Source organism: Ailuropoda melanoleuca, unplaced genomic scaffold (assembly GCF_002007445.2).
Source record: "Ailuropoda melanoleuca isolate Jingjing unplaced genomic scaffold, ASM200744v2 unplaced-scaffold7480, whole genome shotgun sequence".
NCBI lineage: Eukaryota > Metazoa > Chordata > Mammalia > Carnivora > Ursidae > Ailuropoda > Ailuropoda melanoleuca.
This window is the reverse complement of record NW_023250281.1, coordinates 423,339-495,427: the sequence shown is the minus strand read 5'-3', so window position 1 is coordinate 495,427 and position 72,089 is coordinate 423,339. Positions and strand designations below refer to the sequence as shown.

At 36.1% G+C, this 72,089-nt stretch overlaps 3 protein-coding genes across 3 annotated transcripts; 1 reads left to right on the top strand and 2 right to left on the bottom strand.

Annotated features, from left to right (window-relative positions):
* Positions 1-12,884: 12,884 nt before the first annotated feature.
* LOC100477090 (olfactory receptor 1020) lies at positions 12,885-13,832 on the bottom strand. Its single transcript, XM_002926906.3, has one exon. It carries the CDS (start codon positions 13,830-13,832, stop codon positions 12,885-12,887), a length of 948 nt encoding a protein of 315 aa, XP_002926952.1.
* A 1,476-nt stretch (positions 13,833-15,308) lies between these two features.
* LOC100477347 (olfactory receptor 11L1) lies at positions 15,309-46,529 on the top strand. The gene is given in 7 exon segments (XM_019807650.2): positions 15,309-15,784; positions 40,676-40,754; positions 40,756-41,007; positions 41,010-41,418; positions 41,421-41,587; positions 41,589-41,633; positions 46,479-46,529. Coding segments are annotated over 7 exon segments (1,479 nt in total).
* Positions 46,530-51,559: 5,030 nt separating this feature from the next.
* LOC100477594 (olfactory receptor 2A12-like) lies at positions 51,560-52,497 on the bottom strand. The gene is given in 2 exon segments (XM_002926907.3): positions 51,560-51,900; positions 51,903-52,497. Coding segments are annotated over 2 exon segments (936 nt in total).
* Positions 52,498-72,089: the final 19,592 nt, after the last annotated feature.

Genomic DNA, 72,089 nt, shown 5'->3' with positions numbered 1-72,089 from the left:
TGCTGTGGCATCTTGATCCCATATGTGGCACAGCAGTTATTGGGGCCATGGTGGCAGCTCTTAACCCAGTGATAACTCTACCCATCGGTAGGAGATTTAGTGGCAATATTTTCTGGCAGCTCGGTCACCTAGGATCAGCTTTGGTGAAGACTGCTGGAGTTACTGGTAGCAATAGCTGCGAACATCAACAGGGTTGAGGCTTGTTCCATTCTCTCACTTTTCCCTCTAGGGTGAAATTTTTTGAGGGCATTCCTCATGGGAGAGAACTACTCAGAACTGGGGGAAGGTAAAGGTAATACTTCCAAAGTTTTCCAATGAAGCCATATTCCATTGCTGTGGTCTGCCAGTTTTTTTTACTGCATTTTTTATGTAGTACACAGGTTTCTCTTAGCTATTTTCACTGCTTTATACTTGTTTATTATTTTTGTTGTTTTCGTAGGGGAGAGGAGTATTGGAACCTTCTGGCCCTCCATCTTGCTGACCTAGTTAATATTTTCATGAAATATTTTTTCATCTTTTTACATTTTACTTTGTATGTATTAATTTTATTATATTTATTTTTACATTGGAAGTATGTTTCTTGTAGAAAATACATAGTTGGGCTTGCTAATGAGATTCCACCTTACCCCAGTTAGAATGGCTAAAATTAACACAAGAAAAAAACACTGTTGGTGAGCATGAGGAGAAAGGGGACTCCTCTTACACTGTTGGTGGGAATGTGAACTGGTACAGCCACTGTGGAAAACAGTATAGAAGTTCCTCAGAAAGTTAAAAATACAACTACCCTGAACTACTAGGTATTTACCCAAAGGATACAAAAATACAAAAATACTAATACAAATTTTCTTTGGAGTAATTACTCATTACTCAGTCTCTTTTTAATGTGATTACTGATATAACTGTACTTTATCACCTGTTGCTTATCTTGTTTGTTGGTTTTCTCTGTTCCACAGAGAGTAGGACTCCTGGAAATTCTTTTTTTCTGTGATAGTACCTATCCTGTTCAGCATTCACTCTATTCGGGACCAACAGTACTGAAATAGGTCCAGACAGTCTGCTTCACTCCTCTAGTTCTGCAGCCTGTTGGGAGAGCTGACTATCTCCTACCTGCTGAACTGGTGGGTATGATTCCTCTTGGGAATCCATAGATGCCTTTGTTCATTTTTTTTCATTTTTGGACTTATTTTGGGTTAATTTAGTATTTCGCATAATTCATTGTATTTTCCATGTTTGTATTATTGTTTATACTTTATGGTAGTATCTAGGAAATAAGTGTATATATTTAGTTTATCACCATATAACTTTTAATGATATAACACCACTTCATATATAATGTAAAAACCTTGCAATATATTCTTTTTATTTTTATTTTTTTGTTTTGTTTTATTTTTATTTAAAGCTATTGGGGCGCCTGGCTGGCGCAGCGGTTAAGCGTCTGCCTTCCGCTCAGGGCGTGATCCTGGTGTTATGGGATCGAGCCCCACGTCAGGCTCCTCCGCTGCGAGCCTGCTTCTTCCTCTCCCACTCCCCCTGCTTGCATTCCCTCTCTCGCTGGCTGTCTCTATCTCTGTCAAATAAATAAATAAAATCTTAAAAAAAAGCTATGTATTACAATTTAATGTGTTTTGTTTTATTTTTATTTAAAGCTATATATTACAATTTAAATATATTAAACTGTAGGCAGACATGTTTTATATTTACCTTCATTTTAATAAATCCCAGTGCTTTAATTTTTAAATTGTATATCTTAATTCCTACTTGGCGTTATATTTTTTTCTGTCCTACTCCTACATGTAATATTGTTCTGAAAACAATGAATTTTTTTAGCTTTAGTTGGCTGCAATGAGTGCTTTACTCATTTATTTACTCCTGCATGTAATATTGTTCTGAAAACAATGAATTTTTTCAGATTTAGTTGGCCTAAAAAGCCAACTTAATTTTTTAAAGATTTTATCACTATTATAAAATTCTGTGTCATAATCAATTTGTTTGATTTATCTCTCTTTTTTTATTAACCTTCAGAATTTTAGACAATTTTCTTCTTTATATTTTGTGGTATATACTTTTGATAAGAAGTGTGTTAGTTGCTCCAGCATATGCAATGTTTCTGTTTATTATGGTCACCTACATTTTTTTTTTAATCTTTGGTTTTCAGTACTGTGAGTATGTTTCAGACATAATTTTCTTTGCTTATATTTCCTTGATTTTTTTTTTTGAGTCCCTTGAATATTCTTGTGTGTCTTTTCTTCATTAACTATTTTGGAAAATTCTCAGTCAATACCTTTTCAAAGAATTATCTTTGCCTTGTTTTCTCTACATCTTATCTTTCTCAGTCTCCGTTTACTCATAGGTTAGATAATTGAAACTGTTCTTTTTTTTTTACATTTTTAATTATTATATCCAATTACTCAACATATAGCACATTGTTAGTTTTTGACATAGTGTTCTTTTTTGCTGTTCTTTTACCACTTTTTCTCTTTCACTTTCATTTTGGATGAATTCTATTGTTTTCTAGTTTCAAGTTACTCACCATTCTCCCTCTGCTCTGTTCAAAGAGCAATAGTGACTGAGGTAAATAAAATATACATCTATAAATAGTCCTGCTCTTCTTTGGTAAGGCACAAGAAGTGGGAGTACAGTCATTCGTTGAGCTGAGATTGAGATTCGTTGTTTATATAATTACCTCCTATGTTCCATGAACTTCGCATTTTCCTAGTAATGGACTAAAGCATGCTGAGTGCAGGAATTAAGGCATATATAAGTGTACCTTTTATATAAATTTAGTATTCCTTTTCCACCCCTTCTGTTAGCATGTACTGCATGATCAAAGTTTGAATTTTTAAATTCATTCAGATAAATGACTATTTAATGGCAACCCCTCCATCGTACCAAAGCTGGGAGCCTTTCTCCATGATCTTGAATTTGCAAACATGATGCCAGGCCTGTGATAAGGACAGGGTCTTATCAGTTCTGTTTCAGACTTTTTTTTTTGTATAAGCAAGTATGTTTATTTATTATTATTATTATGTTAGTTAGCCACTGTATAGTACATCGCTAGTTTTTGATGTAGTGTTCAATGATTCATTAGTTATGTAGAACACCCAGTGCTCATCACAACATGTGCCCTCCTTATTCTAAGGACGGCCTGTGAAGTGGACCTTTCAAAATGGAGCTTTTTCTCCAACTTTCTCTTACCCCACTCCATGACATAAAACTTTTTTTTTTTTTCTATCAGTAGCAGGACAGGGAATGCCTTTCTTGCATCTATACCACTTTTATGAATCTGCAAATGATCTTGTATTTGATTATTTTTCTGCCTACCATGCTCCCATTGGCAGAAAACCTTTGTTTTTGTCTTACTTCAGCAGCAGAAGTTTGGCTTAGACTAGGATTAGGAAGATTTTTAACTTTTAGTGGTAAAAGCCTTTTGTCTACACTTGTTTCAAAGGTATCAGGCCTTTGTCTTTTAGTGGAGACAGAAGGCTTATTCCTTCTTACTCAGAAGTTGACAATTCTTGGGCACCTGGGTGGGTCAGTTGGTTAAATGTCTGCATTCAGCTCAGGTCAGGGTCCTCTGAACAAGCCTCAGGTCTGGCTTCTTGGTCAGAGGGGAGCCTGCTTCTCCCTCTCCTCCCCACTCATGCTCTCTTTTTCTATCCCTGACTTTCTCTCTCTATATATAAGAGAAGTTGACAATTTTTGTTTCACATGAGAGAACGGTCTGGGACCAAGGTTAGGGAAACTTTTCACATGTTGGTGGATCCAGTTGGAGAATTGTTGAAAGAAACTGACAAACAATTGAGTACTGTTTTCTTTGGGGACTCAAATTTTGTAAGCACTCATTGCAGACCACATTGATGCTATGGCTTCTGTTTCTGCCTTTATATTCTACCAACATGAAAGAATTCATATAATTTCTCTCTCCATGGAGAAATTTATTGTCCTTTGGTATTTAGTTCACCTCCTGGCCGAAAAAGTTAGCAATGTAATAAAACATATGAAAATATAACTTTGTGGATTATTCAGCTTTTTCTGTTATCAGGATGGGAGCAGTGTTTGCTTGGAAATTTCAACTGCTTAAGCAGACACAAAACACATAATTCTTTCTTTTTTTTTTTTTAATCTGAGCACTAGTTCTATTGTCGGCTTTTATAATCTAATGTATTTATTCATGTTTCATCAACTTTACCCACATTTGACGATATTTATTTTATTTTAATAAAACCTGCATTATCATTTTTAGATTTTTCTTTAAAATCTGCAAACGATTCTTTATACTTCATTTTTTTCTTTTTTTAATTTAAATTCAATTAGCCTACATATACTACAATATTACTTTCAGATGTGGTATTCAATAATTCATCAGTTCCATATAACACCCAATGATCATCAAATCATGTCCCCCCTTAATGCCCATCATTCAATTACCCCATCCCCCATCCACCTCCCCTCCAGCAACCCTGTTTGTTTCCTACAGTTAAGAGTCTCTCATGGTTTTTCTTCCTCTCTAATGACTTTCCATTCAGTTTTCCCTCCCTTCTCCTATGATCCTCTGCTTTTCTTATATTCCACATATGAGTGAAACTATATGATGATTGTCTTTCTCTGATCGACTTATTTCACTCAGCATAATGCTTTCCAGTGCCATCCACATTGATGTAAATGGTAAGTATTCATACTTTTTGATGGTTGAGTAATATTCTATATATCACATATTCCTTATCTGTACATCTGTTGATGGACATCAAGCTCTTTCTACAGCTTGGCTATTGTGGACATTGCTGCTACAAACATTGGGTTGTAGGTGCTCCTTTGGATAGATACATTTGTACCTTTGGGGTAAATAACAATAGTGCAATTCCTCAGTCTTGGGGTAGCTCTTTTTTTTTTTAAAGATTTTATTTATTTGACAGAGATAGAGACAGCCAGCGAGAGAGGGAACACTAGCAGGGGTAGTGGGAGAGGAAGAAGCAGGCTCATAGCAGAGGAACCTGATGTGGGGCTCAATCCCATAATGCCGGGATCACGCCCTGAGCCGAAGGCAGACGCTTAACCACTGTGCCACCCAGGCGCCCCTGGGGTAGCTCTTTTTTTAAATTCTCAAGGAACATCCATACTGTTTTCCAGAGTGGCTGTATCAGCTTGCATTCCCACCAACAGTGTAAGAGGGTTCCCCTTTCTCCACATCCTCATGAACATTTGTTGTTTCCTATTTTATTCATTTTAGCATTCTGGCTGGTGTGAGGTGGTATCTCATTATGGTTTTGATTTGTATTTCCCTTATAACAAGTGATGTTGAGCATTTTTTCATGTGTCTGTTGGCCACTTGAAATTCTTCTTTAGAGAAATGTTTATGTTTTCTACCTGTTTTTGAGGGGGTTATTTGGTTTTCGGTGTTAAGTTTGAGAAGTTCTTTATAAATCTTGGATACTAGCTCTTTACCTGATATGTCATTTGCAAATATCTTCTCTCATTTTGTACATTGCCTTTTAGTTTTGTTGACTGTTGCCTATGCTGCACAAAAGCTTTTGATCTTGATGAAGTTCCAATAGTTCCTTTTTTGTTTGTTTGTTTCCCTTGCATTTGGAGATGTGTCTAGCAAGTTGCTGGGGCCAATGTCAAAAAGTTGCTGCCTGCGTTCTACTCTAGGATTTTGATGGTTTCCTGTCTCACATTTATGTCTTTCATCCATTTTGAGTTTATTTTTTGGTATGGTGTAAGGAAATGGTCCAGTTTCATTCTTCTACATGTGGCTGTCCAATTTTCCCAGCACCATTTATTGAAGAGACTATCCTTTTCCATTGGATATTTTTTCTTGCTTTGCCAAAGATTAGTTGACCCAATAGTTGTGGGTTAATTCTGGTTTTTCTATTCTGTTCCATTGAACTATGTGTCTTTTTTTGTGCCAGCACCATACTATCTTGATGATTACAGCTTTGTAATAGTGTGAAGTTCAGCACTGTGATGCCACCAGCTTTGGTTTTCTTTTTGAACCTTCCTTTGGCTTTTTTTTTTCCTGGATCCATATAAATTTTACAATTATTTGTTTGAGTTCTTTGAAGAATTTTGATGGTATTTTGATAGGGATTGCATTGAATGTGTAGATTGCTCTGGGGAGCATAGACTTTTTTTATAATAATATTTTTCATTTTATTATGTTAGTCATCATACAGTACATCCTTGGTTTTTGATGTAAAGTTCGATGATTCATTAGTTGCGTATAACACCAAGTGCAGTATGCAATACGTGCCCTCCTTACTACCCATCACCAGCCTATCCCATTCCCCCACCCCCTCCCTTCTGAAGCCCTCAGTTTGTCTTAGTGTCCATAGTCTCTCATGTTTCATTCCCCCTTCTGATTACTTCTAATTGTCTTTCTCTGTTTGACTTATTTCACTTAGCATTATCTCCTCCAGTGCCATTCATGTTGCAGCAAATGTTGAGAAATCATTCTTTTTGATGGCTGAGTAATATTCTATTTTATATATGGACTACAACTTCTTAATCCAGTCATCTGTTGAAGGGCATCTCGGCTCCTTCCACAATTTAGCTATTGTGGACAATGCTGCTATTAACATTGGCGTGCATATGACCCTTCTCTTCACTACATCTGTATCTTTTGGGTAAATACCCAGTAGCATAGACTTTTAAACAATTTTTATTCCTCCAATCCATGAGCATGGGATATTTTTCCATTTATTTTTCTTTTTCTCAATTCCTTTCATAAGTATTCTGTAGCTTTTAGAGTACTAATTCTTTACCTCTTTAGTTAGGTTTATTCCTAAGTATCTTAAGGTTTTTGATGGAACCGAAAGTGGGATCTAGTCCTTAATTTCTCTTTCTTTTATCTCATTATTAGTGTATAGAAATGTAACTGATTTCTGTGTGTTGACTTTATATTCTGTCATGTTGCTGAATTCCTGTAGGATTTTCAGCAATTTGGGGGTGAAGCCTTTTGGTTTTTCCACATAAAGTATCATGTTATCTATGAAGAGTGAGAGTTTGTCTTCTTTGTCAATTCGAATGCCTTTATTTCTTGTTGTTGTCTGATTGCTGAGGTTAGGACGGTGTTGAACAATGGTGGTGAGAGCGGAGATCTCTGTTGTGGTTCTGACATTAGAGGAAAAGTTCTCAGTTTTTCCCCATTGAGAATAATATTCACTGTGCGCTTTTTATAGATGGCTTTTATCATTTTGAGGTATGTTCCCTCTATCCCTACACTGTGGAGAGTTTTAATCAAGAATGCTGCATTTTGTGAAAGGCCTTTTCTGGATCAATTGAGAGGATCATATGGTTCCTGTCCTTTCTTTTATTGTGATGTATCATGTTNTGTATCATGTTGATTGGTTTGCAAATGTTGAACCAGGCTTGTGCCCAGGAATAAATGCCACTTGGTCATGGTGAATAATCCTTCTAATGTACTGTTGGATCCTATTGGCCAGTATCTTGGTGAGAATTTTGGCATCCATGTTCATTAGGGTTATTTGTCTTGTTTGGGGATCAAGGTAATGCTGGTCGCATAGAATGAGTATGGAAGTTTTCCTTCCATTTCTATTTTTTTGAAACAGCTTCAGAAGACTAGGTATTAGTTTTCTCTAAACGTTTGGTCAAATTCCACTGGGAAGCTTCTGGCTCTGGACTCTTGTTTGTTGGGAGATTTTTGATTACTGATTCACTTCTATTGCTGGTTATGGATCTGCTCAGATTTTCTATTTCTTCCTGTTTCAGTTTCGGTAGTTTATATATCCCTAGGAATGCATTCATTCCTTCCAGATAGCCTAATTTGGTGGCACATAGTCGCTCATAATATGTTCTTGTAATTGTTTATATTTCTTTGGTGTTGGTTGTGATCTTTCCACTTCCATTCACGATTTTATAATTTGGGTCCTTTCCTTTTCTTTTTGGTATATCTGGCCAGGGGTTTATCAATCTTATTAATTCTTTCAAAGAACCAGCTTTTATTTTCATTGATCCATTCTACTGTTTTTCTATTTTTATTTCATTGATTTGTGCTCTAATCTTTATTAATTCTCTTCTTCTGCTGGGTTTAGTCGTATTTACTGTTTTTTTCTCCAGCTCCTTTAGGTGTAAGTTTAGCTCCTTTTGTGTATTTGAGAACTTTTTTGCTTTTTGAGAAAGGTTTGTATTGCTATATAATTCCTTCTTAGAACTGCCTTTATTGCATTCCAAAGGTTTTGAACAGTTGTGTTTTCATTATTATTTGTTTCGTGTTTTTTTTTTTTCAATCTTCTTTAATTTCTTTGTTGACCCGTTCGTTCTGTAGTAGGATGCTCTTTAACCTCCACATATTTGAGTTCCTTCCAAATTTCTTCTTGTGATTGAGTTCATGTTTCAAAGCATTGTGGTCTGAAAATATGCAGAGAATAATCCCAATCTTTTGGTAATGGTTGAGACCTGATTTGTGACCCATGATATGACGTATTCTGGAGAGTGTTCTATGTGCACCTGAGACGAATGTGTATTCTGTTGCTTTAGGATGAAATGCTCTCTATATGTGGTCCAGTGTGTCATTCAGAGCCCTTGTTTCCTTGTTGATGATATTCTGCTTAGATGATCTGTCCATTTCTGTGGGTGGGGTGTTGAAGTCTCCTACTTTTAATGTATTATATCAATGTGTTTCTTTAATTTTGTGATTAATTAGTTTATATAATTGGCTGCTCCCAAGTTAGGAACATAAATATTTATACTTCCTAGTTCTTGTTGAATAGACCATTTAATTATGATATAGTGTCCCTCTTCATCCCTTACTTGGGCTTTTGGTTTAAAATATAATTTGTCTGATATGAGGATTGCTACCCCAGCTTTCTTTTGATGTCCATTAACATGATAAATGGTTCTCCACACCCTCACTCTCAATCTGGAAGTGACTTTAGGTCTAAAATGAGGATCTTGTAGACAGAATATTGATGGGTCTTGCTTTTGTATCCAATCTGATACCCTATGTTTTTCAATTGGAGCTTTTAGACCATTTACATTCAAACAACTATCGACAGATTCGAATTTAGTCCAATTGTATTACTTGTAAAGTCCCTGTTTCTGTAGATAGTCTCTGTTTCATTCTAGTGTATGTTAATTTGGAGCTCTCTTTTCGTTTACAGGATTTTCTTTAACATTTTTGCAGGGTTAGTTTAGTGATCACAGATTCTTTTAATTTCTATTTGTCCTGGAAGCTCTTTATCTCTCCTTCCATTATGAATGTCAACCTTGCTTGATAACATATTATTGGCTGCATGTTTTTTTTTTTTTTCATTTACTGCCCTGAATATATCATACAAGCCCTTTCTGATATGCCAGGTCTCTGTGGATGGGTCTGCTGCCAGACAAATGCTACTATGCATGTTGTTTAAGGAGTTCTTGTCTTGAGCTGCTTTCAGGATGTTCTCTTTATCTCTGAAATTTAGAAAGTTTGCTATTATATTCAAGGTCTTGATCTATTTTTATTGATTTTGGGAAGGGTCCTCTCTGCCTCTTGGACTTGAATTGCTGTTCCCTTCCCCAGACTAAGGCAGTTCTCAGCTATGATTTGCTCAAATATGCCTTCTGCCCCTCTCTCTTTCTTCTTGCTCTACAACCCCAATAATTCTAATATTGTTTTGTTTTATGGTATCACTTATTTCCCACAGCCTTCCCTCATGGACCCTTAATTGTTTTTTCTTTTCATCAGCTTTCTTCCCATCATCTTTTCTTCTATGTAAGTCACTCTCCCTTCTGCTTCATTTACCCTAGCTGTTAGAGCATCCATTTTAGACAGCATGTCCATTATAGCACTTTTAATTTCGGCCTGATTAGATTTTATCTGTGTGCTAAAAGATACTCTAATGTCCTTTTTGCTTTTTTCAAGCCCAACTAGTAACCTTATAATTGTTATCCTGAATTCCAGCTCTGACATTTTACTTATATCCATATTGATTACATTGGTGGCAGAGTATTATCTCTGATTCTTTTGTTGTGAATTCCTCCTTCTAGTCATTTTGCCAAGAGAAGAATGGAATAACAAAAGAACAAAATAAAAAATATCCACCAAGACCCAAGCAAAATACACAGAAGACAAATCCAAAAAGGTCAGAAACCAAAAAGGAGAAGAAAAAGAAAGAGACAGAGAGAGAGAGAAAATAATCTCCCAGGTGAACAAAACAGGGTGATCTTCTTGGTCCTGGGTATATTTTGGTCTCTTTGTTAGAAGACACTAAATCTCAAATTTCTAAAGATGTATGTATACAAAAATAAAATTGAATATAGTGAAAGGAAGCCAAAAATGAAGAATATATCCATAAAATGTAAATGTCAAAGTGAAAATTAAAACAAGACTTAAAAACAAAGAGTTGATAAAATAAGAAACTAGTTGAAAAGAAAAAAAGAAAGAAAACAGGAAAAATAAAAATTTTAAATGAAAGTCCAAAGACTCATGCTAAAAAATCTCTAATTCTATATACTATTTTCCCCTAGCACAGGAGTTTTTCAGTTTTAAGTCATCTATAAACTTGGTATTTGCCTGAAGATCCTGCTGGCTTTTTGGGGGAGGACCCTGTTGCACTGATTCTCAGGTGCCTTTGCCTGGGTGGAGATGCACCACCCTTGCCAGGGGTCTGGGATCAGTGTAAGCTGCTCTGGGTTGCTTTATGTGGCTTTTGTTCCCTGAAGGCTTTCAGGCCACTTTAGAGGATGAATAAAAGTAAAAAATGGCAGTGCCCCCATCTCCATCCCCACAGCTAAACAATCACAGCCCCTACTCTTTAGTGCACTTTCAGGGAAAGGCAGTCAATCCCTTTTATGTGTGCAAAACTCCTCAGACTCCTGTGGTGCACACCTGCACCAATAGTCCCAGGGGAGGGAGAAGTGTCTTACTGAATCCCTGCCTCTTGCTGGGCTCCTGCTCTGGGATCATTTGCCCAATCAAGCATGCACTTGTGCTGCTTCTCCTGAGGGATGATGGAGTTGGATCTCGCATAGGTTGTCACTTGCTGGGACACTGCTTAGAAAGTGGTCACCCAATAATGTCAGTTTTAAGGTTTATGGCAATGCCTAGTTGAGAGGCCTCTCCAGGGCTCACTAATTGTAGCCAGCTTCCCACTCCAATGCTTGGGGACTCTGCGATGTTCAGGCATGACTGTTCTTTCCATGGCCCCAGGGATCTTGATACCACACTGTTCCACCTAGGGTTCTGCCCTGCTTAGCCACCTGAGCACCTTTCAGGCAGGGATGTCCCTCACATCTGCAAACTTCTAAAAGTTATAATTTTGAGCTCTGCTGTTATATCACTTTCTGATAGCCAGCTTACTGAGACTCCCTCCCCCTGTGGTATATCTTCCAATATATATCCCCTTAATTTCATGTCTTTGCACCTCCTACCTTGCAAAAAGTGATCACTTTTCTATTTTTAGAGTTGCAGCATTTTTTTTTAATCTCATGTTGAATTCACAGGTGTTCAGAATGATATGATAGATATCTAGCTGAATTCAAGGGACCAGATGAAACACAGGTCCCCTACTCTTGCATCATCTTCCCTCCTTCCTTTGATTCTTTATACTTCAGTTCAAGATTCAAAGATTCAAAGTATTTTCTAATTTTACTTACACTCTGTGTTTTGAGTTAAGCAAAACATGGTATTTTTTTCCTATACATAAGAGGGATTTGGGACTATTACTTTTTTATTTATTATATAACATAGAAGGTTTCATGCTGAATCAATAAGATTTTGATATTCACAATTGTTTGGTTCACACTTAAAATAATCTGTATTGTAAGGAGGTTGGTGCTGCACATGATCATTGTATATGTATGTCATGTAAACATGACATCATTTTTTTTTCTCTTCTTTATTTTTACTATTTTCTTTTAACACACAGTAGTAGGCTGAATAATGACATCTAAATATATCAATTCTTAATCCTCAAAATATATAAATCTTTAAAAATAGTGAAATTTTATATGGCAAAAGGGACTTCACAAATGTAATAAAATAAAAAAGTATCTGGAGATGAGGAGAGCTTGGATAATGAGGTTGGGCTAATGTTACAAATTTCTTATAAGAGTCAAACAGCAAGAGTGAGAGTCTGTCAGAGGCAATGCAATGATGGAAACAGAAAGATTTGGATATGCTATACTGATGACCTTAACAATCAAAAAAAGTGTTATGCATTGAGGGATGCTAGGAATGGCACTCTAGATGCTGGAAAAGGTAAGGAATTAAACTTTTCTTCTAGTGCCTCTTTCCAGTATCTTGAAATCAGCTCACTAGTTTCCATTACGGACTTCTGACCAGCAGATCTGTATAGCAATAAATGTGTGTTGTTTTAAATCATTATGCTTGTGCTGATTTGTTACAGAAGCAATAGGAAACTCATTTGTCTATCAATTATCAACAGAAATGTGTTAAATGACCCCCCAATGATTGTTTATCCAAAGTATGCATGTGGTTATATCACAAATGTAGACTTCTATCACCATAAAGAATATTTTTATATATTAAGTATTATTTAAATAAATAAAATGACCAATTTGACCCCTTTAGTGCCTTGATTTAAAAATACTGAGAAGAAAAGGAATCAAATAACTGGATCTTTGTCTATGCTCAATTGAAAAATGAAAATATTAAACTTATTTTTTTGCATTCCATTAAATCATTTATTAAATCATTTGAAATTTCATTACATGGCAGTTTTAAAACCACAGTAGATCTTCCTACAGTGAAATAGAGTGAATGTGATAATACAAAGATTAATTACTTGATAGTTAAGTCTAAGTGTATGTTAAAATACCTTAAAAAGTCCAGGTACATTTAATAAATATGTATAATCCAAATCTATCATGTATTTTTTTTTCTTTTCAAATCTATTGATTTACACACTCTGGAGGAATATACTTTAAGATAATCTCTTTTCATTTTTTTCTCTGTACTTGATAAACACTTTCTTGAGAGATACTTTAATTTCTTTGTTCCTCAGACAATAAATGACAGGATTCAAGGTAGGTGTGATGACGGAATAAAACATAGCAGCCAGGCGCCCTTGGATAGGAGAATAGTCAGAGGTGGGTCTCAGATACATAGAACTTCCAGTTCCATAAAATAGGAAAATAGTGGTCAGATGACAAGAACAAGTGGAGAAAGCTTTCCAGCGGCCCTGCACATGCTGAATCTTGATAATGGTGGAAATGATGCATATGTAAGAGATTATTGTAAGAACAAAAGCTCCCAAGATAATGCAGCTGCTGTAGATAAAACTCCATTCTTCATTTGCATGATAGTCAACACAGGAGAGCCTCATGACAGTAGGAATATCACAGAAAAAGTGATCTATAACATTAGGACCACAGAAAGGGAGAGAGAAGGTGTTGATAGCATGGAAGATTGCATAGAAAGCCCCACAAATCCAGGAAGTGGAAACCAGCTCCCAGCAGAGTTTTCTGTTCGTTGTGATTTCATAAAGAAGGGGCCTGTAGATGGCCATACAACGGTCATAGGCCATGGCTGTAAGCAAGAAGCACTCAGTGCCTGCCAGGGTGAAAAATAAATAGAGCTGGACAACACACTCTAGGAAGGAAATCTCCTCTGAACCCAAGATGGTATTGACAATGGCCTTAGGCATGGTGACTGATACATAGCATACATCCAGGAAGGACAAATTCTTTAGGAAGAAATACATGGGTGTATGAAGGTGACCATCTTTGATAATCACTGTGATGACAGAGATATTCCCCAGAATCCCAAAGGTATAGATAATCAGGAAAATACCTGTGCATACAGCATTCACAATGGGGATGTCTGAGAAACCCTTCAGAATAAATTGTGCTATTGTGCTCTGATTCACCATCTGATTCACATGGAAGCAAATAAAAAAAAAAAAGAGAGAGAGAGAGAGAAGTTATTTTTAGCTTAGATGTTATAAGGTACAAAGCACCAATCTGGCAACCCTTTGTTATATATATATATATATATATTATAAATATATAATGTATATAATGTATCTATCAATATATATATATTGATCTATATATATGTATCTATCAGTATATCTATTGATAATATCTATAAATAGATCTATTGATAGTATCTGTCAATATATATATCAATATATATTGATGATACATACACATTTATGAATAGATAAAAAGTTTAGCACAGATGTTTACACTTAATAAAAATGATTTGAAATAAAGAGAGATACTAGCTCTGTTTAAACTGGCATTAAAAAGAAGTAACATTCATTGGCTTTATTTTATGTACGAGGGAATTTTCAAAAAGCTATGTATGAACAAATGTAAGTTGTCCTCACAAACATGTTATGAAATAGTTGCTAATATCTGCCTATTTTGTTCTATAAATAAAGGAATCTAAGAGAAGTTTAGTAATTTACTCAAGGTTGTAAATTATGATGCAGCAAAGCTGGGATACTAACAAAAGAAGGTTTTCATCTTAAATGATAAGGCTCAACTCTCTTCATTATCCAGAAGAGCAAAGTAAATCCTTCTCATATTAAAATTAATACTGGAGACATTTTCATCATTAGAGTCACCAATGCAAAGCTATTTAAGCTTAGGTGTCTATCTATTGGAAGTGTAAAGTACATTACCCATCCTTAAACCAGGAAGAATCCTTTACTTCTTCCTTCCCCAGGAATACTTTCCATTCAGCACTTTTTTTTAACTAACATACCAGTTTTTGTTCCTAAAAATACTCCCATTCCAATAAAGATGGCATCTAAAATTTAATAATTTTTTTTTTTGCCAAATGTAAAAGACTGTCTTCCACTTATGACAATTTTGGAATAATGAATAATGACAACCTTGCACTATGAACAATAAATAAACAGCACAAAATACATGAGATGACATCAGACATTAGGCAAATGCCATTGCAGTAATGTGTTATTTGAGTGGGATAAGCAAATAGTTAAATCCTATAGTCAATCTACTTATAGTCATCCTACTAGAGGAAATTTTTTGACTGCAACAAAAATTGCAATGCAGAAAAGTCCTTCCTGAGGAGCTTGGAGATCATGAGGTACACTATAACCTGGATATTTGCAAACAGGAAGAGAAGCTCCACAAAATATGGCTTTGAAAATTGGTGGAGCTTAACTTGTGTAGCTTTGAAAATCAGCAAGGTTTAACTCCAGGAGAGATGGTGGGCTATAGGAAACTGACTCCTCTCTACAGTGCCAATCACACTATATCGGTCACTCAGAAGCCCAGCACAGACACAGCAGTCTGGTTATGCAAGGAGATTTTTTGACTAATTTTAGGGCATCTGCCAGAGGAGCAGGAATCTGTAACAAATCTCTCTGGGGATGGAAATGTTGGCAGATGTCATTTTTCTTGCCCTCCTACATCTTGGCTTGACACTGGCAGGAGCCAGCTTTAACACTCCATTTACCTTGCTAGCACCACCTCCCTGCCTCAGCACTCCCTTGTGGACTCACCCCGCTCAATCGTCTCACCAAGTAGTGCTGATCCGAAGCAAGCCTCAACTGACCACACAAAGTACACAGCTTCAGCTTGGAAAGGCAATCCTCCAAAGCAAACCCTGCCATAGGAATGGAGCCAGGCCCACCCACCCACACACTTGCAACTGTTGCTGCCAGGCTTCTCAGGCAGCTGCACTGGCGCTAACCTCACTTACCAACAACCCTACAAAACATGCAGCTAAGCCTCTCAGCAAGCCATGCCAGGAGCCAATCCTGCTAATGGGTGCACCCACAGTAGACATAGTTAGTCAGTGCATCCAGCTGCACTGGGAGCCAACCCTCCCACCTGTGCACCCAAAGTAGGCATGGTCCATCCACAACAGAAAGGTACACACAGTTCATCAAGAAGATACCTTTGGAATGCCTGCTTTTGGTGCCCACTGGGATAGTGCTATGGAACTCAATGGGATGCCCACTACAATAGGCCACAATTTCAAAACTAAGATAATAAGATGACCTACCTAATAAATATAAACAAACAGAAAATCAGATAAAATGAGACAGGAGATAGGTTCCAAATGGGAAAATAAAAGGTGAAACCTCATAAAAAGAACGAAATGAAATAGAGATAAGCAATCCATTGGATAAAGAGCTGAAAGTAATGGTCATAAAGATACTAACCAGATTCCAGAGAAAAGTAGATGAGCTCAGTTAGATCTTCAACAAAGGGATAAAAAAGAACCAATCAGAGCTTAATAATATAATAACTAAAATAAAAATTACAGTAGAGGAAAACAAGAGCAAATTAGATCATGCAGAACAGATCAGTAATATGAATGACAGAGTAGTGGAAATCATGTAAACTGAAGAGAAAAAGTTAAAAAAATTAAAAAATAAAAAAAGTTAAAAGAATGTTGGGAAAACATCAACTGTACTGACATTCATATTATAGGGGTCCCAGAAAGTGAAGACAGGAAGAAAGAGTTAGAAAAAAAATTAATTGACAAGGCAGGAAACAACAAATGTTGGAGAGGATGTGGAGAAAGGGGATACCTCTTACATTGTTGGTGGGAATGCAAGGTGGTACAGCCACTTTGGAAAACAGTGTGGAGGTCCCTTAAAAAGTTAAAAATTGAGCTACCCTATTATGGAACATAAGAAGTAGGAAGATCAGTAGGAGAAGAAAGGGAAGAAGAAAGGGGGGGTAAACAGAAGGGGGAATGAACCATGAGAGACTATGGTCTCTTGGAGACAAACTGAGGGCTTCCGAGATGCCCTTCAACAGATGACTGGATTAAGAAGATGTGGTCCATATATAGAATGGAATATTACTCAGCCATCAAAAAGAATGATTTCTCAACATTTACTGTAACATGGATGGGACTGGAGGAGATAATGCTAAGTGAAATAAGTCAAGCAGAGAAAGACAATTATCATATGGTTTCACTCATTTATGGAACATAAGAAGTAGGAAGATCAGTAGGAGAAGAAAGGGAAGAAGAAAGGGGGGGTAAACAGAAGGGGGAATGAACCATGAGAGACTATGGTCTCTTGGAGACAAACTGAGGGCTTCAGAGGGGAGGGGGTGGGGGATTAGGATAGGCTGGTGATGGGAATTAAGGAGGGCACGTATTGCATGGTGCACTCGGTGTTATATGCAAGTAATGAATCATGGAACTTTACATCAAAAACTAGGGATGTACTGTATGGTGACTAGCATAACATAATAAGAAAGTATTATTTAAAAAATTTAAAGAAATAACAATACCTGAAAACATCTCTAACCTGGAGAAAGAAACAGACATCTCAGTCCAGGAAGCACAAAAATACTGAAACAAGATGAACGGAAGGAGGTCCAAACTGACACATAATTAAAATGTCAAAAAATAAAAGTAGAGCAAATCTTAAAAGCAGCAAGAAAAAAAAAAAACAACTAGTCATATAAAAGTGGAACTCCATAATGCTATCACCTGATTTCTCAGCAGGAGTAACTTTGCAGGCCAGAAAGTAGGACATGATGTGTCCAATATGCAGAAAGAAAAACAAACAAACAAACAAATGAAAAACAACAGCAACAAAACTTACAACCAAGAATACTCTACCCAGAAAAACTATCTTTAAGAAATAAATAATAGCATTTCCCCAGACAAACAAAAGTTAAAGTTTATCATCACTAAATTGGCATCACAAGAAATGTTAAAGGGACCTTTTTAAGAAGAAAAGGCCATAACTAAAATTAACAAAATTATAAAAGGAAAAATATTGTACTGGTAAAAGGAAAAACAAACATATACTAAATGCCTAATGGTTAATCACATATAAAGTGAGAGGGAAGACTAAAAGAAAAAACTCAATCATATCTTCAGTTATTACTCAAAGGATACGCACAACAAGGAGTTGTAATATATCACACTTATATTAAATGTAAATAAAGGAGTAAAAATGTAATGTTTAAAGAATGTGTTCAAACTTTGGTGATCCTCAAATCAACATAAACTGCTTTATGAACAGATGTTATATATGGTCCTCCTAATAACTGCAAGTCAAAAACATGTAACACACACACAAGATAGAAATAAAAATACAAGCATAGTAAGAAAGCCATTAAGTCACAATCAAAGATTCATCCATATGCTTCATACAACAGACTAACTTCAGACCTAAGGACACATACAAACTGAAAGTAAAGAAATGGAAAAAAAAGATACTTTATGAAAATGGAAGTGAAACAAAGCTGGGGTAGCAATATTTATAGGATGTAAAATAGACGTTAAATCAAAGACTGTGGTTCGGGAAGATTATGATGTAGTAGGAGGAGCCTAGGCTACCTCCTTCCACAAATAAAACTTGATAGCTATCAAATCATCCTAAATACCCCCATCCTAAATTGAGTCTGAAGACTGGCAGAACAAACTCCACAATCAAAGGTAGACAGGAGACCACATTGAAGAAGGTAGGAAGAAAAATGTTTTGGGAGAAAAATGGAACATGGCCACTGTCATCAGAGTGACCTATGGCTGTGGAGAAGGGCAAGAGACAGACTAACACACAGGGACCCCATGGAGAAAAGAATCCCCACACCACTTGGCTTGGAAAACAAGAGGAGCTGAATCTCCTCAGTTCTTGCAACTAGCAGGGCTTAAAGCCTGGAATTTTAAAAGTCAGTGCCTGTGACTAAGATAGAACCCAGAAGGAATTCTGTTTCTCTTGGAGAGAAGATAGGTAAATAACCCATGTACAGAATGATAATAAGCAAAGAAATTGAATAAATAGTCAAGCATCTTCCAACAAAAAACAGTCCAGGACCAGATGGCTTCACAGGTGAATTCAATTACAAGTATAAAGAAGAGTTAATACCTATTCTTCCAAAACTATTCCAAAAAATAGGAAAAGAAGGAAAACTTCCAAACTCATTTTATAAGGCCAGCATTACCCTGATACAAAATCAGATAAAGACTCCATTAAAATATAACTTCAGGTTAATATCCCTTATGTACATAGATGCACAAATTCTCATTGAAATACTAAAAAACAAAATCCAACTATACATTGAAAAAAATTGTTCACCATAATAAAGTGGGGTTTATTCCTGAGTTGTGAGGGTGGTTCAGTATTTGCGAATCAATCAATGTGATAGATCATATCAGTAAGAGAAAGGCAAAGAACCATATGATCCTTTCAATAGATGCAGGAAAAGTATTTCACAAACCACAACTTGCATTCATGATAAAAACCCTCAACAATGTAGTTTAGAGGGAACATACCTCAACCTCATAAAGGCCATTTATGAAAATCCCACAGCTAAAATCACCCTCAATGGGGAAAACCTGAGAGCTTCTCCTCTATGGTAAGGAACATGAAAGGGATGTCCAATCAAACAACTGTTATTTAACATAATACTACAAGTCCTAGCCACAGCAATCAGATAAGGAAAATAAGTAAAAGACATCCAAATTGGCAAGGAAGAAGTATAAGTTTCACTATTTGTAGATGACATGACACCCTATATAGAAACTACCACCACCAAAAAATTGCTAGAACTGGTACACAAATTTAGTAAAATCGCAGGTTACAAAATCAAGGTAGAGAAATCAGTTGCATTTCTATACACCAATAAAGAAGCAGCAGAAAGAGAAATTTAAAAAATGAACTCATTTGTAATTGCACCCAAAAAATAATAAGATACCTAAGACTAAACCTAACCAAGGATGCAAAAGATCTGTACCCTAAAAACCATAAAACTCTGATGAAAGAGATTAAATAGGGTACAAAGAAATGGAAAGACATTCCATGCTTATGGATTGAAAGAAGAATTATTGTTAAAATGTCTATACTACCCAAAGCAACGTATACATTCAATGCATTCCCTATCAAAATGCCAACAGCATTTTCCACAGAGCTAAAACAAATCATACTAAAATCTGTATGGAAACACAAAAGACCTCAAATAGTCAAAGCAAGCTTGAAAAACAAAAGCAAACCTGGATGCATCACAATTCCAGACTTCAAGTTATATTGCAAAGGTGTAGAGAAAAAAAAAAAGGTATGGTACTGGCATAAAAATAGACATGTAGATCAATAGAAAAAAATAGAAAACCTAGAAATGAACACACAAGTATATGGTCAATTACTCTTTGACAAAGAAGGAAATAATATTGAATAGGAAAAAGACAGTCCCTTCAACAAATGGTGTTGGGAAAACTGGACAGCAATATGCCAAAGAATGAAACGTTACCATTTTCTTACACCATACACAAAAGTAAATTCAAAATAGATTAAAGACCTAAATGTGAGACATGAAGTCATTAAAATCCCAGGAGACAATACAGGCAATAACTTCTTTTGCATCAGCCCTAGCAATTTTTTGTAGATATGTCTCCTGAGGGAGGGGAAACAAAAGCAAAAATAAACTGTGGGACCATATCAAACTAAAAACCTTCTACATGGGGAAGGTAACAATCAACAAAGCTATAAGGCAACCTACAGAATGGGAGAAGACATTTGCAAATGACATATCTGATAAAGGGTTAGTATCTCAACTATATAAAGAACTTATAAAACTTAACATCTAAAAAACAAATATTCCAAATAAAAGTTGGCAGAATACATAAAAAGACATTTCTCCAGAGAAAACATACAGATGACCAACAGACAGATGAAGATGCTCATTATCACTTACAATCAGTGAAATTCAAATCAAAACTACGAGATATCACCTTACACCTCTCAGAATAACTAAAATCAACAACAAAAGAAAGAATAGGTGTTGGTGAGGATGTGGAGAAGAAGTAAACCTTTAGCACTATTGGTGGGAATGAAAACTGGTCCAGTCACTGTGGAGAACAGTATGGAGTTTCCTGAAAAAGTTAAAAATAGAGCAACCTTATTATCCAGCAATTATACTACTGGGTATTTTTCCAAAGAATACAACAAAACACACACCCCCACTAATTCAAAGGGATACATGAGCCCCTGTGTTTATAGAAGCATTATTTACAATAACCAAATTATGGAAAGAGCCCAAATGTCCATCAACTGATGAATATATTATATTATATTATATTATATTATATTATATTATATTATATGTTATATGTATATGTATATATATGTCATATATATAATATATACATATAATGCAATATTGCTTAGCCATCAAAAATATTATATTATATTATATTATATTATATTATATTATATTATATTATATGTTATGTGTTTATAGAAGCATTATTTACAATAACCAAATTATGGAAAGAGCCCAAATGTCCATCAACTGATGAATATATTATATCATATGTTATATGTTATATGTATATGTATATATGTTATATATATATAATATATACATATAATGCAATATTGCTTAGCCATCAAAAATAATGGAATCTTACCGTTTGCAGTGATGTGATTGGAGCTACAGTGTATTGTACTAGGTGAAAGAAATCAGTTAGAGAAAGACAAATACCATATGATTTCACACATATGTGGAATTTAAGAAAAAAACAGATGAACAATGGGGAAAGAAACAAAAAAGAGAATGAGAGAGAGAGAGAAGCAAACCATAAGAGAGACTCTTAACTATAGAGAACAAACAGGTTTGCTGGAGGGGAGAGGGTGGGGTTGGGTTAAGTGAGAGATGGATATTAAGGAAAGCACTTGTGATGAGCACAGGGTATTGTACATAAGTGAAAAATCACTAATCTCTACTCCTGAAACTAATTATACTATCTGTTAACTATCCAGAATTTAAATAAAAACTTGAAACATTAAAAAAGTGTTTTACACCTAAAGCTAATATACTATTGTATGTCAATTGTACTTGAACTATTTTTTTTCTAAATTGCATAAAATATAGAAAATATTAGCTCAACCATCTACCTGTCAAAGATAAATGCATACACACAGAATATACACAGGCACACCCAATTCAATAAAATCTATCATAAGTTGTTAAAGGTTATGTTAAATAAAGAATCTTAGAGTATTCAAAACTAAAGACAATGTATATAAAGAGGAAGAATATATTTTCAGAAATATCTCTCCTGGAGTTAAACCTTGCTGATTTTCAAAGCTACACAAGTTAAGCTCCACCAATTTTCAAAGCCATATTTTGTGGAGCTTCTCTTCCTGTCAAATATCCAGGTTATAGTGTACCTCATGATCTCCAAGCTCCTCAGGAAGGACTTTTCTGCATTGCAATTTTTGTTGCAGTCAAAAAATTTCCTCTAGTAGGATGACTATAAGTAGATTGACTATAGGATTTAACTATTTGCTTTTCCCACTCAAATAACACATTACTGCAATGGCATTTGCCTAATGTCTGATGTCATCTCATGTATTTTGTGCTGTTTATTTATTGTTCATAGTGCAAGGTTGTCATTATTCATTATTCCAAAATTGTCATAAGTGGAAGACAGTCTTTTACATTTGGCAAAAAAAAAATTTTTAAATTTTAGATGCCATCTTTATTGGAATGGGAGTATTTTTAGGAACAAAAACTGGTATGTTAGTTAAAAAAAAGTGCTGAATGGAAAGTATTCCTGGGGAAGGAAGAAGTAAAGGATTCTTCCTGGTTTAAGGATGGGTAATGTACTTTACACTTCCAATAGATAGACACCTAAGCTTAAATAGCTTTGCATTGGTGACTCTAATGATGAAAATGTCTCCAGTATTAATTTTAATATGAGAAGGATTTACTTTGCTCTTCTGGATAATGAAGAGAGTTGAGCCTTATCATTTAAGATGAAAACCTTCTTTTGTTAGTATCCCAGCTTTGCTGCATCATAATTTACAACCTTGAGTAAATTACTAAACTTCTCTTAGATTCCTTTATTTAATAAGCAATGTTACTATTACACTTTTTGAGGAAATGCTATTATACTTGCAGAGGAAATTATTATTACTGGTGAACTTTTGCAACCATATTGATGGGACAGTCACATTCAGTCCTGGTAGCTCACTATTATTACTATTAATAATAATAATTAATTATGTCAGAGATTCTGCCATTTGCTCAAAGTAGTGATGTTTTCTAGAATTTGGAATAGTCAGCCTTCTAGTTATATCTGGTCATCCTTTTTACCCTGAAAATCATTCTGAAAACTTGCCATCATTTTTTCCCCAAGCCCTCTCTATCACCCTCAATTTGGTTCCAGATATTCAGTGTTTTTGTTTGTTTGTTTTCTTTTCTTTTCTTTTTTTTTTTCATATCTTCAACCTGATGTAATCTGCAGTCACCCTTGTCCCTAAGCCATCACTCTCCACCTCTTATCATGATGCTAGAAATCAGGACTCTTCCAGAAGTGATTATCACCTGATAACTGAATCCCAAGTCCCTTAAAATGGGATAGTACTGATGACAGTACGTTAAATTCTCATCTTGATCCTTCACCTCAATGCCATGTAGCTAAACATTGATCTCTTCCTGGAGTTCCTTGCTCAGTTGCCAGGTCTCATCAAGGGTGTAGACAAATCATGGGAGAGTGCACAAACTATAATTTGTTCAACATTACTTGTTCTCTGACTCACTGGACTGAACGATTTGTGTAAGTTATTTTATCTTTGATTCTTTCTATGGGTTAATTGTACTGCTCTCATTTTACAGGTAAGAAAGTTACCACTTAAACACTTTTAGAACTTCTCATGATCTAAATAGTTAGTGATCTATAATGTTTTAGTTATACGAGGAGAATAAATTCTAGAGATTTGCTGTACAACGGCTGACAACACATTACTGTGCATTTATAATTCTGTTGACATGATAGATCACAAGTACTGGTGGGGACAAAAGGGGACATAAGGAAACCCTTGGAGATGATGGATGTTTATTACCTTAATTGCAGTGATAATATCATGGGTGTTGGCATAAGACCAAGTGCATCAAATTCTATACATTAAATGTGTAGGGAGGTCTTGGTATGTCAGTTATTCTTTAATGAAGCTCTATTAAAAATCTAATACAATCACATGTTTGTATAATATTCCAAAAGCTCTAGTTCTTTGGATTCCTTAAATGTTTTACCTTCTTCTTGGTATCTCTTTTCTTAGAAGGATCCTTTTTATTTATAGTTATTTATTTATTTATTATTTATTATTTATTTATTTATTTATTTATTTATTTATTTTTAGATGAAACATTTTACAAAGGCAGGATCATGTATATCCTTGAAATTCTTTTTTGGATACAATCATCCATCATTCTCATTTTTTGATGCAAGTGATTCTGATGTGTAACTTAAACATCTGCTCATCTCCTTCCTGGAATTCAGCACCATTCATACTGCCTATAAATATTGGGCATGTTTGTTGATTTATTTCTAAGCTTTCTTAATTAAAAGTATGAACTATTGTTTCTGTTGATTAAAGTCGTAATTTTCCAATATTTTATTTTTTCTCCCAATATGACTGACTTTGAGTAATACATCCACTCTGAATCATACATTTGTACTGTCAGCTCTCAGTATTAAAATTTTATTTTATTTTCTCAAAGCTAGCTCAGCGTCTAACAAGAAATAGATGATTTATACCTAACTGTTGAATTAATGGATACTTAGCATCACCAGTTTATTGTTTTAAAAATAAGTTTATAATAATAAATATAGTATATATTATAGATATTTATAATAATAAATATATTATAGTCCTTGGTTTCAGAAAACATAAAGATCAGAATTCAGGAGATTCTTTGTTGTCAACCTGAAGGAATTGTCATACTATGTATTCAAGGAATGATCATAAAGGAGCTATGAAATCGTGTTGATAAGATTGGTTTTATTTTGAGCTGCTTCAGAATTTAAGTGATAAAGGAGATATGGGAAAGGGTGGGCTTTTGCAGATTTGTTCAGATATCCCCCAGGTACCATCTCTGGTGAGAATAATATACATTGTTTATACTCCTGAAGAATGTGCAAAACTCTCTTGCTGCAAATATTCCCCTTGGAACCAACTAACACATATTCCCAAGTGTTATTTCAAGAGATTTATGCATCCTCCATATTGGGTTGTTTTGCATGTAAATGTAATGTTTTTTTTTTAGATTTTCCTAATAATATTACACCACATAATCATATAGGTGAAAAAGTATCATATTTTAATGTGCTGATGATTCAAATGGGGAGCTTGTTCAAATGTGGATTTTGTTTAGCAGATCAAAATATGTCCTGAGATTCTGGTTTTCCAAAATCCCCAATTGATGTTGATGCTGGTGCTGCCAGGGTGTGGATCCACTTAAAGTAACAAGGCAATATAATACACTTTACTTGCTAGATATGTATTTCTGGGTCTTGGATAACAAGGTGGGCTTTCTATATATCCATGCTTTCAAAACTTAAGATAAACCTATTTTAGGAGAATAAATATATGTTGTGCTTTGAAGTGTACCAAATTCTACCTTTAGCTTTGTAGCAGACTAAGTAAGGAACCTCAGATTTATAAGCTGTAGGGACTTCAATGCTTACAAGGTAACATTATTCAATGTTTACTCCATCATCATAAAATGAAGATAGGATATAAAAATGACATAATTTCATACATGGATGGGATGTCAAAATGATAATGTGTGGAAAGATGTCTAAGGTACTGCATGGTGACTATAGTTAGTAATCCTGGATGACATAATTGAAAGTTGTTAAGAGAGTGGACTTAAATGCCTCACCACACACACACACACACACTCACACACTCACACACACACAAAATCAAACAAAAAAATCATAATTACCTGATATGATGGAAGTGTCGGTTAACCTTTGACAACCTTATTGCAAAATATACGTAGGTTAAATCATCATGTTGTATACTTTAACCTTACACTTTGTTATAGGACAATTATATCTTAATAAAACTAGAAAAACCACAAATGAAATTGACATAATTGGTTGGTTTCATTTTATTTGCATTATTTTGCAAGTTTTTTAGTGGCAAAGAATGCAGAAACACATCACCACAGACACAGCTACACAAAGCACATAGCAGAATAATCTGTTACAGGTTCTCTTTCGGCAATTCTCCCAAAATTCTCATAGAATTGTAATTGATCAGTGGTGTCATTATTTGGTGACATTTCAAACACCTTTATTAGTAACATTTTTTTGACTTTCTAATTATTTTAGTATATTTTTGGCACTCATAGGTATTTAAGAGACTGCTCCCTAGATTTCTGATCAAGTAGGAGTTATCAGTTAGAAAATAAATTAAAGCATGCTCCTGATCTTTGATTCTGAGTTTGGTAAATCAAAGATCAATTTCCAGAACAAAGCTTGGGTACTCTGAACAAGAGAAATAGTTTATGAAAGATACAAGTCTTTCATTCAAGAAAAATTCAGGCAAGGCAGTGGTAGCTGGGATACCAGGGACAATTTCCTCCATGAGAGGAATCCATCTCTTCACAGGGCCATCTACTTGGTCCACCATATTTCCTAACAATATCCCAGAGGAAGGGAACAAAGATGTTTTACCTCACAAGATTGTGAACTCTACACTGTGAATTCATAAGACTGTTCAGCATACATGCAAACACACACAAAATACTTTTGTTTTCTGATTATAAAAGCAAAACACTCTCTTTATGAGATTATATGCACGTTAAATTTTAATGAAAATTAATCTATTATTGACTTTTTGTGATATGGATGTTTATGTACACTTGAAAGCAACATTATGCCCTGGCCTTTCTGGAGGGAAATCTTTGATCCCACATTAATATATGGTCTTGTCTTCCTATCCTAGGGGCAACTTTGATACTTCTTTCTGCAAATTTTCCATATTAAGTAGTATTCTCAATTTAACTGTTGGATTTCCAGGTGACCACAAAAAGGCCCAGCAACTGAATCTTTGAAATAGACATCTGAACACAAAGCCAGATATAATAGTGTATTCTAAGTATGTACTGTTGATAAATTATTTGAATCATCAATGCAATCCAGAAAAATTTATAGAGTATCATGTGACATTCTGACTGAAACCAAAAGTACAGCAAAATATTTTGCAGTAAGTTTTTCCATATCATGAGCCCACAAGGCCTGGCCTTCATTTCTCCTGAGCTATATACAGCCCTTCCACAGCCTTGGATCCCTAGATATATCTCCTACTGAATATTTCTAAAATGTATCATCTCTTTCAGCAAGTCAATGTCACCATGTCCAGAATTCCAACAGATTATTGATAATGGAAAGGTACTATAAGAAATTAAATGGTGTAAATATGTATGTAATGTACAAAGTGTAATTAAAACTCTTGGAGAAAGAGTTGAGTGGGTTCAAATTTTGGATGCCTGCTTGGAGTTAAACTGTAAGAGTGAAATTCAAAGCAAGAATAGTAAATCTAATGTCTTTGAGTAATAAGTGGCTCTCTGAAGTAAAAATTATATTTCACTATGATTTTATTTTTTTAAAGATTTATTTATTTATTTTGAGTGAGGGAGGGAGACAGAGAGTGAGACCACACAAGTGGGAAGGGCAGAGGGAGAAGGAGAGATAATCCCAAGGCGACTCCACGCTCAGCACAGAGCCCGACAAGGGGCTTGATTTCATGACACTGAGGTCACAACCTGAGTCAAATCCAAGAGTTGAATGCTTAACTGACTATACCACTCAGGCATCCTTATAATTCTAATTTTCTCAAATTTAAGTCCAGCCCTCCTTCATAGCCTCCAGGAATGAATTTACATTTTTATAGACAAACAATATAAAATAGCAAAAACCTGCCTTTCTATACACATCCCCTGGGAATTCAGATGGAAGGAAATCCTCAGAAATGAGGTAAATTAAGTGAGTCAAAATTGGGAAATTCATGCACATCACTGTCCAGGCCATAGCAAAAACAAAACAAAACCAAAACAAAACAAGCAAAAACAACAACCTGGCTAAAAGAAGTTTTTCCTCTGTTAAGAGTGTCACCATCTTCTCAAGAGTAATTATAATTATCTGCATCCTCGACCTGCCCAGAAAAGCCTTCAAATATTCAGGTTGTATGTTAAAATCCACTGAATGGAAAAAAAACAAGGGGCGGTGCAAGATTTCGGTCTGGAGAGAGGTTGAATTATTTTTTCACATGTCAATAGGCCATTTCCAACTGTTCAGCAGGTTGTCTAATTGCCCTTGTTGCTTATTTTATTAAATTATTTCAATAAAATTATTCATAATTTTAATGAATATATGTTTATCAGATATATTGAATACAATTATTTTGAATACTTCAGATGTATTATTTTGAATATACTCATTTAAAAAGTTGACTTATTTTTCTTATGTTTTTAAATATTCATATCTATTATTTAATATCCAGGGTATTATCTGAGCAGATTTGAATGATAATAATGACCATCTTTTGTTTTGATTTTAATGGGGATCCTAGTAGTAGATATTTAATTATGTTAACAAAAACATTTTCATATGAGTAATAATTCATCATATAGGATATACAGGTATTCACAAAGAAGGAATACAGAAGTTTGTAAATATATATTTAGCCTTCCATAAACAATCTTAGCAAATATTTTGAACTTCAATTTCCTGATAAAAGAAACCATGCTCCAGTCACTTCCAGGTACATTTGGTAACAAGTGTTCTCAATTTCTTCAGTATATGTTGGAGCCCATCAGGATTTGATACCTTCCTTTTCCAAACCTGGGTCTTTGGGTTTATCATTTTTGCCTGGAAAATGGGCACACTGAGGAAGGGGAAAGGAGAGGGAGGAGGCATCAGCCCACAGTCACCCTGGATTAACTTCAGTCGAAGTGTGCAATTACTTTTTTCTTATCTTGGAAAACTGGAATGTATAGCCACAGACTTGAGTGTACCTTGCTGACTCCAGCCATTCTTCACCTCCATGGCAAACTGAACATTTATTCTCCGAATGCACAGTCTCTTTATAAGTTCCATCCCATTTTTCTCTAGGAAAATGTGATTGTGTTGATAATGCTTCTGCAATAGTTTCAGAAATCCAGGAAATGTGGGGTTTTTACTAGGCTTTCTATGTCCCTTTATCCCCATATAGACTCTCTTTGTATTCCCCCTTCCATTGGATAGGAGGCATATCTGATGTGCTGCAACAGGAACAGCAGGAGGGAATAGTCCCGAAGCCACATCTACACCACTACAAGAACACCAGTTGAAAGCTTTCCACAAACTTTCCCATTTACCTGGACATTACACAAATTTCTCTGGTCTCAAAAAAATCCCTTTTTATGTTTTTTCCCCCTTAGTTTACATTTCAAGTGTTTAAGTTTCAGTTAGCACACAGTGTAATACTGGTTTCAGGTGTAGAATTTGGTGATTAAACACTTAACACACAACACCCTGTCCTCATCACAATAAGTGCCCTCCTTAATGCCCATTACCTTTTTAACCTAACCTGGCACCCATCTCCCCGCTGGTAATGATCCATTTATTCTCTATATTTAAAAGTCTATTTCTTAGTTTACATCTGTTTTGTTTTGTTTTTTGTTTTGTTTCTGTTTTGTTTCCTAAATCCACATAAGAGTGAAATTATTAGGTATTTGTCTTTCTCTGATTCATTTCATATGGCATAATAGACTGTAACTCCATCCATGATGTTGTAAATGGCAAGATTCCACTCTTTTTTATGGCTAATATTCCACTGGGTATATATATTTTCATTCATCAACTGACAACAACTTCTCTATTGTAGATAATGCTGCTATAAACATCATGGCAAGTGATGTAGTTTTTCATTCTTTGGGTAATTAGCCATAAGTGCAATATTGTATCATATCTTACTTCTATTTTTTAACTTTCTGAGGACCCTCCATAGTGTTTTCCAGATGGGCTGCGCCAGTTTGCATTCCCACAAAAATGTAAGAAGGTTCCCCTTTTTCCACATCCATTCCAACACTGGTTGGTTCTTGTGTTGTTGATTTTAGCCATTCTGACAGGTGTGAGGTGGTATCTCATTGCAGTTTGTTTGTTTGGTTGGTTGGTTGGTTTGGTTTATTTATCTATTTTAGAGAGAGAGAGAGAGAGAGAGAGTGCAAGCAGTGGGAAGGGGGAGAGGGAGAGAGAGTCCCAAGCAGACACTAGGCTGAGTGTAGAGCCCAACTCGGGCTTGCTCCCATAACCCCAAGATCATGACCTGAACTGAAAACAAGAGTTGGACACTTAATCAACTGTGCCACCCAGGTGTCCCATCCGTTGTGGTTTTGATTTGTATATCCCTGATCAGTGATACTGAGCATCTTCTCGTGTATCTGCTGGCCATCTCAATGTCTTCTATGGAAAAATGTCTATTCATGCCTTCTGCCATTTTTGTTTAGATTTTATGTATGTATGTATGTATTTAGAGTATGTGAGTGGAGGGAGGGGCAGAGGGCGAGAGGGAATCTCAAGCAGACTCCGCACTGAGCACAGAGCTTGACGTGGGGTTTGACCCCACAACCCTGAGATCATGACCTGAACCAAAATCAAGAGTCAGACATAATTGAGTTACCCAGGCACTGCTACCAATTTTTAATTGTATTATTTGATTTTTGGATATTGAGTTTTGTAAATTCTTTAAATATTTTGGATACTAACATTTTATCAAATATGCAATTTTAATTGGTTTATTTGGCTTTTGGATGTTGAGGTTTGTAAGTTCTTTATTTACTTTAGATATTAATCTTTATCAAATATGTCATTTGCAAATATCTTCTCTCATTTAATAGGCTGCGTTTTAGGTTTGTCAATTGTTTCCCTCGCTGTGCAGAAGCTTTTAATTTTGATGAAGTACCAATAGTTTACTCTTTCCTTTTGTGTCCCTTTCCTCAGGAGACACAGCTAGGAATAAATTGCTATGGGCAATATCAAAGAGGTTGCAACCTGTGATCTCCTCTTTTTGGTGGTCTCTTATCTCATATTTAAACAATCCATTTTGAATTTATTTTTGTATATGGTGTAATAAAGTGACTCAGTTTCATTCTTTTACAAGTTGCTGTCCTGTTTCCCCAACACTATTTTCTGAGACATTTTCCCATTAGATATTCTTCCCTGCTTTGTCAAATATAAATTGACCATACAGTTGTGGGTTCATTTCTGCATTTTCTATTACCATACTGTCTTCATCACTATAGCTTTGTATTAGAATTTTAAGTCTGGAATTGTGATGTCTTTACCTTTGTTTATATTTTTCACAGTTGCTTTGGATATTCAGGGACTTTCCTGGTTCCATACAAATTTTAACATTGTTTGTGCTAGTACTCTGAAAAATGCTGTTGATATTTTATAGGGATTGCATTAAATATATAAATTGCTTTGGGTAATACAGACATTTCCACAACATTTGTTCTTCCAATCCATGATTATGGAATGTTTTGTTTTGTTTTGTTTTCCTATTTATTTGTATCAACTTTGATTTCTTCCATCAGTATTTTATAATTTTCAGAGTACAAGTATTTCACCTCTTTGGTTAGGTTTACTCCTAGTTATCTTATGTTTTTTGGTACAATGGTAAATGAATTGATCCCTTGATTTCTCTTTCTGCTGCTACATTATCGTTTTATAGCAATGCAACAGATGTCCATATGTTGATTCGTATTCTGAAAATTTGCTCAGTTTGTTTATCAGTTCTACCAATATTTCGGTGAAGGTTTTCAGGTTTTCTATATAGATTATCATATACAGCTATTGAAAGTTTTATTTCTTCCTTGCCTATTTGGATGTCTTTTATTTCTTTTTAAACTTTTATTTTATTTTTTACTTTTTTTAAGGATTTTATTTATTTATTTGATAGAGGGTGAGAGAGAACACAAGCAAGGCAAAGAGCAGGCAGATGGAAAGGGAGAAGCAGACTCCCCAGTGTGGGGATCCATCCCAGGATCCTGGGATCATGACCTGAGCTGAAGGCAAATATCTAACTGAATGAGCCAGCCAGGTGCCCCATTGTTTCTTCTAAAAAAATATTTATTTATTCGATATATAGAGAGAACTAGAGAGAGAGTAAAAGCAGTGGGAGGTGCAGAGGGAGAGGGAGAAGCAGATTCCCTGCTAAGCAGGGAGCCCAACATGGGATTCAATCCCAGGACCCCAGGGTCATGAATTGAGCCAAAGGCAGACACTTAACTGAACCACCCAGGCACCCCCTTTTGTTTCTTTTTGTGACTCATTGCTGTAGCTGCAACTTCCAATATGTTAAATCACAGTGCTGAAAGTGGACATCCCTGTCTTGTTCCTGACCAAAGAGGAATAGCTCTCTGTTATTTACCAATGAGTACCATATTAACTGTGGGTTTTTCATAGATGGACTTTATAATGTCAAGGTATATTCCATATAACCTTACTTTGTAGAGAATGTTTATCATGAATGGATGTTGTACTGTGTCAAATGCATTTTATGCATCTATTTAGGGTATAATATGTTTCTTATCCTTCCTATTATTAATGTGGTATTTATCATTGATTGATATGTGAATATTGAACCATGCTAGCAGCCCAGGAGTAAATCATGCTGGTCATGGTGAATGATTCTTTTAATGTATTGTTGGATTCTATTTGGTAGTATTTTTTTTTTTTGGTCCAAATTTTTATTTAAATTCTAGTTAACATATAGTGTAATATTGGTTTCAGGAGTAGAATTTAGTGACTCATCACTTATATATAACACCCTGTACTCATCATAACAAGTGCCCTCCTTAATACCCATCATCCATTTAGCCCACCCCCCATCTAGCTCCCTCCATTAACTCTCAGTTTGTTCTATATAGTTAAGGGTATTTTATGGTTTGCTTCTCTCTCTCTCTCTCTTTTCCCTTCCCACATATTCATCTGTTTTGTGTCCTAAATTCCACATGAGTGAAATCATGTGGTATTGATCTTTCTCGGACTCACTTATTTGGCTTAGCATAATACACTCTAACTCCATCTACATTGTTTCAAATCACAAGATTTAATTCTTTTTATGCTGAGTAATATTCCATTGCGTATATCTATATCTATCTATGTCTATATCTATATCATCTATATCTACCTATATCTATATCTCACATCTAATTTATCAATTCATCAGTCAATGGACGCTTGGGCTTTTCCCATAGTTTGGCTATTGTTGATAATAATGCTATAAACATTGGAATGTATGTACCCCTTTGAATCTGTATTTTTGTATTCTTTACAAAATGCCAGGTAATATGGTTGTTGGGTTATAGGTAGTTCTATTTTTAATTTTTTGAAGGACCTCAATACTGTTTTCCCGAGTTTCTGCACGAATTTGCATTCCCAACCACAGTGTAAAAGGGCTCTCCTTTCTCCACATCCTTGCCAACATCTGCTCTTTTCTGCGTTGTTCATTTTAGCCCATCTGCTAGGTGTGACATAGTATCTCATTGTTGTTTTGATTTGTATTTCCCTGATGATGAGTGATATTGAGCATTTTTTGATCAGTTAGCCATCTGAATATCTTCTTTGAAAAATTTCTATTTATGTCTTATGCCCATTTCTTGGTTCGATTTTTGTCTTGGGGGTCTTGAGTTTAACAAGCTGTTTATAGATTTTTGGACAGTAACCCTTTATCAGATATATCATTTGCAAATATCTCCTTCCATTCTGTAGGCTACCTTTTAGTTTTGTTCATTGTTCCCTTTGCTGTGCAGATTTTATCTTGATGAAATCCCAATAGTTCCTTTTTTTTGTTTGTTTCGCTTGCCTCCAGTGATGTATCTCCTTTGATGCTGCTATTGCCAAGGTCAAAGAGTTTGCTGCCTGTGTTATCCTCTGGGATTTTCATGGTTTCCTTGTCTCACATTTAGGTATTTCATCCATTTTCAATTTGTGTGCATGCGTGTGTGTGTGTGTGTGTGTGTGGTGTAATAATGTGGTTCAGTTTCATTCTTCTGCATGTTGTCCACTTTTCCCCACACCATTTGTTGAAGACTGTCTCTTTTTCCATTGGATATTCCTTCTTGCTTTGTCAAAGATTAGTTGGCCATATACTTGTGGGTCCATTTCTGGTTTTCCTATTCTGTTCCACTGGTTTATCCATCTGGTATTCATTTATTTATTTATTTTTTGCCAGTACCATACTGTCTTGGTGACTACAACTTTGTGATATAGCTCCATATCCTGAATCCTGATGCTTCCAGCTCTTTCTTTCTTTCTTTTTCTCTTTCTTTCTTTCTTTCTTTCTTTCTTTCTTTCTTTCTTTCTCTTTCTTTCCTTCCTTCCTTCCTTCCTTCCTTCCTTCCTTCCTTCCTTCCTTCCTTCTTCGGATTGCTTTGGCTACTCTGGTCTTTTGTGGTTCCATTACACATTTTTGGACTGTTTGTTCTAGCTCTGTGATAAATGCTCACAGTATTTTGATAAGAATTGCATTTTATGTGTATATTGCTTTGAATTTTATAGATATTTTAGCAATGTTTGTTCTTCTAATCCATTAGCATGCAATGATTTTCCATTTCTTTGTGCCTTCTTCAATTACTTTCATAAGTTTTTTATAGCTCTCAGAGCACAGGTCTTTTTCTTCTTTGGTTAGGTTTATTCCTAGGTATCCTATTGTTTTTGTTTTTGGTGTAATTTTAAAAGAGATAAATTCCTTCATTTCTTTTTCTGCTGCTTATTTAATTGGTGTATAGAAATGCATCAGATTTATATACATTTATTTTATATCCTGCAACTTTACTGAATTTGGATATCAGTTCTAGGATTTTTTTTTTTTTGATAGAGATTTGCAGGTTTTCTACATAGAGTATCATGCCATCTACAAATAGTAAAATATTGCCTTCTTCCTGGCAAATTTTGATGCCTTTATTTATTTATTTTTGTTATCTGGTTGCTGAGGCTAAAAATTCCAGTAGTATGTTAAATTGTAATGGTGAGAGTGGCCATGCTTGTCTTGATCCTGCAATTAGAAGACAAGCTCTCAGTATTTCCTCATTGAGAATGATATTAGCTGTAGGTCTTTCATATACGGTTTTTATGATGTTGAGTTATGTTCCATATTCCCCTACTTCATTGAGGGTTTTTTTTAAATCAAGAATGGATGCTGTATTTTGTCAAATGCTTTTTCTGCATCTATTGAGAAGTTCATAAGGTTCTTATCCTTTCTTTTATAATGTGATGTGTCACATTGATTGATTGATTTTCCAATATTGAACCAGCCCCGCATTCCAGAAATAAATTCCATTTTATTGCAGTGAATAATTATTTTAATGTACTGTTGTATTTTATTTTCTAGTATCTTGTTGATAATTTTTGCATCAATGTTCATCAAGGACATTGGCCTGTAATTCTCCATTTTAGTGGAACCTTTGTCTGTTTTTGGAATTAAGGTAATGCTGGCTTAGTAGAAAGCATTTAGAAGTTTTCATTCCATTTATATATTTTTTGGAACAGTTTGAGAAGAATACATATTGAACTCTTCTTTACATGTCTGGTAGAATTCCTCTTGGGAGCCATCTGGCCATGGACTTTATTGGGAGATTTTTGATTAATGACTCAATTTCTCTTCTGGTGATGTATCTGTTCAAATTTTCTATTTCTTCCTGTTTCAGTTTTAGTAGTTTGTATGTTTCTAGGAATTTATCCAATTCTTCTATATTGAGCAGTTTGTTGGCATATCATTCTTTATAGTATTCTGTTATGATTGTAATTCTGTCATGTTTGTTGTGATATCTTCTCTTTCATTCATGATTTTATTTATTTGGGTCCTTTCTCTTTTGTTTTTGATGAGTCTGGCTAGACATTTGTCAGTTTTATTCTTTCAAAGAAGCAGCTCTCAGTTTCATTGGTGTGTTCTACTGGTTTGTTGTTTTTCGATCTCATTTATTTCTGCTCTAATCTTTATCATTTCCCTTCTTCTGCTGGCTTTAGGCTTTATTTGCTGTTCCTTTTCTAACTCCTTTAGGTGTAAGGTTAGGTCGTGTATTTGAAAATTTTCTTGCTTCCTGAGGTGGACCTGAACTGAAATATACTTTCCTCTTAGGACCACATTTGCTGCTTCCCAAAAGTTTTAGACTGTCACGTTTTCGTTTTCAATTGCTTCCGTGTATTTTTAAAGTTTTTTTTCTTTAATTTCCTGGTTACCCATTACTTCTTTAGTAGGATATCCATTACGCTCCATGTTTTTGTGGTTTTTCCAATTTTTTTTCTTGTGGTTGACTTCAAGTTTCATAGCATTGTGGTTTGAAAATATGCGTAATACGATCTCAATATTTTGTATTTGTTGAGGGCTGATTTGTGACTCACTATATGACCTCATCTGACTTGTGACCCAGTATGTGATCTATTCTGGAGAATGTTCCACATGCACTTGAAGACAACGTGTATCCTGTTGCTCTAGGATGAAGTGTTCTCAATATATCTGTTAAGTCCAACTGGTTCAGTGTGTCATTCAAAGTCCTTGTTTTCTTGTCGATTTTCTGCTTAGGTGATCTGTCCATTGCTGTGAGTGGGGTGTTAAAGTCCTGTACTATTTTTGTATTATCAGGTAATATCTTTATGTTTTTATTAATTGATTTATATTTTGGGTTTTCCTCAGTTTGGGACATAAATCTTTATGATACTTAGATCTTCTTGATGGATATACCCCTTATTGCTATGTAATGCCCTTCCTCATCTCTTACTACAGTTTTTGCTTTAAAAATCTAGGTTGTCTGATATACGTATGGCTACCCCAGCTTTCTTTTGGCATCCATTAGCATGATACATAGTTCTCCATCCCCTCACTTTCAATCTGCAGTTATCTTTAGGTCTAAAATTAGTATCTGTAGGCAGCATATGGATGTATTTTTTTAATCCATTCTGATTCCTTATGTCTTTTGATTAGAGCATCTACTCCATTTACATTCAGAGTGATTATTGATAGAAATGAATTCCATGTCAGTATGTTACCTATAAAGTTGGTGTTTCTAGTGTTGTTCTCTGTTCCTTCATAGTTGTTGGGTTTGGTCTTTTTTTTTTTTCAACACCTAAAGAGTTCCCTTTAATATTTCTTGCAGGGCTGCTTTAGTGGACCTTAACTCCTTTAGTTTTTCTTTGTCTTGGAAACTCTTTACCTCTCCTTCTATTCTGAAGGACAGACTTGCTGGATAATGTATTCATGGCTGAATATTTGTCCCATTCATCTAGTTCATTATCACATGCCACCCTCTTCTGGCCTGTCAAGTTTCTTTGGAGAGATGTGCTGTGAACTTGATCTGTCTTCACTTGTAGTTTAGGGACTTTTGTTCCTCTTGCTTCTTTCAGGATTCTTTCCTTGTTCGTGTATTTTGTCCATGTCCTGTGAAGGCTGGCTTTTTTTTTTTTAATTTAATGAGAGTTCTCTGTGGTTCTTGGATCTTGATGTCTGTTCCTTTTCCAGATTAGGAAAGTTTTTGGCTATAATTTTCTGAAATAAATCTTCTGCCCTTTTTCCTTTCTCTTCTTGTTCTGGGAATCCTATGGTATGAATGTTATTATGCTTTAAGGAGTAACTGAGTTCCCTAAGTCTACATTTGTGTAGACTTACTTGTGTAGACATTGTGTGCCCTACTTTCCCTGTTCTTTTCAGCTTCATTATTTTCTGTATTGTTACCTTCTAGATCACTGATTCATTCCTCTGCTTGTCCATCCTCAATCTCATTGCATCCATTTGGATTTATATCTTGGTTATAGCATTTCAATTTCAGCTTGTGTAGTTTTTGTTCATTTTCCTTTACAATAAGGGGTTCTCTAGCATCTTCTGTGCCTTTCTGAAGCCCAGCTAATATCCTTATTATTAGTGTTTTAAATTCTGTTTCAGACATCTTACTTGTATCTGTATTTATTAAATCCCTGGCCATGACTTCTTCCTCTTCTTTCTTTTGAGATGAATTCCTCCATCTTGTCATTTTGTCTGGGTCACTGTTTTTTGTGTGTGTGATGATTAGGAAAGCCTGATGTATTCCTGCTCCTAAAAGTAACAAAAAAATAAATAAAATAATAAAATAACTAAGACAGCAGATCCTATTTCACCTATAGCTGAAGGTTTATAGCACTCTATGATCAGTAGGGTTGGTGTGTGTGAAAGGTCTGTGCTGATGTTCCGGGGGCGGGGCGTGTTGTCTGATTCCCAGGTGGATTTGCCTCAGTGGAGATGTACCTACATAGCATCTGGAGTGGGGGTTTGGTGCAAGCAGCTCTAACCTCCGCTAGGTGGCACTGCTTTGCTCACTGAAGTTAGTCAGTGTTGTTGAGGAAAGTGCCTTGCCCACCTCTTGTCCCTGGAGCTGGGAGTTCCAGCCTGCCAATCCATAGGAAGCCCTCACAGAAGAGCAAACTATCACCTCTCTTGTATGTTTGGTTTCTGCTAGGTCCCTGCTTTCACACTGCCTGTATCTGAGCTGTCCACCTGCCAAGTGGCAGAGTACATCTGATTTATCTCAGGCTTGTGACTGGATTTTACAACTCCAAATTTTAGAGATCTGCATGGTGTGAACCTGTGCTCATCCCCTGGGGGAGCATCTCTCTGCACTCTGGCCAGTGCAGGCTTGTCCCAGAAATCATTCCTGTGACCACATAGTGGTTCGAACTTTATGACAAAGTGCAACAAAAAGCCAGCACCAAGCTTTGCTGCCCTCAGCTGGTGTCTTTGTTCCAATGGTTGTGAAAAGGGTATTACAGTGGTGCTGCCAGGTCTTTCATCCCTAGAGAGGCTGTGCTGCCACTCCTAAATGTACTGCATGTGGTGGAACAGTTTCTCCCTGTGTGACTCATGGGATCCTCAGATCACCTGCCCAGTTCTGGGTTTGTGCCCTCCTTCCCCACCAAAGCACCACCAAGTCCTCCAGGGCATGACCGTGGTGATAGCACAGACTTCCAAAACATCAGAATTTGCACTCTTCTTCTTATGAAAACTTCATATAGTCAGCCCTCTCCTTTTCCCAGTCAATGTTTTGGGGACTTTTTTTTCCTTATGCAATCCCCTACATGTGCTTTTGCTCTTTCTCTCTCTCTCTCTCTCTCTCTCTCTCTCTCTCTTGCTCTTGCTCTTCCCTTCATGATCAGGGTTGCCTCTCCTTCACAGAACCCACAGTTCTTTTCTTCCCCAAATCAACTTTCTGCAGCTCCTACTTTCTACAATGTGGCTATTTTTCTACCTCTAGTTGTGCAGTTTTGTTCTTTCAGTCTTCAAAATGATTTTTTGCATCTTCAATATTATCTGATATTTATCTAGCTGTGTTTGAGGGATGAGGTAAGCTTAGGGTTCTCCTAATCCTCCACCATTTAATTCCTCAAATAGTCTGTCTTTTTATTTTTTTTACCTTTATTTTTTTAAAGATTTTATTTATTTATTTGTCATAAAGAGAGAGCTAGCAAACACAAGTAGGGGGAGTGGCAGGCAGAGAGAGAAGCCTGATATGGGACTCGATCCCAGGATCCTGGGATCATGACCTGAGCAGAAGGCAGACGCTTAACTGACTGAGCCACCCAGGTGTCCTGTTCTGTCTTTTTAAAGGGAGAGAAGGCCAGCCTGTTTAAATGCTGAGGAAATGATCTGGCAGATAGGAACCATTGTTAATTCAGGCGAGTAAGAAAGTGTAACACCTGAAAAACTTTCCACTGTATGGGAAAGTGCAGGAACTAAAGCATGTGTACAGGGATTTACCTTAATCCAGGAAAAAACTTTTTATTTTGAGTAAGATGTAGGAAACAGATTCAGAGAAATTGAAGGTGGTAGGTGGGGAATTTAGTAGCCTGAGTATCTGGATATTCCCATTGGAGGATTTCAGTTTTGTTTTTTCCTTCAGAAAAATAGATCTTTGGCTGAAGTCATAGGTAGACAAGGAAATGTTGGAAGCTTCCAAAAGAGAAAAACATATCAAATAGTCACTGAGGAAAATGGAAGAGTAAATAGATGAACAAAAGTTTCCACAGCACTAAAGACACACTGGAATTAATGGTTATGAATTTTAAAATGACAACATTATGTGTGTCTCTCATCTTCTTTATTTCAAAGAAGCTCAGTTATCACAGGTGGATGTTGCCTTTAATCAGGACTAGCTCTTAAAATAAATGAAAGGAAAGCAAAGAAAGGTGACATGTTGAATGCATACAAGATACATGCTCAGTGGCAGAGCATGGTATCCAACAAGACAAGAAAGGATGCCAATTGAGGTACAGGTTCGCTCAGCACAAAAAGCTACACACACACACACAGACAGAAAGAGAGAGAGAAAGAGGGGGGAGAGCACAAGGTACCCATAATTACTGTTTGAGAAGAGAATGAATAAACTTCCCTAAGATGTCATAGGAGATATGCTATGTCTGATTGTTTATCAGACAAACCCATATGTATGGAAAGAAAGTCATTGATTTCATATATGTCTGCTTTTAAAAAGAACTGTTATTCTTAGTTTCCAAATTTGGTTTCCATCAGAGGTGTTTTTGGTATGTTCTTTCCTTTTCTTTTCTTTTCTTTTCTTTTCTTTTCTTTTCTTTTCTTTTCTTTTCTTTCTTTTCTTTCTTTTCTTTTCTTTTCTTTCCTTTCTTTTCTTTTCTTTTTTTTCTTTTCTTCTTCTCTTCTTTTTTATCTTTGGGCCCGACTTCTAAATTTCAGAGAACAAAATCAGTGGAATTTGCTGAGGTTCTTTCCAAGATCTAACATCCACATTCAGCTTGTGATAACAAAATATTTTTTATAAAACCAAGGTGGAATTAACATTTGTTCCTGTAAAGTGTTGTACACAAAGATCTAAACTATTTTTAAAAATTAATCTCTAAACTGCTAAACATCAATAGCTACAAATATTTGGATGCCTTGTGTACTATTTTTCCAAAATATTCTCCCTTCCATTGGCAATGAAGCCCCCAAAATATGTCCAATGACACTGAGTTTCAGCTGCTAGGATTCCAGAAAATTTTTGAATGCCAGACATTGGCTTTTAGCCATTTCTCTGTTCATCTACTTTCTCATGATCACAGGGAATATTGTCATTATTGCAGTGGTGAGCCAAGACCAGCGACTATACTCATCTATGAAGATATTGCTCAACTATCTTTCCTTTCTGGAGATCTGGTATACATCCACTATTGTGCCCCTTTTCTTAGCCATTTTTCCTCCCATGGCCAAGCAATCTCCTTCCCTGCCTGTACAGATGGCACAGCTTCATTTCTTTGTGTTCTTTGGTGATACTGAATATTCTTTTTTCTGGCCATGATGGCCTATGACTGATATCTGGCCATCTGCAACCCACTCGACTACTCTTCCCTGATGAATCCTGAGATCTGCACCAGGTTGGTGGCAGTCTCCTGGTTGACAGGTGTTGGCACAGGATTTCTGCCCTCCCTAATGATTTCCAAGTTGGATTTCTGTGGTCCTAACCAGATGAATCATTTCTTCTGTGACCCCTTTCCCCTCATGCAGCTCTCATGTTCCAGTGTGTATATCACCAGGATGACCATCTTTATCCTGTCAATTGTAGTGCTGTGCATTTGCTTTCTTCTTACACTTGTGTCCTATGTTTTCATTGTGCCCACAGTATTGAGAATACCTTCAGCCTCTGGCCTGATGAAGACCTTTCCCACAACTGGATCCCATGTGGCTGTTGTCACTACTGTGGGACCATGATCTCCATGTATGTTCACCACAATGACCACCTGTCACCTGAAATCAACAAGATCATTTTTGTCTTCTACACTGTGGTGACCTCTCTGTTGAACCCTGTTATCAATAGCTTGAGGAACCAAGAATTCAAAGATGCTGTTAGAAAAGAAATGAAAAAAAAAGTGTGGTATCTATGGAATAAGAGTGAAGGGGAGTTTGGTGTGTGTGTGTGTGTGTGTGTGTGTGTGTGTGTGGTAAGGAAAATTAGCACAGGATATATAATGGATTAAGTTTGGGAATATGTGAGTGGCAGGTTCAGAGCCTTCAAACTAGAATGGAATCCTTGATGCTATGTTGAATTTCATAAGCCATAATGAAAGAGTTTCTTCATGGCCCCTTTCCAACAACTGCTAAAAAGATAAATTGCCTCTACCAAATCATTTTGGGGGCATTTTTGTCCTTTGGCACTGTTTTCCAACTTCTGGTGAGATTCTAATCATGTGACTCGAGGGCATGATGACTTCTCGCATTATTTTTAGATTTTACAGGAGAATTTCTCCTGAGTTCATAAAGGATATGTGCAGAAAGTTATACATCTTTCAGATACTGATAGGAAACTGGCCTTATAGATTCAATTCTTTGTGCTACTGGGACCTATTAAATGCCTGTGGAATAAAAAAATGAAAAAAAGAAAAGATATATAAACTATTGTTGAAATAAACTATCTCCTCATGACAAGAACAAAGGATTTTTTTAATGGTCATGATTCTTTTTTTTAATGTTTTTTAATTATATTATGTTAGTCACCATACAGTACATCCCTGGTTTCTGATGTAAAGTTCGATGATTCATTAGTTGCATATAACACACAGTGCACCATGCAATACATGCCCTCCTTACTACCCATCACCAGTCTATCCCAGTCCCCCACCCCTCCCCTCTGAAGCCTTCAGTTTGTTTCTCAGAGTCCATAGTCTCTCATGCTTCATTCCCCTTTCTGATTACCCCCCCTTTCTTTATCCCTTTCTTCTCCTACAGACCTTCCTAGTTCTTATGTTCCATAGATGAGAGAAATCATATGATAATTGTCTTTCTCTGCTTGACTTATTTCACTTAGCATTATCTCCCCCAGTGCCATCCATGTTGCAGCAAATGTTGAGAACTCGTTCTTTGTGATAGCTGAGTAATATACCATTGTATAAATGGACCACAACTTCTTAATCCAGTCATCTGTTGAAGGGCATCTCGGTTTCTTCCACGATTTAGCTATTGTGGACAATGCAGCTATGAACATTGGGGTGCATATGGCCCTTCTCTTCACTAAGTCTGTATCTTCGGGGAAAACACCCAGTAGTGCAATGGCTGGGTAATAGAGTAGCTCAATTTTTAACCCTTTAAGGGACCTCCACACTGTTTTCCAGAGTGGCTGTACCAAATTGCCTTCCCACCAACAATGTAGGAGGGATCAAAGTTTTTTTGAAGTGCCTAAGATTTATCTATAGAAACTTAGACATTTTAATGTTTTCTGTTTAATAAAATCCTAGGAACAGAAGGAAGGATGGAAGGAGTAAGACAGGGGGAGGGAATTGTAAGTGGAGGGGAGGGACAGATGGAAAGGGAAGGAGAGAGAGGGAGAAGGGGAGAGAGAGAAAGACAAAAGATAGAGGGTGAGAGAGAAAGGGAGAAAGAGAGAAGGGGAAAAAACAAAGAAATAAAGTAAGGAAACTGGGGAAAGGGAAAAAAAGAAGGGACAAGGAAGAAAAGTGAAGGGAACAGATAGGAAGAGAAGAAGGCAGGAAGAAAGGAGTCAAAATTTCTTTTATTCAGCCAATATTTAGAAGACCTTTGGTACTCCTGCCTACTATCTCATTTATTAATTCCACAGTTATTTTCAAGCGCTTTATATATGCCATCCTCTTGCTGCAGTCTGAATTGACCAGGAACACAATGTTAAAGAAATGGCCAAGGAAGATTTTGCCATAATGGAGCCTCTAGTTTTGAGGGAGAGATATATGTAATGACTTATAAAAGGAATAATGGATTTATGTTTATTTGTGGTGTTAGCTGTGAAACAGTAAAGTATAAACTGGTGTATTTACATGGAACAATAAGGTCTGAATCAACATAGAGCTCTAGGAAAGCTTTCTATGTTGATGTTGTACTTTAACCTATACTTTACAGATGAGGAGATTAAGAATGGAAGTAGTGTCTCAGGCAGAGAACATGGCATGAATGTCAGGAGAAGAAACCTGGGAAACGTGGGGATGGAGGAAGGAGATGAGTTTGTGGAGAAAGACAAGAGTTAGTTTCTGCCTGTCATTAAAAGCCGTATAAGGGATTTTGCATTTTACATTAAGACAGTTGATGAATTATCAAAGGATATCAAATAGGAGCTGACATGATACATTCTGCATTTGCAAACCTCACTGCTGTTTAGAGAAAAGAGTGACAGAAAGCAAATTTGCTGGTATCATAGCATTAACCCACATGGGAGAGAAGCTTGGCTTGATTGTAGGTTTGATGATGCCTGACAGATGGTAAGGCTAAGAGTGTAAATTCTGGACTCATTCACTCATTCCCATGAGCGGGGCCAGTTTTTAGTCTCTTCACAGCTTACTAATCCATTTGTGATATGTTCCACATCAATCCCTGAGCTTTAGGGGTAAGTGCACTTTAACTCTTTGGCACATGTTTTTGGTTCTTTTGGTTCTTCTGATTCTTTCAAATGATACATTGGAATCAGAGCTAGAACAGGAAGTGGATGGCTCTTATGTACAGAGAACAAACTGTGAGTGGTAGAGGTGAGGCAGTAGGGGGTTTGTTAAATTGGTGGTGGGTATTAAGAAAAGAAGTTGTTTTGATGAGCCCTGGGTGTCATATGTAAGTGATGAATTTGCTAAATTCCACTTCTGAAACTAAAAACAAACAAACAAATACGTATTTTTAATTTCCTTTATTGTGTTTTTTTTTTAAATCTCTGATTGGTTCTTTTTTATTTCTGTGTTAAGAGTCTCACTGATGGGGCACTTGGGTGGCTCAGTCAGTTAACCATCTTCCTTTGGCTCAAGTTATGATCCCAGGGTGCTGGGATAGAGTCCTGAATTGGGCTCCTTGCTCAGCAGGAGCTTGCTTTTCCCCTATGCCTGTTGGTCCTCCTGTTTGTGCTCTCTTTTTCTTTTTGTCTCTCTGACAAATAAAGAAAATCTTTCAAAAAATTTAAAAAAAATGAGTCTCACTAATGCCCTTCACTCTTTTCCCAGGTCCTCTGAATATCTTTATGATAATTTAAATAATCTCTCAGGCATATTACTTATTTCCATTTTGCTTTGGTCTCTTGCTATGGGTTGGTCCTATTTTTTCATTTGGCAGATTTTCCTCTATGTCTTCATTTTGTCTAACTTTTCTGTATCTGTTCCTCTGTGTTAGGAAAGTTAGCTACACCTGGTGCTTCATGAGTTTCTCCTTATGTGTGTTGTGTGTGCTTTGCTTTTGAGTCTTGGTCTCTTTTTCCTTTAGTCCAATGATCTACAGAGGCCCTATTTGCCTATTATAGGCAAGGGTTATTCCCCAGTAGGGATGGGGCATGTTTTAACAAAGTTTAAACATGTTTAAACAAAGTCAGTGTTGTGGTCCCCTTGGGAAACGAGACCTGCACCACTGCTGCTAGAACTGAGGTCCCACAAAACATGTTGATCAGGAGATACGGTGTTAGCGTGGTTTGTGTTGGTGTTTTGAGTCAGGGGCCTGCAGTGCATGGACTAACAGGAGCATGGCTTAGAGTGTGGCATCAGAGGTGATGCATGAGTGTGTGTGTGTGTGGGGGGGGTTGTTGTAAGTAAGTTAAGTAAGCAGCATAGGCCTAGCGCTGGTTCCTGCAGGAGACCATTGTTTATGTTGGGATTGGGAGAGATCAATGGCACCTGCTACTCCCTTTGTTCCTGGAGGGGTCTCCATTTGATCCCTATCTTTCTGGGCCATGATCTGAGATGAGAAAATCACTGCCCCGGGAATTTTTCAAACTGCTTGCTCTACAGTACATCTGCAGGGGCTGTTTATAGTGTTGTTTCTTTAAGTGTGAGAACCTAACTTCCTAATGTCCTCTGGGCTCTCAAAGCCTAACCCACTGATTTTTAAAATTCCAGGCTTAGGTCCCAGTGGTTGTAAACTAATGAGATTCAGTCTGCCTGCCTTTCAAAGTGAAAAATTATGGAGATTCATACCCCCCATTTGTAGGCTCCTTTGTGTGAATGTCTGTTTTCCACCTTTCTCTGTGCCATCAGCTCCCTCCCCACTGTGAAAAACCAGAGTCCGCTTTGCTCCCAGAAGTCATCACCCTTCCTACCTTCTTCAATGTAGATTCCTCTCTACCTTTATTTATGACATTTGTTCTGCCAGTCTTTGGGTTGTTTTCTGGGTTATTTTCACTACCGTGAAGGTTATCTAATTGTATCTGTAGTACAAGGTAAGTTTAGGGTTCTCCTCCTTCGCCATCTGCCCAGCAAACCTGAAAGACTGAATTCTTTTATCCTAATGTCAAGAACAAAACAAATTAAGGATGGGTTCACTTTTGTCACTTTTATTCAACATAGTATTGGAAATAGCAGTTGGAGAAATTAAACAAGTAACAGAGAAGGTCTATACTCACAGATAACATAATTTTAAATATAGAAAACCCCAAATAGTATATTAAAAAGTAATAGAATTAATTAATTCAGCAAATCATTTATGGTATAAGATTAATATCTAAAAAACAGTGTGTGACTATATGCTAGAAATGAATAATCTGAATATGAAATTGCATGGGTAATTTTGTATGTCAACCTGGCTGGGCCACAGTGCCCAGATATGTGGTCAAATATTAATCTAGATGTTTAACAATTAAATGAGATTAACATTTAAGTCAGTGGACTTTGAGAAAGCAAAATTTTATTCCATGATGTGGGTGGGCCTAACTCAATCATTTGGAGGCTTAAATGGAACAAAAGATTGAACTCTCTTGACCAGGAAGGAATTGCTAGCAGAAGATCTTCAAACATTACAGCAGTAGCTCTCTTTTGTTTCCAGCACGCTGGACCACCTACCAGATTTGGGAATTTGGCTTGCAAGCCTCCATAATCACTTGAGAAAATTCCTTAAAATAAGTTTTTATATATATATTTGCTGCAAGATAGGTGGGACTGGAGGAGATTATGATAAGTGAAATAAGTCAAGCAGAGAAAGACAATTATCATATGGTTTCACTCATTTATGGAACATAAGGAATATCAGGGAGATTGGTAGGAGAAGTGATGAGGGAAGAGAAGGCTGGCTGAAGACAAAGTAGAAGCTGACACCCTTCAACCCCCCCCCACCCCGCCATACATGCAACATTCCTTGGCACTTCTTGCTGCCCTAAAACTAAAGAAAGGAAAAATTAAAAAAAAAAAAACCCAAAACAAATGGTGAACTGACAGAGATCACAGCCCTTCAAAACCCATAAGTCAGTTTTCTTAAGCCCTAACATTACCATCCCCTCCATAAAATTGAGGGAAGCTAAGGCAGAAGGAAATGTAAATAAAGTGGAATTTCTTTGGACCTGCAGCTCATTGATAAGGACATAACGATAGTGTGGACAGCCTTGGCTTGATGGTGGTGGGGCCTCCAGTGTCCTGCCAGTCTTCTTTGACATACAAAAGTGCTTTCTCAGCCTCCTTTTTCCTCACCCCCAACCCCATGGTATATAATCAGCCACTACTAACAACCCGGGGCAGCAGCTCTTTCTGCCTACAGGTCCTGTCCCCGTGTTTTAATAAACCACCAATTTTGCACCAAAGATGCTTCAAGAATTCTTTCTTGGTCGTTGGCTCTGGACTCCACCCCAATGAACCTCACCTATATTCCACAACCTCATCAGAAAGAAGGGAAGAAAGAAGGGGGGGTAGACAGAAGAGGGAATGAACCACGAAAGACTATGGATCCTGGGAAACAAACTGAGGGGTGGGGGAATGGGATAGGCCGGTGATGGGTATTCAGGAGGGCACACGTTGCATGGAGCACTGGGTGTTATACGCAAAAAATGAATCATGGAACACTGCATCAAAAACTAGGGATGTAGTATATAGTGACTAACATAACACAATAAATTTGTTTTTATTATTAATAAAATAAAATAAATAAAACTTAGAGAAAAAAATTTTTTAAATGGAAAAAAATCAAAAACAAACAGGAAAACAGATACAATAAATATATTTTCCTGAGCAAACATCATTAGTTCTTGATACTGAAGACATTACGTAACAGACACTTTTCCAATGAAGACATAGAAATTGCAAACAGACACATGAAAAAATGTTCAAAATCATTAGCCATCAGGGAAATTCAAATCAAAACCACACTGAGATACCACGTTATGCCAGTTAGAATGGCAAAAATTGACACGGCAAGAAACAATTGTTTCAGAGGATGTGGAGAAAGGGGATGCCTCCTACATTGTTGGTGGGAATGCAAGTTGGTACAGCCACTCTGGAAAACAGTGTGGAGGTCCCTTAAAAAGATAAAAATTGAGCTACCCTATGGCCCAGCCATTGCACTACTGGGTATTTACCCCAAAGATACAGATGTAGTGAAGAGAAGGGCCATATGCACCCCAGTGTTCATAGGAGCATTGTCCACAATAGCTAAATCATGGAAGGAGCCGAGATGCCCTTCAACAGATGACTGGATTAAGAAGCTGTGGTCCATATATACAATGGAATATTACTCAGCTATCACAAAGAACGAGTTCTCAACATTTGCTGCAACATGGATGGCACTGGAGGAGATAATTCTAAGTGAAATAAGTCAAGCAGAGAAAGACAATTATCATATGATTTCTCTCATCTATGGAACATAAGAACCAGGAAGATCCATAGGAGAAGAAAGGGATAAAGAAGGGGGGTTAATCAGAAGGGGGAATGAAGCATGAGAGACTATGGGCTCTGAGAAACAAACTGAGGGCTTCAGAGGGGAGGTTGATGGGTGACTGGGATAGGCTGGTGATGGGTAGTAAGTAGGGCACGTATTGCATGGTGCACTGGGTGTTATACGCAACTAATGAATCAATGAACTTTACATAAAAACCAGGGATGTACTGTATGGTGAATAAGACAATATAATAAAAATATTATTATAGAAAAAAAGACACTAAAATTTATGTTGCCTCCAAGTATTCACAATGAATTAAAATTTTCCTTGATTAGATCCTACAACTGTTAATTATAAGCCCATATCTTTTAGAAACACACACACACACACACACACACACTGCAAGGCTTACCTATTTATAACCTAAAAAGAAAGAACTTAGTGGGCCTATAATTTACTTATGTATTTAACCAGTCAGTTCCTCTCAAATCATCTAACTAATGTGTTTATAGATCCAATATCATGTTCAAATCTCAAAAAAAAAATTCTCTTCATTTGTGTATGAGACAGTGTATTGAGGGAAAATGAAGAAACTCCTTTTCTTCCCATGATCTCATTAAGACATGTGGAAGGCCTATGCTAATTACTTGAGCAAGAAGTTTCTCATAATTAAACCTTAGGGAAACTGACTTTCCTCCGCATTGTCTTCTCATAATTGCATGTCCTTGTCCTTTTATATTCTTGGCCATGGTTTCCAACAACAGACCTATTGTTTGCAAAGTTGCTTAAATTACCAAAGTCAACCTATCATCAATAGCCAGCACAAAATTTATTTTTGATGTGGGGAAAAAAATTTGGTTTAACCAAAGATAAGAGTGACTTAATCAGGTATTTACTAGGTTAAGTGGAAAATTTAGTCAAAGTCAGATTGTTTCCCAAAGCTTTGAACAGTGATAATAATTTAATAAATTAAATGTATACATTTTATGTTTTTATATGAATCCAGATGAGTAACAGAGATTTCTGGAAAACAGACAAAATTCACATTCTCAGTAAGTTTTCATTAAGATATAGCTAAACATTCAATATGAGATTAAAATAGAGGGAGTTGGTGGTGAGGTCTGTAAATTTTCTAAGAAAAAAATTACTTGCAATCAAATTCTTTATTGATCTATAACTACTATTTCTCAACAAATTTATCTTTTGTTATTTAAAATTCATTTTACTAGATCTGTTGTTAATTTTAAACAATGACAGAAAAAAATAACTGGTCTAACTCTATGTATGTTGGTTCTAGATTCACTTTACTACTACGGAAATGATAATATTCTTAGATTGCTTGCTGACTATATGTCATGAAAGAAAGATTTATTAGAACTATTTTCTGATTAAAAGGAAGGATCACTTTGCAGTGAACTAAAGATAGTCTGGTCATTGATTTCAAAGTAAATAAAATGAGCCCAAAGTGTATATATTTTGCGTTGAATTAAGATTTTATTCAGGCCTTCTCATTCAACTCACAGGGGTTTCCTTTCAAACTATTTCCTCAGTATGTTCTGCTTGTTGGAGAAATGGTTGTAAAAGCAGGATATGATGCTATCATGTATTTGGTTTTGATGACAACGTATTGGATCACTACAGTAATTGCATTGCTTTTAAGTAAAGTCATTAATATGGAGACACTGCAAAATGAACTTGGTACAACGAAGACCGCACATATGCATTTATACAATGTTTCCATGGAGCCTTAGGTATTGCAAAAAATATTACAAATCAAACACCTATTGCTTCACTCCACATTAAGATTTGTTTCCCTTTTTTCTCTTATGTATTATACATCAGCGTATCATAAAATTTGATGACAGAGACAGAAACTACTGTTTCTTACATATGTTAGAATTAAGTTTCTTTAAAGAAGTCAGAGGCCTGCCATACAGGGATAAGCATCAGTCATTCTCTGGTACTCAGGTGTGCAATAGGTTAATTAGAGACATTAAGTGCTTTGGCACTCATACTTATTAAAGTTGTGGATAGAAACTCTAGATTATTCTATGTTTACTAACTTTGGAAAGAGGAATTTCCACTTTCATGAAAACATCAATTTCCAACAGAAATTAGAAGAGAGTCTGAAAAGATGATTATGTAGTGTAATTACTGTACATTTCTTTTATTTCTATAAAATTGTGGAAAGTAGCACAAAGTTCTTTTCTTTTTTTTCAACAGCATATGGAAAATGATCTTATCTAGTGTGTTTTAAGCCTCTCTTTTATTTTATCTGTATTTTATGTGTTCACCGTTACACTCCTATACATTGCATTACCTGATTTTTCAAGAGGGAAATTGAAGCACAGAAAACATTTTGATAAAAGACATATAGCAAATAAGTGATTGAACCTAGGATTAATTCTACAGTTGGCCTCCAAATTCAGCAATATTAAACTATTTAATATATGACTCCCTAAGATACTATAGTGGCAAATCTGTAGCCAATATGTTTAAATATCTAAAAAGTTAATAAATTAAATTACTGTTAGTATTTATTCTTGCAAGCTGCCTTCCATATGGAGATAACTAAAATTTAAGTAATTGAGTAGAGTTTTTCTTCGGTTTTCAAATTCAAAAAATCATACCCTTTTCCTAAAATTAGAGATCAGAAAGGTAAAAGTTTAGATAAAGAAAAAATAAAACAAAAAAAGTACAGTGTTTTATACTTCTTTAAAAAACTCTCATCAGTAATTTCAAATATATTTCTCTTTTGTAAGAATTAATGATATATATTTTTCAGAATTTGCACTGACTTTCATTTTACCCAGTAAAGTTCTGAGACTCATATATTCAGGCTGAAACCCCAGAAAAGATGGAGCTTATTAGTAAAGTAAGAATGAGACACCTTGTCGTAATTTGACACCTTGCAAAATAAATGGAAAAAATAGAGAATAAAATATTGTAAAGGCAGTGACTACAGGGCATAGCAATGTGTTGACCTGGAAGTTCATGGTGCAGTTAACAACATATTTCATTGAGCTGACACAAAGATGTTCTGACACATCAGAAACAATTATCCATACATGGTCACTCATAGGAGAAACTTGAACTGGGAACACTTGAGATTTGTAAAAATGTGATGACTGCTTTTATCTGAGAGTCTGCCAAATCCAAATTATTTGGGATGAAGCTTAGTCTCATAGTATTTGGATATGAACACAGGATAAAAAAAAAGTAAACATTGCCTTTAACTTCTAAAGATTCTAGTCTGTTATTTGTTATTTTGTTTCATTTTTGTATCCTCCCATGACTCTTCTCATACCCTCTTTGACTTCCTTGTTCCTTAGGCTGTAAATGAAAGGATTCAGCGTAGGGATGATGATTGCATAGAACACAGAGATGAGTTTGTCTCCCTCTGCTGAATAGAAGGACTTGGGTCTCATGTACCGGATCAATCCAGTTCCATAATATATGGTCACCACAATCAGGTGGGAAGTACATGTAGAAAAGGCTTTTTTCTTGCCTTTAACAGAATCTATTTTCATAACAGCCACCAAGATGCGAAGGTAGGAGAGTATAATGAGGAGGAAGGGGAATAACACCGTTCCAGCCCCCCCATGGCCATCACAGTCTCCTGCAGGGATGTAACAGCACAGAAAATGTGAAGAAGAATGGGCAATTCACAGACAATATAGTCAACAACATATGGACTGCAGAGTGGAAGAATTATGTGGTAGAGAGGCACCACTGAGGCAAAAAAGCCAATGATCCAGGCCCCCAGAGCCAATGTCATGCATACAGACCAGTTCATGATGAGCAGATATCTCAGTGGGTAACAAATGGCCACATAGCGATCCAGTGCCATTACTGCAAGGAGAAAGCACTCAGTTGACTCCAGGAATAAGGTGATGTAAGTCTGAGCAATATAGAAGTTGTAAGATATGACTTTCCTGCTTGCAAGAAAATTAAAAAGCATCTTGGGGACCACAACTGTGCTAAAAAATATGTTGAGAAAGGCCAGGTGACAAAGGAAGATATACATGGGTGTCTGGAGAGAGGAATCTACGACGACTAAGATGATAACAGCTGTGTTTCCAACAAGATTTGCCGAGTAGACCAGAGAAAAGAGAAAAAAGAATGGAATCTCAGTCTGGGGGTGATTGGAAAATCCTACAAGGACCAGCTCAGTGATCGTGCTGGAATTCTCATGACTCATTTTGACTATTGAAAGTTTCCTGCTGAAATGAGAGGGAAGCAAAAGCCATGATTGTGCTTATCTTAAAAATATGAGATTAAAACAATTATCTTGTCATATCAGCTACAATGCTCAAATTAAATGAATCTTAATAATCTTAACACTTATTTGTGAAATTTCATTGGACAAATATTTTATTCAAAAGAATAAGAACATCAAATTACAGTCTACATCATGCAACTGCCTGTTTTTGATGAATTTTGAGTTTTCAGTTCTAAGCTGAGAATTTCTCCCACATCTACTCATTGTATCATATGTACCACACAGCACACCTATCAATTTTACCAATCAAATATTATCCATTTTCTAAAAAGGAACTAGAGGTTCACAAAATAAAGCAATTTGTCCAATATCCAATTAGAAAATACGAAACTTAACAATAATTCCATTGTCCTTCCACTATAATAAAAATCTGAAATAATAATACATTTTGCATTCAGCAAAACAAAAGATTGATTTGTTTTTTCCCAGTACCTATAGAACATGGATTACAATGTCATAAAAGTACAATAATACACAAAATTTAATTATTTTTACTATTTTTAATACCTCAATATTAGTAAGAATAACATAATTAATCCTCTAAACAATTGAAGTTGCAAATTTCTAGGAATGATCTTAGGAAAATAATCAAGTTGTTTCAAAGTTAAGCTTTTGACCATTTTAAGGACAGTGTGAAATTGCTCATGGGTTTATGTCTCACTTATGGGCATATATTTTCAGTGACATATTTATACTACTTATCAATATCTTTGAATTGAGTTTGCCAGTTTGTGCTGAAATGGAAGATACAGGCTGGTTATCTAATGTGTTGACTACCTTGCATATCATATACACATACAAATGCTAGGAGTTATTAACAAAGCACCACAGCACTAACCAAAAAAAAAAAAGCAAAACAAATGCTTATAAGAATCTTCAACCTTATGAGAATATTTCAACACAAAGAACATAAAAAGTAAAAGATACAGTCTGAAGTTTGCATAGAGAAAGAAACCCAGAGAAAAGGACAGAGAAACAGAGACACAAGAAACAGTGACAGGGAAAGACAGAGTGTTTACAGGAGGAATTTCAACTGTACTTGGGGAAGAGAGTGGGCTGAGGGGATAAGAGCAGTTGACATACTTTCCCTGTCTTTTTTGTTAGGAAATAGTTTTTTCCCTAGTCTCCTCTGTACTGGCAACTGATAAATGAATTTTCCTGGACAGGGTCAAACTATCAAATCTCCACCTGTAAAGGAGACAGTATGAGAACCACAGCCACTTGTCAACCACTAGAATTCATCATATTTAACAATATTCAGAATTTGCCATTTCTTGACAATGTGCTTCTCAGTCCCTGGAAGTTTTGCTGAATAGAAAGAGACAACTATGGCTAGTGATATGAAAATCTGTTCTCCTTGTTTTACATTATTAATTTCATCATATAAGTTCTTCTCAATCTCCTTATTCATTTTCTTATTTTCCCAAATTTATACTACAATTAGCGGAAGTAGAGGGTAGAAAAAAGAAAAAGATATTCTTTGCCAGGCATTAAAAATCCAGAGTAGAAACTTCAATGAGTAAAGTTAAGGCTATTTATTAACAGAGGCAAAGTTTTAAGTTGCATCCCAAGGGAAGCTAGTTAACTTCATGTAAGAAAGAAAAACAAAATAATTTATATTCCGGGGCGCCTGGGTGGCACAGCGGTTAAGCGTCTGCCTTCGGCTCAGGGCGTGATCCTGGCGTTATGGGATCGAGCCCCACATTGGGCTCCTCTGCTATGAGCCTGCTTCTTCCTCTCCCACTCCCCCTGCTTGTGTTCCCTCTCTCGCTGGCTGTCTCTATCTCTGTCAAATAAATAAATAAAATCTTTAAAAAAAATAATTTATATTCCACTTACTGCTAATGGCAGCCAGCCGCTTAATGCAATCTACACTTTTCTATTTATAGTGATATTAATATCACTGTTAATTACATTACTTCTCCAAGAGAAACATCTCAATTTGTCATTTCTAAAAGTAAATGTCAATGGTGTATTTTAAAAATAAATATGGATTTTCTTAACTGAAATTTTGTAAGAGCTCTAGAGAATCCAACTGTTTTTCGAAGTTGTCTGCTTACACTTCACCTACTGGAAAAGATCTTTTTCATTCTGATAACATGAAAGTAAGTTGTATCAACATGTGTGTCTCTGTGTGTATAAAGTATGATTAATTTACAAAGAAAATTCATACTGCTAAAATGATTGTCACTATATTTCATTCATAATTTTCATTTCAGGAAGAGTGATAGAGTGAGCACCATTCTGCGCTTCAAGGGGTGATGCTCATGGATTTACTAATCAGAATTACAGAACAGATTCTTCCTTGATTTGGATTGTTGGGTTTTTTTTAAGGTTTTATTTAAATTCCAGTTAGCTAATATACAGTATAATATTAGTTTCAGGGGTAGAATTTAGTGATTCATCATTTATTATACAGCATCCAGCAATTATAACAAGTGCCCTCCTTAATACCCATTGCCTATTTAACCCACCTCCTACCACCTCCCCTAGAGTAACTCTCAGTTTGCTCTCTACAGTTAAGAGTCTGATTCTTGGTTTGCCTCTCTTTTTTTCCCTATATGTCCATCTGCTTTATTTTTTTAAATGCCACAAATGAGTGAAATCATATGGTATTTGTTTTTCTCTGACTAACTTATTTTACTTAGCATAATACTCTCTAGCTCCAACCATACCCTTGCAAATGGTAAGAGTTAATTCTTTTTCATGGCCGAGTAATATTCCATTATGGAGATTAACCATTCATCAGTCAAGGGACTTGGACTCTTTCCATAATTTGGCTATTGTCGATAATGCTGCTATAAAAATTGATGAACATAGATCCCTTTGAATCAGTATATTTGTAACCTTAGGGTAAACACCGACTAGTGCAATTGCTAGGTCATAGGGTAGTTCTATTTTTGACATTTTGAGGAACTTACGTACTGTTTTCTATAGTGGTTGCACCACTTTGTATTCCCATCAACAGTGTAAAAGTGTTCCCCATTCTCAAAATCCTTGTCGACACCTGTCTGCTCCAGTGTTGTTAATTTTAGCCATTCTGAGTCGTGCTTGGAGAGATACTTCATTTCAGTTTTAATTTGATTTTCCCTCATGATGAATGCTGTCGAGCATCTTTTCACATGTTTGTTAACCCATCTGGTTGTCTACTTTGGAAAAATGTCTATTCATGTCTCCTGCCCATTTTTTAACTGGATTATTTATTTTTGGGGTCCTGCGTCTTATAAGTTCTTCATATATTTTGGATACAGTCTCTCTATCAGATTTGTCATTTGCAAGTATCTTTTCCAATTTCAAAGTTTGCTGTTTAATTTTGTTGATTGTTCCTTTCACTGTAGAGTAGCTTTTTATAGTGAGGAAATCCTAATAGTTGAATTTGCTTTTTTCCCCCTTGCCTAGGAGACATATCCAGTAAGAAGTAGTTAAGGCCTATGTCAAAGAAGTTACTTCCTGTGTTCTCCTCTAGAATTTGATGTGCCTAGTTCTCTGCCAGTACTACTGCTTTGTGATAGAACTTGAAGTCTGGAATTTTAATGCCTCCAGCTTTTCTTTTCTTTTTCAAGATTCCTTTGGCTTTGTGGGGTCTTTTGTGGTTCCATACAAATTTTAGGATTGTTTGTTCTAGCACTGTAAAAAATGCTGGTGGCATTTTGGTAAGGATTGCATTAAATGTGTAGATTGCTTTGGGGAGTATAGATATTTTAGCAATTTTGTTCTGATGTACAAGAATGGAGTATTTTTCCATTTTTTTTGTGTGTCATCTTAAATTTCTTTCATCAGTCTTTTATAGTTTTCAGGCTGCAGATTTTTTATTTATTTGGCTAGGATTATTCCTAGGTATCTCATTGTTTTTGGTGAAGTTGTAAATGGGATTGACTTCTTGGTTTCTCTTTCTGCTGTTTCATTCTTGGTGTATAGAAATGCAACAGATTTCTGTACATTGATTTTGTATCCTGCAACTATACTGAATTTGTGTATCAGTTACAGCAATTTTGGGAGGGGAAGTCTTTTGGGTCTTCTATATGGAGTATCATGTCATCTGACAAAGATATAGAAACAAACAAACAAAAACCAACAACCAAAAAAACCAAAACAGGAGAACTGATCAATGAAACCAGAGATGGTTCTCTGAAAAGATCAACAAAAGTGGTAACTTTTAATCACAATTATCAAGAATAAAAGACAGAGAATAAGAATGAATAAAATCATGAGACAGGAGAAGTAACAGCCAAAGCCCCAGAAATACAAACATTTATTAGGGAATATTATGAAAAACTTTATGCCAACAAATTTGACAACCTGAAAGAAATGGATAAATTCCTAGAAGCATATGAACTATCAAAACTGAAAAAAGGAAGAAATAGAATATTTGAACAGACCAATTATCAGTAAAGGATTTTTAACAGAATAAAAGAATAAAACTCCCAATAAACAAAAGGGAAGGGCTAGATGGCTTCACATGTGAATTTTACCAAATATTTAAAGAGCAAATATCTATTTTTTTCAAATTATTCAAAAAATATAAAAGGTAGGAAAACTTTCAAATTCATCCTTTGAAGCCAGCATCACATTGATACATAAAACCAGATAAAGACACCACTACAAAGAGAACTACAGACCAAATTCCCAGATAAATACAGATGAAAAAATGTTAGACAAAATACTAACAAATATTATCAAAAATTCACTGAAAAAGTATTTAGCACAATAAAGTGGGATTTATTCTGGATATGCAGAAATGGTTCCAAATTCACAAATAAATAAACATGATATATCACCTTTGAAGATAAAAGATTAGAAACCATAAGATCATTTCAATAGATGCAGTAAAGGCATTTGATAAAGAATAACAGGGTGCCTGGGTGGCTGAGTTGATTAACCATCTGCCTTTGGCTGAGGTCATGATCTCAGGGTCCTGGAACCAAACCCCACATTGGGCTCTCTGCTCAGCAGAGAGTCTTCTTCTCCCTCTCCCTCCCCTCTGTCCTCTCTCTTTCTCTCAAATAAATAAATAAATAAAATCTTTAAAAAAAATTAAAGTGTAACACCCACCCATGATAAAAACTATCAATAAAGTAGATTTACAAGAAACATACCTCAACATGTAAAAGCCATTTAAAAATTAAAAAACCACAACTAACATCATCTTAAGTGATGGAAACCTGAGAGATTTTCCTCTAATAATAGGAGAAAGACAAGGATATACATTCTCATCACTTCTATTCAACATGGTACTGGAAGTCCAAGTCACAGCAATCAGAAAACAAAAATAAATAAAGGACATCCGAATTGTAAATAGCAATAATTTTACTATTTGCAAATAGCATGACACTATGTATAGAAAACCTGAAAAACTCCACCAAAAAATGTTAGAACTGATAAATTCAATAAAGTTGCAGGATACAAAATCAATATACAGTTTCTTTTTCTTTTCTGTTGCATATCTTTTTTTTTTTTAATTTTATTTATTTGTTTGACAGAGGGAGACACCTAGGGAGAAAGGGAACACCAGCAGGGGGAATGGCAGAGGAAGAAGCAGGCTTCCAATGGAGCAGGGAGCCCAATGTGGGGCACAATCCCAGCACTGTGTGATCACTCCCTGAACTGAAGGCAGACGCTTAACAACTGAGCCACCCAGGCACCCCTCTGTTCCATTTCTATACACTAATAATGAAACATCAGAAAAGGAAATTAGAATTTCTGAGCTTTGATATTGTATCCCTCCACATTACTGAATTGCTCTATAACTTCTAAGTTTGGGAGTGGATTCTTTTGGGTTTTCCATATAGAGTATCATGTCATCTGCGAAGAGAGACATTTGACTTCTTATTTTCCAATTTGGATAACTTTTATCCAATAATGAGACTGAAGAAAGAGAAATTAGGGAATCCATCCCATTTACAATAGCACCAAAAACCATACGCTAACTTTGAATTAACTTAACCAGAGACGTAAAGGACCTATATTCTAGAAACTATAAATCACTCTTGAAAGACATTGAAGAAGACACAAAAAGATGGAAAAATATTCCATGCTCATGGATTGGAAGAATTAACATAGTTAAAATATCCACGCTACCCAGAGCAATCTACAATTTCAATGCTATCCCGATCAAAATACTGATGACATTTTTCAAAGAACTGGAACAAATAGTCCTTAAATTTGTATGGAGCCAGAAAAGGTCCCAAATCACCAAGCAACAGTTGAAAAGGAAAACCAAAGCTGGGGGCATCAGAATGCCGGATTTTGAGCTGTACTACAAAGCTGTGATCACAAAGACAGCATGGTACTGGCACAAAAACAGACACATCGACCAATGGAACAGAATAGAGAACCCAGAAATGGACCCTCGGCTCTTTGGGCAACTAATCTTTGATAAAGCAGGAAAAAACATCCGGTGGAAAAAAGACAGTCTCTTCAGTAAATGGTGCTGGGAAAATTGGACAGCTACATGCAAAAGAATGGAACTTGACCACTCTCTCACACCATACACAAAGATAAACTCCAAATGGGTGGAAGACCTCGATGTGAGACAGGAATCCACCAAAATCCTAGAGGAGAACATAGGCAGCAACCTCTATGACTTCGGCCACAGCAACCTTTTTCATGACACATCTCCAAAGGCAAGAGAAACAAAAGAAAATGTACTTGTGGGACTTAGTCAAGATAAAAAGCTTCTGCACAGCCAAGGAAGCAGTAAAAACAAAAAACAAACAAACAAACAAACAAACAAAAAAAAACTATGAAGCAACCCATGGAATGGGAGAATATATTTGCAAATGATGCTACAGATAAAAGACTGGTATCTAATATCTACAAAGAACTTCTCAAACTCAATACATGACAAACAAATAAACAAATCATAAAATGGGCAGAAGATATGAACAGATCCTTTTCTAATGATGACATACAAATGGCTAACAGACACATGAAAAAATGTTCAAAATCATTAGCCATCAGGGAAATTCAAATCAAAACCACACTGAGATACCACCTTACGCCAGTTAGAATTGCAAAAATTGACAAGGCAATAAACAACAATTGCTGGAGAGGATGTGGAGAAAGGGGATCCCTCCTACGTTGTTGGTGGGAATGCAAGTTGGTACAGCCACTCTGGAAAACAGTGTGGAGGTCCCTTAAAAAGTTAAAAATTGAACTACCTTATGACCCAGCCATTGCAATACTGGGTATTTACCCCATAGATACAGACGTAGTGAAGAGAAGGGCCATATGCACCTCAATGTTCATAGTAGCATTGTCCACCATAGCTAAATCGTGGAAGGAGCTGAGATGCCCTTCAACAGATGACTGGATTAAGAAGCTGTGGTCCATATATACAATGGAATATTACTCAGCTATCAGAAAGAACGAATTCTCAACATTTGCTGCAACATGGACAGCCCTGGGGGAGATAATGCTAAGTGAAATAAGTCAAGCAGAGAAAGACAATTATCATATGATTTCTCTCATCTATGGAACATAAGAACTAGGATGATCGGTAGGGGAAGAAAGGGATAAAGAAAAGGGGGGTAATCAGAAGGGGGAATGAAACATGAGAGACTATGGACTATGAGAAACAAACTGAAGACTTCAGAGGGGACGGGTTGGGGGATTGGGATAGGTTTGTGATGGGTAGTAAGGAGGGCATGTATTGCATGGTGCACTGGGTGTTATACGCAACTAATGAATCATGAACTTTACATCAGGAACCAGTGATGTACTGTATGGTGACTAACATAATATAATAAAAAAAAATAAAATTAAAAAAAAAAGAAAATCACAAGGAAGAGAAAAAGAAAAAAGAAAAAAAGAAGAAAGGGAAATTAGGAAAAGAGCCCCTTTCACAATTGTACCAAAAATAATAAAATACCTAGGAATAAACCTAGCCAAAGAGATGGAAGTTCTGTACATAGAAAAGTATAAAACACTTATGAAAGGAACTTAAGATGCCACAAAAAATGGCAAAACATTCAAATGGCTGAAAGAGGTAAGGGAAGAGGGAAGGAAGAGTTTAGATGGTGGAGGAATAAGGGGACCCTAAGCTTGCCTCATCTCTTGAGCAGAGCTAGATAAATATCAAATCATTCTGAACACCCAATAAATCAATCTGAGTATTGACAGAACAAACCTTTACATCTACAAGTAGAAGAATGGCCATCTTCTGATTACCCCCCTTTTCTTTATCCCTTTCTTCCCCTACCGATCATCCTAGTTCTTATGTAATCAGAAGGGGGAATGAAACATGAGAGACTATGGACTATGAGAAACAAACTGAAGACTTCAGAGGGGAGGGGGTGGGGGAATGGGATAGACTGGTGATGGGTAGTAAGGAGGGCACGTATTGCATGGTGCACTGGGTGTTATACGCAACTAATGAAGCATCAAACTTTACATCGGAATATGGGGATGTACTGATGGTGATTAACATAATATAATAAAATAAAATTAAAAAAAAAAGAATGGCCATCTTGAGGGAGGTAGGAGCTGCCAAAGGTTGATTTGGGGGAGAAAATAACTGCTGGTGAAGTGGGGGAGACGAAGACCCGATCACAGAGAGATCAAGCCCAGAGAGGCGGGTAGAGAAAAAGAGATATCAGAAGCATGCACATGGGAGTGCACAGGAAAAACACTTCACCAAAAATATTGACAGGGTAAAGGTGATTGACTGACTGTCTCAAGTCTTTATAAACAGTGGAGCTCAGTGTCGGAAGTCTTACAAGTCTGCTCTATCACAAAGTTCATCTCTTGTGGACTTGGAAGTGCTCTGGTAGGGAAGGAGAGTGGAGGGTCAGGAACAGGCATCATGTTCTGAGGATCCTCTAGATCACAAAGGAAGAAACAGTTTCCCTTCTTGGAATGCATTTGGGAGTGGTGGCCTGGAATCCACTGGCAAGAACTGGCAGTACCTATACACTGACCTGTTCATAAGCATAGGAACAACACAAGCTGAAGGCAGAAAAACTTGGTGCTGGCTTTTTGCTGGTTTTACCATAAACTCTGAAATCTGTGTAGTTATATTACTGTTTTCTGGGAAAGACCAGCACTGGCCACAGTTTGGCACGACACCCCTTAGAGGATCAGCATGGGTCTGCTCTGTGTTGGTCCCCAACATTTGAGTTTTGAAACCCAGTCCCACACCTGAGATAAAACACAGGAGTACTGTGCTACCTGGCAGGGAGCCAGCTCAAATACAGACAGGGTAAAGGCAGGGATCTGAAGGAAATCAGGGATATACGAGGAATCATTGTTTGCTACTCTGTGAGGGCTTTCTGAAGATTAACAGGCATGAACTCCATGATCCAGAGACAATGAAGGAATGCCATTTTCACCCACACCCATCAGAACTGACCCCTTTGAGTGAACAGCACAGCACCACCAAGTGAGGCTGGAGACTCTTATACCAAGCCCTGCAACCTGCAGGTGCATTTAAACTAAGGCAAGTCCACCTAGGAATCAGTGCAACAGCCCCTTCCCCTGACGACCCACACAAATCACTCCCATGCATGAAGTCTACTGCTCACAGAGTGCTGCAAATCTTCAGCTTTAGGGGAAATAGGATCTAGCTTCTTCTCGCCCCCTTTTTTTAACCTAGCTTCTTTTAACAAGTAGACTAAACCACAAATAGTGAAAACTTACCACGGAGTTGACAAGCTCCAAACACCCCACACTAGGGGCAAGGAGAATATGCAGAGGACTGACTTGTGGGAAAGAGCAGCCAAAACAATGACAGAGTGCAACGCTGTACATCCTCATGAAGCACTAGGTCCAAAACAGAAAAGGAGCTCTTCCCCCCCCCCTTTTCTTTTCTTTTTTGGACATCTTCTCCTGTAGCCTTTACTCTGAAAAGCAGAAATGTAATAGGCTTTCTCAAAAGTCACACACACACACACACACACAGATTAAACAAAGTGACAAGACAGGAATTCACCCAAAAAGAAAGAAACAAAAGAAGTCATGTCCAAGGATTTAATCGATACAGACATAAGTAAGATGCCTGAAAGAGAGTTTAAAACAACAATTATAAGCATGCTAGCTGGCCTTGAGAAAAGCATGGAAGACACTAGAGAATTCCTCACTGTGGAGATAAAAGAACTAAAGTAGTCAGGGCGAAATAAAAAAAATGCTATAACTGAGATGCAAAAACAACTGAATGCAATGACAATAAGAATGGACGAAGCAGAGGAATGAATCAGTGATATAGAAGATAAAATTATGGGAAATAATGAAGCTGAACATAAAGGGAAAGTTATTGAATGATAAATGTAGGTTTAGAGGACTCAGTGACTCCTTGAAGCATAATAACATTCTTACTATAGAAGTCTCAGAAAAAGAAGAGAGGGAAAAAGGGGAAGAAGTTTTATTTATCTGAGCAAATTATAGCTGAAAACTTTCCTAATATGGGCAAGGAAAAAACACTGAAATCCAAGAACAGAGAATTCCCATCAAATTAAACAAAAAGGAGCCATCACCAAGACATATCATAGTCACATTCACCAAAAACACAGTCAAGGAAAGAATCCTGAAAATAACAATGGAAAAAAAAAAAGTCAACCTACAAGGGAAGCCAGATCTGGTAAGCTGCATATCTGAACACAGAATGTTGGCCGGCCAGATGAAAGTGGCATGAAATATTGAATGTGCTGAATGGGAAAAATAAGCAGTCAATAATACTTTATTTAGAAAGGCTGTCATTCAGAATAGAAGGAGGGAGAAAGAGTTTCCCAGACAAAGAGAAAATAAGGAGTTCATGACCACTAAACTGGCCCTGCAAGGAATATTAAAGGGGACACTTTGAATGGGAAGAGAAATGACCTAAACAACAAAAACCAGAAACACCAAATTTAGAGGTAACACAATGGCACTAAAGTCACATCTATCAGTAATCACACTGAATGTAAATGGAATGAATGCTCCAATCAAAATATATGGGGTGTCAAATTGATAAAACAAGACACATCTATATGCTGCATATGAGACTCATTTTAGACCTAAAGACACCTGCAGATTGAAAGTGAGGGGACGGAGAACCATTTTTAATGCTAATGGGTTCCAAAGGAAAGCCGGGGTAGCCATACTCATATCAGACAAACTAGAGTTTAAAGCAAAGATTGTAACAAGAGATGAAGAAGAGCATTACATCATAATTAAGGGGTCTAAATATCAAGACAATTTAACAATTGTAAATATTTATGCCCCTAACATGGGAGCACCCAAATATATTAAACTATTTATAACAAACATAAAGAAATTCATTGATAATAATATGATAATAGTAGGGGATTTAGCACCCCACTTATAGCAATGCACAGATTATCTAAGCAGAAAATCTTAAGAAATAGTGCAGAAGTCAATAGGGGAAAGGAGGGAAAAGTGAAGGGAAGAAATTGGAGAGGAAGACAAACCGAATGAAACTCTTGATGCCGGGAAACAAACTGAGAATTCCAGAAAGAGAGATGGAGGGGAGGATGGGGTAAATGGGTGATGGGCAATAAGGAGGGCACTGGATGTGATGAGCACTGGGTGTTATACACATCTAATGACTCTTTGAACATTATATCAAAAATTAATAATATACTATATGTTGGCTAATTGAATTTAAATTTAAAAAAGGGGAAGAAAAAGAGAAAGAAAATCAACAAGGGGATTATAGTTTTGAGAGACACATTGGACCAGATGGACTTAACAGATATATTCAGAACACTTTATCCTAAAACAGCAAAATATACATTCTTTTTGAGTGCATATGGAAATTCTCTAGAATATGCCACATGCTGCATCATAAATCAGGCCTCAACAAGTACAAAAGATTGAGATCATCCCATGCATATTTTCAGACCGCGGCGCTATGAAACTCAAAGCCAACCACAGTAAATAATTTGGAAAGACCACAAATACATGGAGGTTAAAGAATATCTTACTAAAGTATGAATGGGATAACCAGTAATTTAAACCAAGAATTTAAAAAGTAGTAAAAACAAAACAAAACAACAACAAACAAACTAACAAGCAAACATACAAACAAAAGCCCCACATGGGGACAAAAGAAAATGAAAATGTGACAGTCCAAAGTCTTTCGGTCCAGCTAAAGCCATCCTAACAGGGAAGTATATTACAATACAGGCCTGCCTCTAGAAGCAAGAAAAGTCTCAAGTATACAACCTAAGCTTACAATGAAAGAGGCAAGAAAAGGAACAGCAAATAAAAACCTAAAGCCAGCAGAAGATAAAGATTATAGCAAAAATAAAGGGTACGGAAACAAATCAACAAACAAAAAACAAATCAGAACAGACCAAGAAAAATAAGAGATGCTTCTTTGAAAGAATTAATAAGACTCATAAACCCCTAACAGGCTTGTCAAAAAGAAAAGAGAAAGGACATAAATAAATAAAATCCAGAAATGCAAACATTTGTAATTGAATACTATGAAAAATTATTTGCCCACAAACCAGGTAACCTGGAAGAAATGCAAAAATTTCTAGAAATATACAAACTACTAAAGCTTAAACAGGAAGATATAGAAAATCTGAACAGATCCATAACCAGCAAAGAAATTGAATCAGTAGTAAAAAGTTAAAAAAAAAAGTCTAGAGCCAGATGGCTTCCCTGGGGAATTCTGCCTAACATTTAAAGAAGAGTTACCACCTATTCTTCTCAACCTGTTCCAAAAATTATAAAAGGAAGGAAAACTTCCAATTTTATTCTATAAGGACAGACTTACCTTGATTCCAAAACCAGATGAAGACCCCAATAAAAGAAAAAAAAAAGGAGGAAGAAAGAAAGAAAGAAAGAAAGAAAGAAAGAAAGAAAGAAAAGAACCTACTAAAAAAATTGAATTACAGGCCAATATCCTGATGAACATGGATGCAAAAATTCTCATCACAATACTAGAAAATTGAATCCAACCATACATTAAAACAGCTATTCACCACCGTCAAGTGGTATTTATTTGGAGCTTGCAGGGCTGGTTTAATATTTGCAAATCAAACCACAGGATATACCATATTAATAAAAGGAAGGATAAAAACCATATGATCGTCTCAATAGCTGCAAAAAAAGTATTTGACAAAATTCAGCATCAATTGTTGATAAAAAACCCTCAACAAGTAGGTAGAGATGGAACATATCTCAACATCATAAAAGCTCTATATGACAGAACCGCAGCTAATATTATCCTCATGGAGAAAGACAAAGCTTTCCTCTATGGTCAGGGAAAAGACAGGGAGGTCCACTCTCACCATTACTATTTAACATAGTATTAAACTCTTAGCCTCAGCAATCAGACAACAAAAAGAAATAAAATGCTTTCAAATTGGCAAGGAAGAAGCTAAACTTTCACTGTTTGTAGATGACAAGATACACTATGAAGAAAATTTGAAAGATTCCATTAAGAATTTCTAAAATTAATACATGAATTCAGCAAAGTCACAGGATATAAAATCAAAGTACAACAATCTGTTGCATTTCTATACATCAATAATGAGGCAGCAGAAAAAGAAATGAAGAAATTGATCCCATTTACAATTTCACCAGAACAGCAAGATACCTAGAAATAAACCTAATCAAAGAGGTAAATGATCTGTACTAACCATAGACCATTTATGAAAGAAATTAATAAGGACACAAAGAAAAGGGAAAAAAAATCTACGCTCATGGATTGAAAGAACAAATACTGTTAAAATGTCTATACTGCCCAAAGCAATCTTAGCATTTAATGCAATCCCTATCAAAACGCCACCAACATTTTTCAGAGAGGTAGTACAAACGATCCTAAAATGTATGGCACCACAAAAGACACCAAATAGTCAAAATAATCTTATAAAAGAAAAAAAAAAGCTGGAGGCATTAGGATTCTGGACTTCAAGGTATATTACAATGTAGTAGTCATCAACATAGTAAGGGAATGGCACACAAACAGAAACATAGGTCAATGGAACAGAATGAAAATCCATAAAAGGACTCAACTATATGTTCAGCTAATCTTTGACAAAGAAGGAAACACTATATGATGGAAAAAAGTCTCTTCAACAAATGTTGGAAACATTGGACAGCCACATGCAAAAGAATGAAACTGGACCACTTTCTTACACCATACACAAAAATAAACTGAAAATGGATGAAAGACCTAAGTGTGAGAAGGGAAACCATCAAAATCCTGGAGAAGAACACAGGCAACAACCTTTTTGACATCAGCTGCAGCAACTTCTTTACCACACGCATCACCAGAGGTAAGGGAAATAAAAACAAAGAACTATTGGGACTTTGTCAAGATTAAAAGCTTCTGCACAATGAAGGAAATGATCAGCAAACTAAAAGGCAGTTTATTGAATAGGAAAACATATTTGTGAATAACATCTAAAAAAGGGTTAGTATCCAAAAATCCATGAAGAACTTATCAATCTCAACACCCATAAAGCGAACGATCCAGTTAAGAAACGGTCACAAGATATGAATAGACATTTTTTCAAAGAAGACATCTCAGTGGCTAATGGATGAATGAAAATGTGCTCAACATCAATCATTATTAGGGAATCACAAATCAAAACCACGATGAGATACCACCTCACATCTGCCAGAATGGCTGTAATTAACAACATGGGAAACATCAGATGTTGGTGAGGGTGTGGAGAAAGGGGAACACTTTTACACTGTCAATGTGAATGTAAACTGGTGCAGCCACTCTGGAGAACAGTATGGAGGTTCCTCAAAAAGTTAAAAATAGAACTACCCAATTACCCAGCAATTGCATGACCAGGTATTTACACAAAGGATACAAAAATACAGATTTTAAGAAGCCCAGGGACCCCAAAATTTATACCAGTATTATCAACAACAGCCAAACTATGGAAAAAGCCCAAATGCCCACTGACTAAGGAATTGAATAAAGAAGATGTGATGTGTGTGTGTGTGTGTATATATATATATATACACACACACACACACAGCATCAAAAAGAATGAAATCTTGCCATTTGAAATGACATGGATTTAGCTAGAGTGTATTAGGTTAAGCAAAGTCAGTCAGAGAGAGAGCAATACCATATGATTTCACTCATATGCAGAATTCACCAAAACAAACAAAAAAAGAACTACTATTATCTTAAAAAAAGAATTTACCAAAAAAACAAAAACAAACAAACAAACAAAAACAGATAAACTTATGGGAAGGGAGAAAAAAAAAGAGAGAAGGAAACAAGCCATAAGAAACTCTTAACAATAGAGAACAAACAGGGTTGATGGAAGGAGGTGGGTGAAGGATGGGCCAAATGGGTGATGGGTACTAAAGAGGGCACTTCTCATGATGAGCACTGGTTGTTATATGTAAGTTACAAATCACTAAATTCTACTCCTGAAACAATTATTACACTGTATGTGACTATATACTAATTAGATAATATTTTCTATAGTATATATACTACGTACTATAAACTAAACTATAACTAATTAGAATTTAAATTAAAATTAAAAAAGAAAAAAAATGGATGAAAGGCCTAATTGAGATACCTGAAACCATAACAAAATGACCTATAGGTGAGAACAGGCAGTAATATCTCTGAAATTGGCCATAGCAATATTTTTCTAGATATGTCTCCTGAGGCAAAGGAAACAAGAGCAGAAATAAACTACTGGGAACGCATCAAAATAAAAAGTTTCTACACAGCAAAAGAAAAGATTAACAAAACTAAAATGCAACCTATTTAATGGAGAAGATATTTCCAGATGATATGTCTGATAAAGAGTTAGTATCCAAAATCTATAAAGTTATAAATTTCAATAGTCAAAAAATAATTAAAATGGGTAGAAGACATGAACAGAGATTTCTTCAAAGAAGACATCCAGATGGCCAACAGACACAGGAAAATATGTTCAATATAACTCAGCACTAGGGAAATGCAAATCAAAACTGCAATGAGATATCACCTTACACCAGTCAGAATGGATAAAATCTACAACACAAGAAACAACACGTGTTGGTGAGGGTGTGAAGAAAACAAACTCTTGTGCGCTGTTGCTGGGAATGCAAATGGTGCTGTTACTGTGAAAAATAGTATAGATATTCTTTAAAATGCTAAAAAGATCAAACTATCTTATGTTTCAGCAATCACACTACTGGGTATTTACCCAAGAATACAAACACACTAATCCAATGAGATACATGCATCCTATTATTATAACAATATTAGAAAAGCCAAGATATGGATGTAGCCCAAGTGCCCATTGGTTGATGAATGGATAAAGAAGATGAAGTATACATATTGAATGGAATATTACTCAGCCATAGAAGAATGAAATCTTGCCATTTGCAATGACATGGATGGAGCTAGACAGTATAATGAAAAGTGAAGTATGTCCTTCAGAGAAAGTCAAATACTGTATGATTTCCCTCATATGTGGAATTTCAGAAAGAATATTAATGAGCAAAAGAAAAAAAGAGAGAAATTGAGATGACAAATCAAGAAACAGAGCAAACTGATTACCAGAGTGAAGGTGGTGGGGAATGGGTTCAACAGGTGATGGGGATTAAGGAGGGCACTTGTAATGAACACTGGGTGTGTATTTAAGTGTTGAATCACTATGCACTGTACGCCTGAAACTAATATAACACTGTATGTTAACTAATTGTAATTAAATTATAAACAATGTTTAAAAATAATAAAGAACTAGAGGATATTATGCAAAATGAAATAAGTCAGAGAAAGACAAATATATTATTTCACTGATAGGTGGAATTTAAGAAACAAAACAGATGGACATAGGGGAAGGGAGGGAAAATAAAATAAGATGAAATCAGAGAGGGAGACAAACCATGAGATTCTTAACTATAGGACACAAACTGAGGGTTATTGGAGGGAAGGTTGGTGGGGTATGGGGTAACTAGGTAATGGGCATTAAGGAGGGAACTTGGTGGAATGAGTACTGGGTGTTATATGCAACTGAAAATCATTAAACTCTAACTCTGAAATTAATAATACAGTATATGTTAATTAATTGATTTTGAATAAAATAAAAAGTTAAATAATAATAAAGAAAAAAAGGAAAGAAAAGAAAATAGAGACCTGTACTTCAAAGAAAACTTCTTCAAAAAGAATACTTGGCACTTTTACTTGTAAGAGGAAATAAATGGTACAGGAAAATTTTTTTTTAAAAATGTAGTCTAACATATGAACGACTTTGGAGAATATTCCGTATGGACTTGAGAAGAAATTGTATTTTGCCATTGCCTTTTTTTTTTTTTTTAAAGATTTTATTTATTTGACAGAGATAGAGACAGCCAGCGAGAGAGGGAACACAAGCAGGGGGAGTGGGAGAGGAAGAAGCAGGCTCACAGCAGAGGAGCCTGATGTGGGGCTCGATCCCATAACGCCGGGATCACGCCCTGAGCCGAAGGCAGACGCTTAACCGCTGTGCCACCCAGGCGCCCCCTCCATTGCCTTTTATATAGGGAAAATCTTTCACTCATCAGTCTGGCTAGAGTTTCTTGGGAGCCTCTGAAAACTTTTATGGACAAATCTTCTTTACTATTCTGCCTGCAATTTCCAGTTAAAGATGATTTTCAGAATCTTTTTCAGGAAACTTGCTCCCATTGGTGTTTGTCTGTGGCAATGCAAATTCTCTGGTAGTGCCACAAACCTATGACATCTTCTTTATCTCAGCAGTTGCCTGCTGTCCAATTCCCCATATGTCAGTTCCCCATCAGAACTCCAGGTCATGAAAGACAGAAACCAATCCCTCAGGCAAACCCCTGAAAAGCTGGAACATTTTCCCACTCTTCTACTTTTCTCCCAAAGGAAAAACTTCAAATCAGATATTTTGTCCAAATTGTGCCTATCTGTGCTGACTTGGGGAAGGGATTTTGTAGATGAAATGTAACAGCTTTTCTTACAGGTGTGATTGTGCTATTCTTAACTGCTTTCTTGGGGTATTGTAACTTCTTAATTGATTTCTGGCATTTTCATAAATATTTTTTTTCATTGTATAATGTGAAGTTAGTGTCTCTGTGGGAGAACAGGTATGGTGGGGCTTCTTATTCCACCATTTTGACTCTCTTTTGACACTTTGGATGTGATATTAATGCCCCACTCTTCCTTAGAAGAATAAGTAAGGTGTCATATTAATGATTATACAATGTTCAAATTGTCAAATAGTAAACAGTGCCTGCATTCCTATCAGAAGTTTCTCTGTGTTGTCCCAGTGTCTTCATTCCCATTCTTCATAGGGAGCTTACCAGTATTGCAACAGGGCTCTGATTCCTCATTATAAATGTTTAAATATTTATCCATTGCCTGTATTAGTCATCAAAATTTTCCCAATATTATACTACTGACTCAATACTGAACAGAATTTCTCCTGTAATAAACTAGACCCCCATTCCTGTCAGAAGTATGATGGTTACTTTCATTTGTCAACATGATTCGGGTAGAGTGTGCCCAGACATCTGGAAAAATATTTTTTTCTTGGTGTGCCTGTGGGGTTGCTTCTTCATGCAATTAGTGTTTGAACTGGTAGACTGAATAAAGCACATTGCTCTCTCTATTGTGGTTAAGCCTCATTCAATCAGTTAAATACCTGAACAGAAGAAAAATCTAAGAAGGAAACATCTCCTGCCTGAATATTGACTGAAACATTGATCTCCTCTTGTTCTTAGACTGAAATGTCCACCACTGGCTCTTCTTGTTCCCAAGCCTTTGGACTCAGAGTGGAACTATGCCATCAACTCTCCTGATCTCCAGCTTGATATCTGTAGATCTTGGGATTTCTTAGCCTCCCTTATTGTATAAGTAGATGCCTTATAATAATTCCCTTTTTATCTCTGTCTTTCTTCTTCTGTCTCTTTCTGTATTTGTGGGTGTGTGTATCTGTCTATCCATCTATTATCTATCTATTATCTATCTATCTATCTATCTATATCTATCTATCTATCATCATCTATCTATCTATCAATCATCTATCTATCATCTATCATCTATCAAGTATTTGGATAGATGGACAAATCACACTTTTAATTAGAGAATTCAGTACCCCCTTCTCAGCAACTGGTAGAACTACTAGACAGAAAATCAACAAGAAAACATAAGAACTAGGGGAAAAAAAACTCACCAATAGGAACTACATGGATATATGTAGAACATTATATTCTGAACTGAATTAGAGAGTGATCTCCAGAGATTCCGTCTTCTGTCTATCTATCTATTATCTATCATCTATCTATCTATCTATCTATCTATCTATCTATCTATCTATCATCTATCTATCTATCATCTATCTATCCAAATCCAGCTAGATTTAATCTCTGGAGAGATTATAGATTACACCTATCACTTTGTTTTTTGCTAAAAATCATGTTTGCATGATATATTTTTCCATCATCTTAATTTCAACCTACCAGAGTTTTTATATTTGAAGTGGATATCTTTTAGACAATATACTGCAGGATCTTTTTTTAAATGCATTCCGTCAGTATTGACCACCATTAAATTGGCTCAGGAGGTTTTGATGAAATGCCTTATTCTGTGA

Bases quoted from the DNA above. Each gene is read 5' to 3' on its own strand.
- LOC100477090 (XM_002926906.3), bottom strand. From the start codon at position 13,832: ATGGTGAATCAGAGCACAATAGCACAATTTATTCTGAAGGGTTTCTCA.